We start from the raw sequence: 71,852 nt of genomic DNA, 5'->3' as shown, positions 1-71,852 counted from the left end.
GCAGTTTTCTTTGGTGTATGGCATTGTCTGTTAAGCAGTTGTCTTTAGTGTATGGCACTGCCTGTTAAGCAGTTGTCTTTGGTGTATGGCAGTGTCTGTTAAGCAGTTGTCTTTGGTGTATGGCAGTGTCTGTTAAGCAGTTGTCTTTGGTGTATGGCATTGTCTGTTAAGCAGTTGTCTTTGGTGTATGGCAGTGTCTGTTAAGCAGTTGTCTTTGGTGTATGGCAGTGTCTGTTAAGCAGTTGTCTTTGGTGTATGGCGTTGTCTGTTAAGCAGTTGTCTTTGGTGTATGGCATTGTCTGTTAAGCAGTTGTCTTTGGTGTATGGCGTTGTCTGTTAAGCACTTGTCTTTGGTGTATGGCATTGCCTGTTAAGCAGTTGTCTTTGGTGTATGGCGTTGTCTGTTAAGCAGTTGTCTTTGGTGTATGGCATTGCCTGTTAAGCAGTTGTCTTTGGTATATGGCTTTTGTTGTTAAGCAGTTGTCTTTGGTGTATGGCATTGTCTGCTAAGCAGTTGTCTTTGGTGTATGGCATTGTCTGTTAAGCAGTTGTCTTTGGTGTATGACATTGCCTGTTAAACAGTTGTCTTTGGTGTATGGCATTGCCTGTTAAGCAGTTGTCTTTGGTATATGGCTTTTTCTGTTAAGCAGTTGTCTTTGGTGTATGGCATTGTCTGCTAAGCAGTTGTCTTTGGTGTATGGCATTGTCTGTTAAGCAGTTGTCTTTGGTGTATGACATTGCCTGTTAAGCAGTTGTCTTTGGTGTATGGCATTGTCTGTTAAGCAGTTGTCTTTGGTGTATGGCATTGCCTGTTAAGCAGTTGTCTTTGGTGTAAGGCGTTGTCTGTTAAGCAGTTGTCTTTGGTGTATTGCATTGCCTGTTAAGCAGTTGTCTTTGGTGTAAGGCGTTGTCTGTTAAGCAGTTGTCTTTGGTGTATTGCATTGCCTGTTAAGCAGTTGTCTTCGGTGTATGACATTGCCTGTTAAGCAGTTGTCTTTGGTGTATTGCATTGCCTGTTAAGCAGTTGTCTTCGGTGTATGACATTGCCTGTTAAGCAGTTGTCTTTGGTGTAAGGCGTTGTCTGTTAAGCAGTTGTCTTTGGTGTATTGCATTGCCTGTTAAGCAGTTGTCTTCGGTGTATGGCATTGCCTGTTAAGCAGTTGTCTTTGGTATATGGCTTTTTCTGTTAAGCAGTTGTCTTTGGTGTATGGCATTGTCTGCTAAGCAGTTGTCTTTGGTGTATGGCATTGTCTGTTAAGCAGTTGTCTTTGGTGTATGACATTGCCTGTTAAACAGTTGTCTTTGGTGTATGGCATTGCCTGTTAAGCAGTTGTCTTTGGTGTATGGCATTGCCTGTTAACTAGTTGTCTTTGGTGTATGGCATTGCCTGTTAAGCAGTTGTCTTTGGTATATGGCTTTTTCTGTTAAGCAGTTGTCTTTGGTGTATTGCATTGCCTGTTAAGCAGTTGTCTTCGGTGTATGACATTGCCTGTTAAGCAGTTGTCTTTGGTGTAAGGCGTTGTCTGTTAAGCAGTTGTCTTTGGTGTATTGCATTGCCTGTTAAGCAGTTGTCTTCGGTGTATGACATTGCCTGTTAAGCAGTTGTCTTTGGTGTATGGCATTGTCTGTTAAGCAGTTGTCTTTGGTGTATGGCATTGTCTGTTAAGCAGTTGTCTTTGGTGTATGGCATTGCCTGTTAAGCAGTTGTCTTTGGTGTATGGCATTGCCTGTTAAGTAGTTGTCTTTGGTGTAAGGCGTTGTCTGTTAAGCAGTTGTCTTTGGTGTCTGGTAGTGTCTGTTAAGCAGTTGTCTTTGGTAGATGGCTTTTTCTGTTAAGCAGTTTTCTTTGGTGTATGGCATTGCCTGTCAAGCAGTTGTCTTTAGTGTATGGCATTGCCTGTTAAGCAGTTGTCTTTGGTGTATCGCAATGTCTGTTAAGCAGTTGTCTTTGGTGTATGGCATTGACTGTTAAGCAGTTGTCTTTGGTGTATGGTGTTGCCTGTTAAGCAGTTGTCTTTGGTGTATGGCATTGTCTGTTAAGCAGTTGTCTTAGGTGTATGGCATTGCCTGTCAAGCAGTTGTCTTTAGTGTATGGCATTGCCTGTTAAGCAGTTGTCTTTGGTGTATCGCATTGTCTGTTAAGCAGTTGTCTTTGGTGTATGGCATTGCCTGTTAAGCAGTTGTCTTTGGTGTATGGCATTGACTGTTAAGCAGTTGTCTTTGGTGTATGGCATTGCCTGTTAAGAAGTTGTCTTTGGTGTATGGCATTGCCTGTTTAGCAGTTGTCTTTGGTGTATGGTGTTGCCTGTTAAGCAGTTTCTTTGGTGTATGGCATTGTCTGTTAAGCAGTTTTCTTTGGTGTATGGCAGTGTCTGTTAAGCAGTTGTCTTTGGTGTATGGCATTGTCTGTTAAGCAGTTGTCTTTGGTGTATGGCAGTGTCTGTTATGCAGTTGTCTTTGGTGTATGGCATTGCCTGTCAAGCAGTTGTCTTTAGTGTATGGCATTGCCTGTTAAGCAGTTGTATTTGGTGTATGGCATTGTCTGTTAAGCAGTTGTCTTTGGTGTCTGGTAGTGTCTGTTAAGCAGTTGTCTTTGGTGTATGGCAGTGCCTGTTAAGCAGTTGTATTTGGTGTATGGCATTGTCTGTTAAGCAGTTGTCTTTGGTGTCTGGTAGTGTCTGTTAAGCAGTTGTCTTTGGTGTATAGCATTGCCTGTTAAGCAGTTATCTTTGGTGTATGGTGTTGCCTGTTAAGCAGTTTTCTTTGGTGTATGGCATTGTCTGTTAAGCAGTTGTCTTTGGTGTATGGCATTGCCTGTCAAGCAGTTGTCTTTAGTGTATGGCATTGCCTGTTAAGCAGTTGTCTTTGGTGTATGGCATTGTCTGTTAAGCAGTTGTCTTTGGTGTATGGCATTGCCTGTTAAGCAGTTGTCTTTGGTGTATGGCATTGACTGTTAAGCAGTTGTCTTTGGTGTATGGCATTGCCTGTTAAGAAGTTGTCTTTGGTGTATGGCATTGCCTGTTTAGCAGTTGTCTTTGGTGTATGTTGTTGCCTGTTAAGCAGTTTCTTTGGTGTATGGCATTGTCTGTTAGGCAGTTGTCTTTGGTGTATGGCAGTGTCTGTTATGCAGTTGTCTTTGGTGTATGGCATTGCCTGTCAAGCAGTTGTCTTTAGTGTATGGCATTGCCTGTTAAGCAGTTGTATTTGGTGTATGGCATTCTCTGTTAAGCAGTTGTATTTGGTGTATAGCACTGTCTGTTGAGAAGTTGTCTTTAGTGTATGGCATTGCCTGTTAAGCAGTTGTGTTTGGTGTATTGCATTGCCTGTTAAGCAGTTGTCTTTGGTGTATGGCATTGTCTGTTAAGAACTTGTCTTTAGTCTATGGCAGTGTATGTTAAGCAGTGGTCTTTGGTGTACGGCGTTGACTGTTAAACAGTTTTCTTTGGTGTATGGCATTGTATGTTAAGTAGTTGTCTTTGGTGTATGGCATTCCCTGTTAAGCAGTTGTCTTTAGTGTATGGCATTGCCTGTTAAGCAGTTATCTTTGGTGTATGGCATTGCCTCTTAAGCAGTTGTCTTTAGTGTATGGCAAAGTCTGTTACACAGTTGTCTTTGGTGTATGGCAAAGTCTGTTACACAGTTGTCTTTGGTGTATGGCATTGTCTGTTAAGCAGTTGTCTTTAGTGTATGGCATTGCCTGTTAAGCATTTGTCTTTGGTGTATGGCATTGCCTGTTAAGCAGTTGTCTTTGGTGTATGGCATTGTCTGTTAAGCAGTTGTCTTTGGTGTATGGCATTGTCTGCTAAGCAGTTGTCTTTGGTGTATGGCGTTGCCTGTTAAGCAGTTGTCTTTGGTGTATGGCAGTGTCTGTTAAGCAGTTGTCTTTGGTTTATGGTGTTGCCTGTTAAGCAGTTTTCTTTGGTGTATGGCATTGTCTGTTAAGCAGTTGTCTTTGGTGTATGGCATAGCCTGTCAAGAAGTTGTCTTTAGTGTATGGAACTGCCTGTTAAGCAGTTGTATTTGGTGTATGGCATTGCCTGTAAAGCAGTTGCCTTTGGTGTATGGCATTGCCTGTTAAGTAGTAGTCTTTGGTGTATGGCATTGTCTGTTAAGCAGTTGTCTTTGGTGTATGGCATTGTCTGTTAAGCAGTTGTCTTTGGTGTATTGCATTGTCTGTTAAGCAGATGTCTTTGGTGTATGGCACTGTCTGTTAAGCAGCTGTCTTTGGTGTATGGCATTGCTTGTTAAGCAGTTGTCCTTAGTGTATGGCATTATCTGTTAAGCAGTTGTCTTTGGTGTATGGCATTGTCTGTTAAGCAGTTGTCTTTGGTGTATGGCACTGTCTGTTAAGCAGTTGTCTTTGGTGTATGGCATTCTCTGTTAAGCAGTTGTCTTTGGTGTATTTCAGTGTCTGATAAGCAGTTGACTTTGGTGTATGGCATTGCCTTTTAAGCAGTTGTCTTTGGTGTTTGGCAGTGTCTATTACGCAGTTGTCTTTGGTGTATGGCATTGTCTGTTAAGCAGTTGTCTTTGGTGTATGGCATTGTCTGTTAAGCAGTTGTCTTTGGGGTATGGCATTTTCTGTTAAGCAGTTGTCTTTGGTGTATGGCATAGTCTGTTAAGCAGTTGTCTGTGGTGTATAGCATTGTCTGTTAAGCAGTTGTCTTTGTTGTATGGCATTGCCTGTTAAGCAGTTGTCTTTGGTGTATGGCATTGCCTGTTAAGCAGTTGTCTTTGGTGTATGGCATTGTCTGTTAAGCAGTTGTCTTTGGTGTATGGCATTGTCTTTTAAGCAGTTGTCTTTGGTGTATGGCATTGTCTGTTAAGCAGTTGTCCTTGGGGTATGGCATTGTCTGTTATGCAGTTGTCTTTGGTGCATGGCATTGTCTGTTAAGCAGTTGTCTTTGGTGTATGGCATTGCCTGCTAAGCAGTTGTCTTTGGTGTGTGGCATTACCTGTTAAGCAGTTGTCTTTGGTGTATGGCATTGTCTGTTAAGCAGTTATCTTTAGTGTATGGCATTGCCTGTTAAGCAGTTGTCTTTGGTGTATGGCATTGTCTGTTAAGCAGTTGTCTTTGGTGTATGGCATTGTCTGTTAAGCAGTTGTCTTTGGTGTATGGCATTGCCTGTTAAGCAGTTGTCTTTGGTGTATGGCGTTATCTGTTAAGCAGTTGTCTTTGGTATATGGCATTGTCTGTTAAGCAGTTGTCTTTGGTGTATGGCATTGCCTGTAAAGCAGTTGTCTTTGGTGTATGGCATTGCCTGTTAAGCAGTTGTCATTGGTGTATGGCATTGCCTGTTAAGCAGTTGTCTTTGGTGTATGGCATTGTCCGTTAAGAAGTTGTCTTTGGTGTATGGCATTGTCTGTTAAGCAGTTGTCTTTGGTGTTTGGCATTGCCTGTTAAGCAGTTGTCTTTGGTGTATGGCATTGTCCGTTAAGCAGTTGTCTGTGGTGTATGGCATTGTCTGTTAAGCAGTTGTCTTTGGTGTATGGCATTGCCTGTTAAGCAGTTGTCTTTGATGTATGGCAGTGTCTGTTAAGCAGTTGTCTTTAGTGTATGTCATTGTCTGTTAAGCAGTTGTCTTTGGTGTATGGCGTTGTCTGTTAAGCAGTTGTCTTTGGTGTATGGCATTGTCTGTTAAGCAGTTGTCCTTGGTGTATGGCATTGTCTGTTATGCAGTTGTCTTTGGTGCATGGCATTGTCTGTTAAGCAGTTGTCTTTAGTGTATGGCAATGCCTGTTAAGCAGTTGTCTTTAGTGTATGGCATTGTCTGTTATGCAGTTGTCTTTGGTGCATGGCATTGTCTGTTAAGCAGTTGTCTTTAGTGTATGGCAGTGTCTGTTAAGCAGTTGTCTTTGGTGTATGGCAGTGTCTGTTAAGCAGTTGTCTTTGGTGTATGGCGTTGTCTGTTAAGCAGTTGTCTTTGGTGTATGGCGTTGTCTGTTAAGCAGTTGTACTTGGTGTATGGCATTGTCTGTTAAGCAGTTCTCCTTGGTGTATGGCGTTGTCTGTTATGCAGTTGTCTTTGGTGCATGGCATTGTCTGTTAAGCAGTTGTCTTTAGTGTATGGCAATGCCTGTTAAGCAGTTGTCTTTAGTGTATGGCATTGTCTGTTAAGCAGTTGTCTTTGGTGTATGGCATTGTCTGTTAAGCAGTTGTCTTTAGTGTATGGCATTGCCTGTTAAGCAGTTGTCTTTGGTGTATGGCATTGTCTGTTAAGCAGTTCTCCTTGGTGTATGGCATTGTCTGTTAAGCAGTTGTCTTTGGTGTATGGCGTTGTCTGTTAAGCAGTTGTCTTTGGTGTATGGCGTTGTCTGTCAAGCAGTTGTCCTTGGTGTATGGCATTGTCTGTTATGCAGTTGTCTTTGGTGCATGGCATTGTCTGTTAAGCAGTTGTCTTTAGTGTATGGCAATGCCTGTTAAGCAGTTGTCTTTAGTGTATGGCATTGTCTGTTATGCAGTTGTCTTTGGTGCATGGCATTGTCTGTTAAGCAGTTGTCTTTAGTGTATGGCAGTGTCTGTTAAGCAGTTGTCTTTGGTGTATGGCATTGCCTGTTAAGCAGTTGTCTTTGGTGTATGGCATTGTATGTTAAGCAGTTCTCCTTGGTGTATGGCATTGTCTGTTATGCCGTTGTCTTTGGTGCATGGCATTGTCTGTTAAGCAGTTGTCTTTGGTGTATGGCATTGACTGTTAAGCAGTTGTCTTTGGTGTATGGCATTGCCTGTTAAGCAGTTGTCTCTGGTAAATGTTCTTTTTTGTTAAGCAGTTGTCTTTGGTGTATCGCATTGCCTGTTAAGCAGTTGTCTTTGGTGTATGGCATTGCCTCTTAATCAGTTGTCTTTGGTATATGGCATTGCCTGTTAAGCAGTTGTCTTTGGTGTATGGCATTGTCTGTTAAGCAGTTGTCTTTGGTGTATGGCATTGTCTGTTAAGCAGTTGTCTTTGGTGTATGGCATTGTCTGTTAAGCAGTTGTCCTTGGTGTATGGCATTGTCTGTTATGCAGTTGTCTTTGGTGCATGGCAATGTCTGTTAAGCAGTTGTCTTTATTGTATGGCAATGCATGTTAAGCAGTTGTCTTTAGTGTATGGCATTGTCTGTTATGCAGTTGTCTTTGGTGTATGGCATTGTCTGTTAAGCAGTTGTCTTTAGTGTATGGCAGTGTCTGTTAAGCAGTTGTCTTTGGTGTATGGCATTGCCTGTTAAGCAGTTGTCTTTGGTGTATGGCATTGTCTGTTAAGCAGTTGTCCTTGGTGTATGGCATTGTCTGTTAAGCAGTTGTCTTTGGTGTATGGCATTGCCTGTTAAGCAGTTGTCTTTGGTGTATGGCATTGTCTGTTAAGCAGTTGTCTTTGGTGTATGGCATTGCCTGTTAATCAGTTGTCTTTGGTGTATGGCATTGTCTGTTAAGCAGTTGTCTTTGGTGCATGGCATTGTCTGTTAAGCAGTTGTCCTTGGTGTATGGTAGTGTCTGTTAAGCAGTTGTCTTTGGTGTATGGCATTGTCTGTTAAGCAGTTGTCTTTGGTGTATGTCTTTGTCTGTTAAGCAGTTGTCTTTGGTGTATGGCATTGCCTGTTAAGCAGTTGTCTTTGGTGTATGGCATTGTCTGTTAAGCAGTTGTCTTTGGTGTATGGCATTGTCTGTTAATCAGTTGTCTTTGGTGTATGGCATTGTCTGTTAAGCAGTTGTCTTTGGTGCATGGCATTGTCTGTTAAGGATTTGTCTTTGGTGTATGGCATTGCCTGTTAAGCAGTTGTCTTTGGTGTATGGCATTGTCTGTTAAACAGTTGTCTTTGGTGTATGGCATTGCCTGTTAAGCAGTTGTCTTTGGTGTATGGCATTGTCTGTTAAGCAGTTGTCTTTGGTGTATGGCATTGTCTGTTAAGCAGTTGTCTTTGGTGTATGGCATTGTCTGTTAAGCAGTTGTCTTTGGTGTATGGCATTGTCTGTTAAGCAGTTGTCTTTGGTGTATGGCATTGCCTGTTAAGCAGTTGTCTTTGGTGTATGGCATTGTCTGTTAAGCAGTTGTCTTTGGTGTATGGCATTGTCTGTTAAGCAGTTGTCTTTGGTGTATGTCTTTGTCTGTTAAGCAGTTGTCTTTGGTGTATGGCATTGCCTGTTAAGCAGTTGTCTTTGGTGTATGGCATTGTCTGTTAAGCAGTTGTCTTTGGTGTATGGCATTGTCTGTTAATCAATTGTCTTTGGTGTATGGCATTGTCTGTTAAGCAGTTGTCTTTGGTGCATGGCATTGTCTGTTACGGATTTGTCTTTGGTGTATGGCATTGCCTGTTAAGCAGTTGTCTTTGGTGTATGGCATTGTCTGTTAAACAGTTGTCTTTGGTGTATGGCATTGCCTGTTAAGCAGTTGTCTTTGGTGTATGGCATTGTCTGTTAAGCAGTTGTCTTTGCTGTATGGCATTGTCTGTTAAGCAGTTGTCTTTGGTGTATGGCATTGTCTGTTAAGCAGTTGTCTTTGGTGTATGGCATTGTCTGTTAAGCAGTTGTCTTTGGTGTATGGCATTGTCTGTTAAGCAGTTGTCTTTGGTGTATGGCATTGTCTGTTAAGCAGTTGCCTTTGGTGTATGGCATTGCCTGTTAAGCAGTTGTCTTTGGTGTATGGCATTGCCTGTTAAGCAGTTGTCTTTGGTGTATGGCATTGCCTGTTATGCATTTGTCTTTGGTGTATGGTGTTGTCTGTTAAGCAGTAGTCTTTGGTGTATGGCATTGCCTGTTAAGCAGTTGTCTTTGGTAAATGGCTTTTTTTGTTAAGCAGTTGTGTTTGTTTTATCGCATTGCCTGTTAAGCAGTAGTCTTTGGTGTCAGGTAGTGTCTGTTAAGCAGTTGTCTTTGGTGTATGGCATTGCCTGTTAAGCAGTTGTCTTTGGTGTATGACATTGCCTGTTAAGCAGTTGTCTTTGGTGCATGGCATTGCCTGTTAAGCAGTTGTCTTTGGTGTATGACATTGCCTGTTAAGCAGTTGTCTTTGGTGTATGGCGTTGCCTGTTAAGCAGTTGTCTTTGGTGTATGGCAGTGTCTGTTAAGCAGTTGTCTTTGGTGTTTGGCATTTTCTGTTAAGAAGTTGTCTTTGGTGTATGGCGTTGTCTGTTAAGCAGCTGTCTTTGGTGTATGGCATTGCCTGTTAAGCAGTTGTCTTTGGTGTATGGCAGTGTCTGTTAAGCAGTTGTCTTTGGTGTATGGCATTGCCTGTTAAGCAGTTGTCTTTGGTGTATGGCATTCTCTGTTAAGCAGTTGTCTTTGGTGTATGGCAGTGTCTGTTAAGCAGTTGTCTTTGGTGTATGGCATTGTCTGTTAAGAAGTTGTCTTTCGTGTATGGCATTGTCTGTTAAGCAGTTTTCTTTGGTGTATGGCATTGTCTGTTAAGCAGTTGTCTTTGGTGTATGGCATTGCCTTTTAAGCAGTTGTCTTTGGTGTATGGCAGTGTCTATTAGGCAGTTGTCTTTGGTGTATGGCATTGTCTGTTAAGCAGTTTTCTTTGGTGTATGGCATTGCCTGTTAAGCAGTTGTCTTTAGTGTATGGCATTGCCTGTTAAGCAGTAGTCTTTGGTGTATGGCATTGCCTGTTAAGCAGTTGTCTTTGGTGTATGGCATTGTCTGTTAAGCAGTTGTCCTTGGTGTATGGCATTGTCTGTTAAGCAGTTGTCTTTGGTGCATGGCATTGTCTGTTAAGCAGTTGTCTTTGGTGTATGGCATTGCCTGTTAAGCAGTTGTCTTTGGTGTATGGCATTGTCTGTTAAGCAGTTGTCTTTGGTGTATGGCATTGCCTGTTAAGCAGTTGTCTTTGGTGTATGGCATTGTCTGTTAAGCAGTTGTCTTTGGTGTATGGCATTGCCTGTTAATCAGTTGTCTTTGGTGTATGGCATTGTCTGTTAAGCAGTTGTCTTTGGTGCATGGCATTGTCTGTTAAACAGTTGTCCTTGGTGTATGGTAGTGTCTGTTAAGCAGTTGTCTTTGGTGTATGGCATTGTCTGTTAAGCAGTTGTCTTTGGTGTATGGCTTTGTCTGTTAAGCAGTTGTCTTTGGTGTATGGCATTGCCTGTTAAGCAGTTGTCTTTGGTGTATGGCATTGTCTGTTAAGCAGTTGTCTTTGGTGTATGGCATTGTCTGTTAATCAGTTGTCTTTGGTGTATGGCATTGTCTGTTAAGCAGTTGTCTTTGGTGCATGGCATTGTCTGTTAAGGATTTGTCTTTGGTGTATGGCATTGCCTGTTAAGCAGTTGTCTTTGGTGTATGGCATTGTCTGTTAAACAGTTGTCTTTGGTGTATGGCATTGCCTGTTAAGCAGTTGTCTTTGGTGTATGGCATTGTCTGTTAAGCAGTTGTCTTTGGTGTATGGCATTGCCTGTTAAGCAGTTGTCTTTGGTGTATGGCATTGTCTGTTAAGCAGTTGTCTTTGGTGTATGGCATTGTCTGTTAAGCAGTTGTCTTTGGTGTATGGCATTGCCTGTTAAGCAGTTGTCTTTGGTGTATGGCATTGTCTGTTAAGCAGTTGTCTTTGGTGTATGGCACTGTCTGTTAAGCAGTTGTCTTTAGTGTATGGCATTGCCTGTTAAGCAGTTGTCTTTGGTGTATGGCATTGCCTGTTAAGCAGTTGTCTTTGGTGTATGGCATTGCCTGTTATGCATTTGTCTTTGGTGTATGGCATTGCCTGTTAAGCAGTTGTCTTTGGTAAATGGCTTTTTTTGTTAAGCAGTTGTGTTTGTTGTATCGCATTGCCTGTTAAGCAGTTGTCTTTGGTGTATGGCATTGCCTGTTAAGCAGTAGTCTTTGGTGTCAGGTAGTGTCTGTTAAGCAGTTGTCTTTGGTGTATGGCATTGCCTGTTAAGCAGTTGTCTTTGGTGTATGACATTGCCTGTTAAGCAGTTGTCTTTGGTGCATGGCATTGCCTGTTAAGCAGTTGTCTTTGGTGTATGACATTGCCTGTTAAGCAGTTGTCTTTGGTGTATGGCGTTGCCTGTTAAGCAGTTGTCTTTGGTGTATGGCAGTGTCTGTTAAGCAGTTGTCTTTGGTGTTTGGCATTTTCTGTTAAGCAGTTGTCTTTGGTGTATGGCGTTGTCTGTTAAGCAGCTGTCTTTGGTGTATGGCATTGCCTGTTAAGCAGTTGTCTTTGGTGTATGGTAGTGTCTGTTAAGCAGTTGTCTTTGGTGTATGGCATTGCCTGTTAAGCAGTTGTCTTTGGTGTATGGCATTCTCTGTTAAGCAGTTGTCTTTGGTGTATGGCAGTGTCTGTTAAGTAGTAGTCTTTGGTGTATGGCAGTGTCTGTTAAGAAGTTGTCTTTGGTGTATGGCATTGTCTGTTAAGCAGTTTTCTTTGGTGTATGGCATTGTCTGTTAAGCAGTTGTCTTTGGTGTATGGCATTGCCTTTTAAGCAGTTGTCTTTGGTGTATGGCAGTGTCTATTAGGCACTTGTCTTTGGTGTATGGCATTGTCTGTTAAGCAGTTTTCTTTGGTGTATGGCATTGCCTGTTAAGCAGTTGTCTTTAGTGTATGGCATTGCCTGTTAAGCAGTAGTCTTTGGTGTATGGCATTGCCTGTTAAGCAGTTGTCTTTGGTGTATGGCGTTGCCTGTTAAGCAGTTGTCTTTGGTGTATGGGGTTGTCTGTTAAGCAGTTGTCTTTGGTGTATGGCATTGCCAGTTAAGCAGTTGTCTTTGGTGTATGGCGTTGTCTGTTAAGCAGTTGTCTTTGGTGTATGGCATTGCCTGTTAAGCAGTTGTCTTTGGTGTATGGCATTGTCTGTTAAGCAGTTGTCTTTGGTGTATGGCAGTGTCTGTTAATCAGTTGTCTTTGGTGTATGGCATTGCCTGTTAAGCAGTTGTCTTTGGTGTATGGCATTGTCTGTTAAGCAGTTGTCTTTGGTGTATGGCATTGTCTGTTAAGCAGTTGTCTTTGGTGTATTTCAGTGTCTGATAAGCAGTTGTCTTTGGTGTATGGCATTGTCTGTTAAGCAGTTGTCTTTGGTGTATTTCAGTGTCTGATAAGCAGTTTTCTTTGGTGTATGGCATTGTCTGTTAATCAGTTGTCTTTAGTGTATGGCATTGCCTGTTAAGCAGTAGTCTTTGGTGTATGGCATTGTCTGTTAAGCAGTTGTCTTTGGTGTATTGCGTTGCCTGTTAAGCAGTTGTCTTTGGTGTATGGGGTTGTCTGTTAAGCAGTTGTCTTTGGTGTATGGCATTGCCAGTTAAGCAGTTGTCTTTGGTGTATGGCGTTGTCTGTTAAGCAGTTGTCTTTGGTGTATGGCATTGCCTGTTAAGCAGTTGTCTTTGGTGTATGGCATTGTCTGTTAAGCAGTTGTCTTTGGTGTATGGCAGTGTCTGTTAAGCAGTTGTCTTTGGTGTATGGCATTGCCTGTTAAGCAGTTGTCTTTGGTGTATGGCATTGTCTGTTAAGCAGTTGTCTTTGGTGTATGGCATTGTCTGTTAAGCAGTTGTCTTTGGTGTATTTCAGTGTCTGATAAGCAGTTGTCTTTGGTGTATGGCATTGTCTGTTATGCAGTTTTCTTTGGTGTATGGCATTGTCTGTTAAGCAGTTGTCTTTGGTGTATGGCATTGCCTTTTAAGCAGTTGTCTTTGGTGTATGGCATTGTCTGTTAAGCAGTTGTCTTTGGTGTATGGCATTGTCTGTTAAGCAGTTGTCTTTGGTGTATGGCATTGACTGTTAAGCAGTTGTCTTTGGAGTATGGCAGTGTCTGTTAAGCAGTTGTCTTTGGTGTATGGCATTGCCTGTTAAGCAGTTGTCTTTGGTGTATGGCATTGTCTGTTAAGCAGTTGTCTTTGGTGTATTTCAGGTTCTGATAAGCAGTTGTCTTTGGTGTATTGCATTGTCTGTTAAGCAGTTTTCTTTGGTGTATGGCATTGTCTGTTAAGCAGTTGTCTTTGGTGTATGGCATTGCCTTTTAAGCAGTTGTCTTTGGTGTATGGCATTGTCTGTTATGCAGTTGTCTTTGGTGTAAGGCGTTGCCTGTTAAGCAGTTGTCTTAGGTGTGTGGCGTTATCTGTTAAGCAGTTGTCTTTGGTGTATGGCATTGTCTGTTAAGCAGTTGTCTTTGGTGTATGGCGTTGTCTGTTAAGCAGTTTTCTTTGGTGTATGGCATTGTCTGTTAAGCATTTTTCTCTGGTGTATGGCATTGTCTGTTAAGCAGTTTTCTTTGGTGTATGGCATTGCCTGTTAAGCAGTTGTCTTTGTTGTGTGGCTTTGTCTGTTAAGCAGTTTTCTTTGGTGTATGGCATTGCCTGTTAAGCAGTTGTCTTTGTTGTGTGGCTTTGTCTGTTAAGCAGTTTTCTTTGGTGTATGGCATTGCCTGTTAAGCAGTTGTCTTTTGTGTATGGCATTGCCTGTTAAGCAGTTGTCTTTGGTGTATGGCATTGCCTGTTAAGCAGTTGTCTTTGATGTATGGCGTTGTCTGTTAAGCAGTTGTCTTTGGTGTATGGCATTGCCTGTTAAGCAGTTGTCTTTGGTGTACGGCGTTGTCTGTTAAGCAGTTGTCTTTGGTGTATGGCATTGCCTGTTAAGCAGTTGTCTTTGGTGTATGGCGTTGTCTGTTATGCAGTTGTCTTTGGTGTATGGCAGTGTCTGTTAATCAGTTGTCTTTGGTGTATGGCATTGTCTGTTAAGCAGTTGTCTTTGGTGTATGGCGTTGTCTGTTAAGCAGTTGTCTTTGGTGTATGGCATTGCCTGTTAAGCAGTTGTCTTTGGTGTACGGCGTTGTCTGTTAAGCAGTTGTCTTTGGTGTATGGCATTGCCTGTTAAGCAGTTGTCTTTGGTGTATGGCGTTGTCTGTTATGCAGTTGTCTTTGGTGTATGGCATTGCCTGTTAAGCAGTTGTCTTTGGTGTACGGCGTTGTCTGTTAAGCAGTTGTCTTTGGTGTATGGCAGACCTGGGCAAACTGCGGCCCGCGGGCCACATCCGGCCCTTTGACCGCTTCTGTGTGGCCCGCTGACACAGTCAGCCAGACGCAGGAGAAAGCCTGAGCTATTATCTTACTCAGACTCAGCATTCTGATTGTAGCTCCGCCCCCCTGTGGATGCCATCTTCTCATTGGTGGATGTGGGGATGCTCAGTTCCTTGCTTGCAGAGCAGAGCTACTGTAATGTCTTCAGGTCAGGAGTGTTCAAGAAGAGGGAAACTTGGACTACTACACCCATCTGCTGCACATAGTGGGCAAGTGACATCTAAGTTGAGCCCCATGGTGTAAAATAACAGCTAGGAGCTGACATTGTGTCTACTGTGCTGATCAGTTCACAGCACAGCACTGCCTCCTTTCTCAGACCGCAGTTTACACTCAGTGAGAGCAGCTAATTATCTGCAGCTTACTGAGTCTTCCCCTGGCAGCTCAGACTGATCGGAGAGAACATTTGCATTCCTAGTGAATGACTCCAACAGTGAAGTGCCCATCCTCACCTGGGATATTCTATGTGCTCCCCAAACTGCACCCCACATACTCTGCTGCCTCTCCACCTTTGAGTGAGGGTTAACCCTTACCTCACCCTTTACACTGAGCTTTTGAGTTATTGCGCTGTGTTCTATGTCCTGTGCAGGTGAGGTAAGTGTTAAGCTCCTCACAATGCTCCCTGCTGTGATCTGTGACTTATCACAGCCATAGACTTTAATAAAGATCCCCCCCACCTGCCTGTTACCTCCTGCCCCACATGTGATGTGGATCTATGCATGTGGAACAGGGGTGGGCAAACAACTTTTTTTTTCCACATGCTCCCAATTTATGTATTGATTGATCAATTGCCAATGCTTGCTATGATAAACTTTATTGTAGCAAGTATTATCAGGGTGTGTTCACACAACTGTATTTTCGGTCCTAGTGCTTTTCGTGAAAAAAATAAAATAAACCTGACTTCACACGGACAGGACTAGTAGCAATGCTTTGCAATTGAGCTATTCAGATTACAGTTTAAGTCCATGGCCCCCACTATCAGTATTTGGCAGAATTTTTTTCTCAGGAGTGGGAGCCAAAACCAGGTGAGGAACAATCAGAGAAAAGGTAGAATAGAAACAAGTCACCAATTCTGGATTTATCACCCACTCCTGAGAAAAAATACTGACTGAATACTGACAGTGGGGCCGTGGCCTAACACAGACCAAATATCCGTGTGAAAAAGATCACAGCACACACCAGTTTCTTCTGTGTATCGGATAACACTCACTTATTGAAGTCAGAGTTTGCAAAAAAAAAATTGAATCACATATTAATCATCTGTATGGCATCTGATTTTTACAGATACATTTCGATTACAATCATACGAAACTGTATTTGTTTTTGTACATTTTATTCACTTCTGATATATAAAAATGGATCACAATACAGATGATGAAAATAGTCTGCCTTTCTGGATGACAATCATGACATCGCTCGTGTAAACGTAATCATATAATCACCTTCTTTTTATAAAGCGATAAAATTAATATTGAGCAGAATTAAAGGGGCGGCCTAAAACAGAAGGTAAATTTCATACTAAATGTCTATTTAATTCAATCCAATCACTTATCTAGTACAGTTCAATTAAAAATTCCCTACCGTTTCCTCTCTACTCTAACTTCTTGTTTGTTTTTTCTCATCCAATGATGTTTTGTTGAGAATTCCAGTGCATTTTGGGATACTCACATGGGACGTCATCAAGGGGAAAAGGATGCGATCACTGACGCTGCTTTCCTCACATTTAAACGAAGCACCATCAGTGACCTCTGTTTCGGAGTCTGGGTTAGTCCCTGCTTGCTGCGTGGTGTCCTTACAATTTCCACTGAGAGCGCACTCTCTTGCTGGCTCATCACTTCTCTTTAGAGCCAGCAAGGGAGTGCACTGTCACTGTTCATTCAAAGGAATATAGTGCCGGGAGCTCATACTGTCCATAGGTCATAATTTATAACCGATGCATTATCAGTAGAGCAGGGACTAGCCCAACCTCTGAAACAGACATAATTGATGCCACTTCATTTCATGGAGGGGGCAGAAGCTGCGGAAGTGACCACAGCTTCTACCACCTTATGACGTCCTGTGTGAGTATTCCAAACAAAATGCCATTGGAGGTTAAAAAAAAAAGACTGGAAGTAAGACTGGAGAGGGTATATTAGGGAATTTTCAATTGAAGTATATAAAAAAAGGAGATTAGAAAATTACATTATTTAGATAAATGTTTAGTATGAAATTCACCTTTGGTTTCGGACCACCCCTTTAAGTTCAGCCGACTGGTTCGGCCCTCAAAAGCAGTGCCAGTTTCTCATGTGGCCCCTTGGGAAAATTAATTGCCCACCCCTGGTGTATGGCATAGTTTGTTAAGCAGTTGTCTGTGGTGTATAGCATTGTCTGTTAAGCAGTTGTCTTTGGTGTATGGCATTGTCTGTTAAGCAGTTGTCTTTGGTGTATGGCATTGCCTGTTAAGCAGTTGTCTTTGGTGTATGGCGTTGTCTGTTAAGCAGTTGTCTTTGGTGTATGGCATTGCCTGTTAAGCAGTTGTCTTTGGTGTATGGCATTGTGTGTTAAGCAGTTGTCTTTGGTGTATGGCATTGTCTGTTAAGCAGTTGTCTTTTTGTATGGCACTGTCTGTTAAGCAGTTGTCTTTGGTGTATGGCATTGTCTGTTAAGCAGTTGTCTTTGGTGTATGGCATTGCCCGTTAAGCAGTTGTCTTTGGTGTATGGCAGTGTCTGTTAAGCAGTTGTCTTTGGTGTATGGAATTGCTTGTTAAGCAGTTGTCTTTGGTGTATGGCATTGCCTGTTAAGCAGTTGTCTTTGGTGTATGGCATTGTTAAGCAGTTGTCTTCGGTGTATTTCATTGTCTGATAAGCAGTTGTCTTTGGTGTATGGCATTGTCTTTTAAGCAGTTTTCTTTGGTGTATGGCATTGTCTGTTAAGCAGCTGTCTTTGGTGTATGGCATTGCCTTTTAAGCAGTTGTCTTTGGTGTATGGCAGTGTCTATTAGGCAGTTGTGTTTGGTGTATGGCATTGTCTGTTATGCAATTGTCTTTAGTGTATGGCATTGCCTGTTAAGCAGTTGTCTTTGGTGTATGGCATTGTCTGTTAAGCAGCTGTCTTTGGTGTATGGTGTTGCCTGTTAAGCAGTTGTCTTTGGTGTATGGAGTTGTCTGTTAAGCAGTTGTCTTTGGTGTATGGCATTGTCTGTTAAGCAGTTGTCTTTGGTGTATGGCGTTGTCTGTTAAGCAGTTTTCTTTGGTGTATGGCATTGCCTGTTAAGCAGTTGTCTTTGGTGTATGGCTTTGTCTGTTAAGCTGTTGTCTTTGGTGTATGGCATTGTCTGTTAAGCAGTTGTCTTTGGTGTATGGCATTGCCTGTTAAGCAGTTGTCTTTGGTGTATGGCATTGTCTGTTAAGCAGTTGTCTGTGGTGTATGGCATTGTCTGTTAAGCAGTTGTCTTTCTTGTATGGCATTGTCTGTTAAGCAGTTGTCTTTGGTGTATGGCATTGCCTGTTAAGCAGTTGTCTTCGGTGTATAGCATTGCCTGTTAAGCAGTTGTCTTTGGTGTATGGCATTGTCTGATAAGCAGTTGTCTTGGGTGTAAGGCGTTGTCTGTTAAGCAGTTGTCTTTGGTGTATGGCATTGTCTGTTAAGCAGTTGTCTTTGGTGTATGGCATTGCCTGTTAAGCAGTTATCTTTGGTGTATGGCATTGCCTGTTAAGAAGTTGTCTTTGGTGTATGGCATTGCCTGTTAAGCATTTGTCTTTGGTGTATGGCATTGCCTGTTAAGCATTTGTCTTTGGTGTATGGCATTGCCTGTTAAGCAGTTGTCTTTGGTGTATGGCATTGTCTGTTAAGCAGTTGTCTTTGGTGTATGGCTTTGTCTGTTAAGCAGTTGTCTTTGGTGTATTGCATTGTCTGTTAAGCAGTTTTCTTTGGTGTATGGCATTGTCTGTTAAGCATTTTTCTCTGGTGTATGGCATTGTCTGTTAAGCAGTTGTCTTTGGTGTATGGCATTGCCTGTTAAGCAGTTGTCTTTGGTGTATGCCTTTGCCTGTTAAGCAGTTGTCTTTGGTGTATGGCATTGCCTGTTAAGCAGTTGTCTTTGGTGTATGGCAGTGTCTGTTAAGCAGTTGTCTTTGGTGTATGGCATTGTCTGTTAAGCAGTTGTCTTTGGTGTATGTCATTGCCTGTTAAGCAGTTGTCTTTGGTGTATGGCATTGCCTGTTAAGCAGTTGTCTTTGCTGTATGGCATTGTCTATTAAGCAGTTGTCTTTGGTGTATGGCATTGTCGGTTAAGCAGTTTTCTTTGGTGTATGGCGTTGTCTGTTAAGCAGTTGTCTTTAGAGTATGGCATTGTCTGTTATGCAGTTGTCTTTGGTGTATGGCATTGTCTGTTAAGCAGTTGTCTTTGGTGTATGGCATTGTCTGTTAAGCAGTTGTCTTTGGTGTATGGCATTGTCTGTTAAGCAGTTGTCTTTGGTGTATAGCATTGTCTGTTAAGCAGTTGTCTTTGGTGTATGGCGTTGTCTGTTAAGCAGTTGTCTTTGGTGTATGGCATTGCCTGTTATGCAGTTGTCTTTGGTGTATGGCATTGTCTGTTAAGCAGTTGTCTTTGGTGTATGGCTGTGTCTGTTAAGCAGTTGTCTTTGGTTTATGGCATTGCCTGTTATGCAGTTGTCTTTGGTGTATGGCGTTGTCTGTTAAGCAGTTGTCTTTTGTGTATGGCATTGCCTGTTAAGCAGTTGTCTTTGGTGTATGGCGTTGTCTGTTAAGCAGTTGTCTTTGGTGTATGGCAGACCTGGGCAAACTGCGGCCTGCGGGCCACATCCGGCCCTTTGACCGCTTCTGTGTGGCCCGCTGACACAGTCAGCCAGACGCAGGAGAAAGCCTGAGCTATTATCTTACTCAGACTCAGCATTCTGATTGTAGCTCCGCCCCCCTGTGGATGCCATCTTCTCATTGGTGGATGTGGGGATGCTCAGTTCCTTGCTTGCAGAGCAGAGCTACTGTAATGTCTTCAGGTCAGGAGTGTTCAAGAAGAGGGAAACTTGGACTACTACACCCATCTGCTGCACATAGTGGGCAAGTGACATCTAAGTTGAGCCCCATGGTGTAAAATAACAGCTAGGAGCTGACATTGTGTCTACTGTGCTGATCAGTTCACAGCACAGCACTGCCTCCTTTCTCAGACCGCAGTTTACACTCAGTGAGAGCAGCTAATTATCTGCAGCTTACTGAGTCTTCCCCTGGCAGCTCAGACTGATCGGAGAGAACATTTGCATTCCTAGTGAATGACTCCAACAGTGAAGTGCCCATCCTCACCTGGGATATTCTATGTGCTCCCCAAACTGCACCCCACATACTCTGCTGCCTCTCCACCTTTGAGTGAGGGTTAACCCTTACCTCACCCTTTACACTGAGCTTTTGAGTTATTGCGCTGTGTTCTATGTCCTGTGCAGGTGAGGTAAGTGTTAAGCTCCTCACAATGCTCCCTGCTGTGATCTGTGACTTATCACAGCCATAGACTTTAATAAAGATCCCCCCCACCTGCCTGTTACCTCCTGCCCCACATGTGATGTGGATCTATGCATGTGGAACAGGGGTGGGCAAACAACTTTTTTTTTCCACATGCTCCCAATTTATGTATTGATTGATCAATTGCCAATGCTTGCTATGATAAACTTTATTGTAGCAAGTATTATCAGGGTGTGTTCACACAACTGTATTTTCGGTCCTAGTGCTTTTCGTGAAAAAAATAAAATAAACCTGACTTCACACGGACAGGACTAGTAGCAATGCTTTGCAATTGAGCTATTCAGATTACAGTTTAAGTCCATGGCCCCCACTATCAGTATTTGGCAGAATTTTTTTCTCAGGAGTGGGAGCCAAAACCAGGTGAGGAACAATCAGAGAAAAGGTAGAATAGAAACAAGTCACCAATTCTGGATTTATCACCCACTCCTGAGAAAAAATACTGACTGAATACTGATAGTGGGGCCGTGGCCTAACACAGACCAAATATCCGTGTGAAAAAGATCACAGCACACACCAGTTTCTTCTGTGTATCGGATAACACTCACTTATTGAAGTCAGAGTTTGCAAAAAAAAAATTGAATCACATATTAATCATCTGTATGGCATCTGATTTTTACAGATACATTTCGATTACAATCATACGAAACTGTATTTGTTTTTGTACATTTTATTCACTTCTGATATATAAAAATGGATCACAATACAGATGATAAAAATAGTCTGCCTTTCTGGATGACAATCATGACATCGCTCGTGTAAACGTAATCATATAATCACCTTCTTTTTATAAAGCGATAAAATTAATATTGAGCAGAATTAAAGGGGCGGCCTAAAACAGAAGGTAAATTTCATACTAAATGTCTATTTAATTCAATCCAATCACTTATCTAGTACAGTTCAATTAAAAATTCCCTACCGTTTCCTCTCTACTCTAACTTCTTGTTTGTTTTTTCTCATCCAATGATGTTTTGTTGAGAATTCCAGTGCATTTTGGGATACTCACATGGGACGTCATCAAGGGGAAAAGGATGCGATCACTGACGCTGCTTTCCTCACATTTAAACGAAGCACCATCAGTGACCTCTGTTTCGGAGTCTGGGTTAGTCCCTGCTTGCTGCGTGGTGTCCTTACAATTTCCACTGACAGCGCACTCTCTTGCTGGCTCATCACTTCTCTTTAGAGCCAGCAAGGGAGTGCACTGTCACTGTTCATTCAAAGGAATATAGTGCCGGGAGCTCATACTGTCCATAGGTCATAATTTATAACCGATGCATTATCAGTAGAGCAGGGACTAGCCCAACCTCTGAAACAGACATAATTGATGCCACTTCATTTCATGGAGGGGGCAGAAGCTGCGGAAGTGACCACAGCTTCTACCACCTTATGACGTCCTGTGTGAGTATTCCAAACAAAATGCCATTGGAGGTTAAAAAAAAAAGACTGGAAGTCAGACTGGAGAGGGTATATTAGGGAATTTTCAATTGAAGTATATAAAAAAAGGAGATTAGAAAATTACATTATTTAGATAAATGTTTAGTATGAAATTCACCTTTGGTTTCGGACCACCCCTTTAAGTTCAGCCGACTGGTTCGGCCCTCAAAAGCAGTGCCAGTTTCTCATGTGGCCCCTTGGGAAAATTAATTGCCCACCCCTGGTGTATGGCATAGTTTCTTAATCAGTTGTCTGTGGTGTATAGCATTGTCTGTTAAGCAGTTGTCTTTGGTGTATGGCATTGTCTGTTAAGCAGTTGTCTTTGGTGTATGGCATTGCCTGTTAAGCAGTTGTCTTTGGTGTATGGCGTTGTCTGTTAAGCAGTTGTCTTTGGTGTATGGCATTGCCTGTTAAGCAGTTGTCTTTGGTGTATGGCATTGTCTGTTAAGCAGTTGTCTTTGGTGTATGGCATTGTCTGTTAAGCAGTTGTCTTTTTGTATGGCACTGTCTGTTAAGCAGTTGTCTTTGGTGTATGGCATTGTCTGTTAAGCAGTTGTCTTTGGTGTATGGCATTGCCTGTTAAGCAGTTGTCTTTGGTGTATGGCAGTGTCTGTTAAGCAGTTGTTTTTGGTGTATGGAATTGCTTGTTAAGCAGTTGTCTTTGGTGTATGGCATTGCCTGTTAAGCAGTTGTCTTTGGTGTATGGCATTGTTAAGCAGTTGTCTTCGGTGTATTTCATTGTCTGATAAGCAGTTGTCTTTGGTGTATGGCATTGTCTGTTAAGCAGTTTTCTTTGGTGTATGGCATTGTCTGTTAAGCAGCTGTCTTTGGTGTATGGCATTGCCTTTTAAGCAGTTGTCTTTGGTGTATGGCAGTGTCTATTAGGCAGTTGTGTTTGGTGTATGGCATTGTCTGTTATGCAGTTGTCTTTAGTGTATGGCATTGCCTGTTAAGCAGTTGTCTTTGGTGTATGGCATTGTCTGTTAAGCAGCTGTCTTTGGTGTATGGTGTTGCCTGTTAAGCAGTTGTCTTTGGTGTATGGAGTTGTCTGTTAAGCAGTTGTCTTTGGTGTATGGCATTGTCTGTTAAGCAGTTGTCTTTGGTGTATGGCGTTGTCTGTTAAGCAGTTTTCTTTGGTGTATGGCATTGCCTGTTAAGCAGTTGTCTTTGGTGTATGGCTTTGTCTGTTAAGCTGTTGTCTTTGGTGTATGGCATTGTCTGTTAAGCAGTTGTCTTTGGTGTATGGCATTGCCTGTTAAGCAGTTGTCTTTGGTGTATGGCTTTGTCTGTTAAGCAGTTTTCTTTGGTGTATGGAATTGTCTGCTAAGCAGTTGTCTTTGGTGTATGGCATTGCCTGTTAAGCAGTTGTCTTTGGTGTATGGCATTGCCTGTTAAGCAGTTGTCTTTGGTGTATGGCATTGTCTGTTAAGCAGTTGTCTTTGGTGTATGGCATTGCCTGTTAAGCAGTTGTCTTTGGTGTATGGCATTGCCTGTTAAGCAGTTGTCTTTGGTGTATGGCATTGTCTGTTAAGCAGTTGTCTTTGGTGTATGGAATTGTCTGTTAAGCAGTTGTCTTTGGTGTATGGCATTGCCTGTTAAGCAGTTGTCTTTAGTGTATGGCATTGTCTGTTATGCAGTAGTCTTTGCTGTATGGTATTGTCTGTTAAGCAGTTGTCTTTGGCTTATGGCAGTGTCTGTTAAGCAGTTGTCTTTGGTGTTTGGCATTGTCTGTTAAGCAGTTTTCTTTGGTGTATGGCATTGTCTGTTAAGCAGTTTTCTTTGGTGTATGGCATTGCCTGTTAAGCAGTTGTCTTTGGTGTATGGCATTGCCTGTTAAGCAGATGTCTTTGGTGTATGGCATTGTCTGTTAAGCAGTTGTCTTTGGTGTATGGAATTGTCTGTTAAGCAGTTGTCTTTGGTGTATGGCATTGCCTGTTAAGCAGTTGTCTTTGGTGTATGGCATTGTCTGTTAAGCAGTTGTCTTTGGTGTATGGAATTGTCTTTTAAGCAGTTGTCTTTGGTGTATGGAATTGTTTGTTAAGCAGTTGTCTTTGGTGTATGGCATTGTCTGTTAAGCAGTTGTCTTTGCTGTATGGTATTGTCTGTTAAGCAGCTGTATTTGGCTTATGGCACTGTCTGTTAAGCAGTTGTCTTTGGTGTTTGGCATTGTCTGTTAAGCAGTTGTCTTTGGTGTATGGCGTTGTCTGTTAAGCAGTTGTCTTTGGTGTATGGCTTTGCCTGTTAAGCAGTTGTCTTTGGTGTATGGCTTTGCCTGTTAAGCAGTTGTCTTTGCTGTATGGTATTGTCTGTTAAGCAGCTGTATTTGGCATATGGCACTGTCTGTTAAGCAGTTGTCTTTGGTGTTTGGCATTGTCTGTTAAGCAGTTGTCTTTGGTGTATGGCAGTGTCTGTTAAGCAGTTGTCTTTGGTGTATGGCTTTGCCTGTTAAGCAGTTGTCTTTGGTGTATGGCTTTGTCTGTTAAGCAGTTGTCTTTGGTGTATATCCACAGAGTACCGGACGCCGGAGTCTGAGGCTGTGTGGATTGCATATCCAACAGCAGATACTGCAAGGCAGGAGATTGCAGGTCTCCTGGCCCGACAGAAGCCCGGAGGCTCAGCCACACAAAAAGACCCGTACCGCCACAGAGGAGCGAGGAATACACAAGGTCTGAGTCGCCAGCCATACGGGTGAGCGCAGGCCTACAACTTCACCTGGCCAGGAGGACTCTAGGATTCTTCCCAGACTGATCAGGCCCTCATCACTAGCCGGTACTCCCGTTGGGGCCCATATAATTGCCAGCAGTAAAGACCCTGGGACTGCACTGCAAAGACTCCGTGTTGTCATTACTGATACCTTGCACTACCACCACCATCATCCATACACGCTGCCCTGAAGCTCCACTCTTCCTGTGGGGAGTTACATCACCTTGCTGCACATACCACCAGCTTCAGCGGACTGCTCCGCAGCTGCGGTTCCCAATAACCGCATTCCACAGGTGGTGTAGTCGGACTATACATAACAGATATAGATAAACTACCCTTAGATTGACCACCTGGGTCACGGACCGGGTCATCGCCACGGTGACTACAATCCCCAGCATCTACAGGCCCGGTTCCGGGTACCCCATGGCCCAGGGGGCGTGTCAACTTTGGCGTAGTCGGCAGGATCTCATGCCCACTACCACCGGGTACTGCGCGCCTTCACAGACTGTGTCGAATACCGTGGTGAAGATTTCCCGCCATTTGTTGCCGTTTTCCCGCCATTGTCCGCCATTTTCGAGTCGCCGCGCGAGAAGAAGAGGGGCGTGATCGCTGGAAACACACGAAGTCTAAAGCCCTGCCCCACACACGGACGCAGTGCCAGGTCCTGGAAGGAGCCACAGTGAACGCTGACGTCAGACGCATGCGACGCCAGGTCCTCGACAGAGACCATCGCCTGCGGAACTGCGGCCTACGGAAGAAAAGAGAAGGAAGGTAGGCCACGGTTCACTAGGGGGTAGGAAGACGCCCGATATGGAGGGAACTTCAACCACCGGCGCGGCCGCTGCCGCGGTAATGCCATTCTCCATGCCATATATACGGAGGCGGCGTGGTTGCCCCAGTACTCAGGAGAGTCGCACACCCTGAGTGACTTCAAGGAGAGACTAAGCAGTTTATTTAAAGTATACCCCCTGTCCGAGGAGCAGAAAGTGAGCATCCTCGTAGGCCAGTTGATTGGTGCAGCCCAGAGAGAAGTAAAATCCTGGTCAGCAAGAGAAAAAGGGACTGTAAAAGAGATACTGGCCCACCAAAAGGACACTTTTGACACCCGTACTACGGCAGAGATAAAGATGAAGTTTTATGGGTGCAAACAACGGTCGCAGGACAGTGTACGGGACTATGCTTTAAACCTGCAGGAGGCGCTGAGGGCCATCAAACAAGTAGACCCTGACAGTGTACGTGATGAAAACAGGCTGTTAACTGAGCAATTTTATTGAGGGTTTACTGTCCAGCGTCCACCGCACCCAGCTGCGCATAATGGCTCTGCAAAACCCTGACTTGGACTTTGCTCAATTTAAAGACAGGGCCATCCGGGTGCTACAGGAACCAGCACAAGGGGGCGCTACAGCTCACCGGCGCCCGGCTATCACCTACCACCAGGAGGTGGCACCCTTTTCCCCTGAGCCTGTAGGAGCTGATGCACAGACTCTGGACAATGCCCCGTCTACAGACCTGCACCATCAGGTCCAAGAGTTAACTAAAAGTGTAGCTACGCTAACCAAAATTGTGCAGGCCTTGCAGGTGTATCCCAAAGGAAAGATCCAGCTGGCTTCCAGTCCGGAGGACGTCCCTTGGCGCCGAGAGAAGAGGATTCCACCATCCAGAGAGAGGAACAGCGACCTCTACGACCAGGACAGACAACCCATCTCCCGCCGCTGCAACCAGCCAGGACATTATGCAAGGTACTGTCATTTAAACGAGCAAAATCTGGGGCAGAGGGCCAACCCCCAGGTGTAAGACCACCAGGCCCATCAAGCTGGCTAGACAAATATGTGGGTGGACTACCAGTCCTACCTATCGTGCTGGACGGCTTTCCAATGAGCGTGTTGCTGGACACTGGGTCCCAGGTGACCACCATCCCCTACATTCTTTTCAAATGGTTCTGGCCTGATTCGGACATTACCCTCCGTCCAGACGAACATTTGAGTATTTATGCTAGCAATGGTCTACCCGTACCTCAGGTGGGGTACAAAGAAGTGACCATAAAGGTTGGCAAAGTCAAACTGCCAGCACAAGGACTGATTATTGTCGACATTGATCGCCGAGAAAGTCATCCCATGATAACCTTAGGCACTAATGTCATTGAAAATTGTCTTGCAGAAATAATTGTCTTGTTACAGCAGGTTGCGGAGACCGCCAGTTCCAGCCAGCAGCGGGTTCTACAAAGAGAGATCAGAGCCCTGATGAAAAGACAACAGGTAGAACTGTCTGGTGGTGAAATTGGCAGTGTCAGGATGAGTGACCCATTCCCTATTGCCATGCCCCCAAGAAGTGAAATGCTGATATGGTGCCGGGCAGCAATAGGTCTCCGGGGTAGAGATTACCAGGCCCTGGTAGAGCCCGTCTACTCTGACAGTAGGCCCACCATTTTGACAGCCAGGGGAGTGGTTGATGTCCGCCAAGGGAGAGTGCCAGTCCGCATCCTGAACATTGGGGAAAAAGAAGTTCACTTTCCCCGGTATGCCACCCTAGCCAAGCTAATTACCGTCAAGCAAAATGCTATAAAAACAGTGGAACCCTTACCTCCATCCAACCAGGCAGAGGGTAATGGTTCCGAGGGACAGATGGAGGACTGGTGTCAGAAGCTGCATGTGGGCACTGACTCCACCCCTCAACACCAAAAACAAGGAGTATACCGGGTGGTGCAAGAGTATGAAAGGGTCTTCAGTAAACACCCACTCGACTTTGGGCAGGTAAAGGGGGTTCAACACCATATCCCCACGGGAGACAATCCACCCATTAAAGAAAGGTACCGGACTGTACCGCCAGCACACTACCAAAATGTCAAAGGGATGTTGCAAGAGATGAAGGAGGCTGGGGTAATAAGTAGTGTTGAGCCACCCCCGTAGTGTTCGAGTTCGGTTCGGTTCGTCGAACACCCGTGTGTTCGCCGAACTGTTCGTCGAACTGTTCGTCGAACACCTTCGAACACCGTTAAAACCAATGGCAGGCAAACAAAAACACATAGAAACACATAGAAAACACCTTCAAAGGTGTCCAAAAGCTGACAAACTGCTCAGAAGACACAACTAACACATGGAAAAGTGACAAGTACATATAGTCATGCGAAAATAAAAGAGGTGGAGGAGTAAAAGGAGGGGGAGACACAGATATAGGCATGTCATGCCCTTCTAAAATCCAAAAAGTGAGAAGCCGACACGGCCAGTCCGCTCCTGCCCGTGCCACCTCCGTGTCGCCGGGTTTGTGCCAGAGCCGCAGTGAACCCTGACGGCCAGCCCCCCTCTCCCAATACTGGTGCCTGTCCGCTGGTGGGTCGAGCGAGCCCCCCTGTGGTGGAGGCAGCTCTAAGCTTTTTAATTTAAATTGTCTCTCTAATTTGAATGAATACACTTTAAATCCATTTACAAGGATCTATTGGAGGGCAAGTCTCATGCCAGCAGCCGCGTAATTCCAGCTCCAGTAGCGTCCACTAAAGCTGCTGCAGTTAAAAAGCTTTTATAAGGATCGAGCTTGGTTGTCCACCGCAAGGCATCCTACTGCCAGTCCCAGCCCCTATGCCTTGGGGTGCCTCCTGATGCTCTTCACTGAGTATCCCATGGTCCCGAAGCATTTCCTTTGAAAAAATTAAGTGTCTAAACTACAGGTGGTGTAGCTTGCTTAACAGCCGGGATAATCCGCTGACTAGCAGACACTGCTACTAGGCACAAAGTATTTCCTGGGCTAGATGCAGTTAAAAATTTGTAATTAGATACTCTCGTTGGATGCTGAGAAAGCATTCCATAGAGTCTCCTGGCACGCCATATATGATTCTCTTAAAAAGCTTGGGGTAGGGGTCTAGGGGACCCTTTTATAGCCAAAATCACGGCCCTGTATCGCAATACGTCACCTAGGGTGAAGATAAATGGAACTGTAGCACCCTGAGGGCTCGGTTGCTACAGACGTATTGCACCTCACCCAGAGGTGTGATATCTCACTCTCAGGTAAGGATGGAGTGTGGATCAGGACCCGACACCTGCATGCATTACACCACATTGCCGTGGGGCAGGGCGACCAATATGCCCCTGAGATGGGCACGACAGTCCCTGTCCCTGGCTGGAGTGGGGGGAGGGAACACTGAGGAAGGGGAACCCTGTAGTGCAGGAGCAGGGAGGAAGCAGTTCCTGGGTGCATTGAGAAGGGAGTATAAAAGGTGGGCACCATCTTAGTTCAGTGCAGAGAAGTCTGAGCAGAAGTGGCAGGGAGCAGGGGCTCTGCATGAGCTCTGCTCCGGAGGCGGGCCTAGTAACAGAGGCCCAGGCCTGGAAGAGGGAGAAGGAAGGAAGAGGAGCGGAGAAGGCTCCAGGAACAAGGAATGAAGGGATCCCAGGGGTGCGGACGGGCGAGTCGCCACCGCACGCCCGAATCCACCTGCGTGGAGGGGTCAGGCCAAAGGGGGAGACCGGTCCCCGAACTAGTGGAGGCAGGAAACGACCCTCAGCTAGAAACCGGAGGCTCTGACATTTTATGTGGCGCAGCCCCTCGCTACACCCGCTAGGAAGGCACCACATAGGGTCAGGGAAACTGGCGCCAAGTTTACCAAGAGGAGGCCCGAGGCAGCCGGACAGAAGTGTTGGTAAGAAAGGCCAGACAAAGGACACACAAAGGGGGTCCTGTGAAGTGCTCCAAAGTTATCTGGGAGTTGTCTGAGCCCCTCACCTGGTGAGCACAGTACGACGTGGGCAGCCGTTACCTGCAGACGTGGTCTGGATAATAAGAACTGTGAGTAAAGGCCCTGGACTGCATCACTGACTCCGTGTCTTTACTGCTGCTGCCCTGCACCATCACCCCCATCCTCCGCATACACTGCCCTGAGGCTATACTCCTCCCGTGGGGAGTTATGCTACGCTCTGCTGCACCCACAACACCAGCCTCAGCGGTCTGCCCTGTAGCGGCGGTTCACTCTGACCGCAATCCACGGGTGGCGTAGTCGGACATTTAAACATCAAAACCACATAAATAGTTCCGCCACTGGTTTGACCGCCCTGAGCCACGGAACCGGGTCGCCGCCACGAAGACTACAACCACCAGCATCCACCAAAAAGGGTCCGGCTCCGGGTGTCCCAAGGCCCAGGGGGTGCGTCAGAACATTTTCATCACCTTTCACAATCACCAATGGGACAAGGCAGGGATGTCCTCTGTCCCCTCTCTTATACATCCTAGTGACGGAGCACCTGCTCTCATCAATTCGCCATAAACCCAATATTAGGTGGATTGAGGTGGGAGGCACCGAGTACAAGTGCTCTCTATTTGCTGATGATGTCCTAGTATATATCACTCAATCACATATATCCATCCATGCTGTTATGGCTGAAATAGATCACTTTGTTACATGGTCAAATTTTAAAATCAATGCAGCGAAGTCTGAGGCCCTCGATGTCTCCCTCCCCAAATCCATATAGGATTCCATCCAGTCCAACTTTCCCTTTGCCTGGCCCTCACAGGGTATCAAATACTTAGGAATTCCTATTCATAGAGACCTCTCCCATCTATGTTATCTTAATTTTGGGCCCTTTATTGAACAATTCCATACAGACCACGGTTGGCAAGTTAGAACTGTAAGATTCACTACGTGAACCGCTGGTGTTTTGTGGAAAAGCACATGTACACCGCGTTCCAAATTATTATGCAAAAAGTGTTTAGGAGTGATAAGGGAAGAATTTGTTTGTTTGTCAGTTAAACTCATTGATGGTGATGTGTGTCAGGGCTCTTTATATCACTGTAAGCAATTGCAGACACCTGTGCTAATTAGTTTGGCAGGTGTATCCAATGAAAGGCAAGACTACTTAAGAAGGCTCTCTCACATTATTAAGCAGCCTACATTTTCTGCCAAAATGGGAAAGAAAAAGGATGTGTCGGCTGCTGAGAAGCAACAAATTGTGGAGTGTTTAGGTCAAGGCATGACTACAATCAACATTGTGCGATGATCAGGATGAAGTGTCTTGGCAATCAAGAAGTATGTAGCTGATTCACAGTACACACGTGTGCGTGCTGATAAGGGCAAATTGAGGACTCTTTCCTACAGGCAATTACGTCAGGTTGAAAGAGCAGCGGCAAAAAAGCCTTGTCATAGCAGCAGACAAGTTTTTGAAGCTGCTTGTGCCTCCAACGTCCCCCGAACAACAAGATGCAGGGTCCTTCAGAGGTTTGCAGCTGTGCATACGCCATCCTGTCGACCTCCTCTATCCACTTCACACAAGCAGAAACGGCTCCAGTGGGCCAAACATTACATGAAGACTGATTTCAAAACTGTTTTGTTCACGGATGAGTGCCGTGCAGCGCTCGATGGTCCAGATGGATGGAGTGGAGGATGGCTGGTTGATGGACACCCCACGCAAACACGGCTACAGCGCCAACAAGGAGGAGGTGGAGTAATGTTTTGGGCTGGAATCATGGGGAGAGAGATTGTCGGCCCCTTTAGGATCCCTGAAGGCGCTAAAGATGAACTCCATAATGTATGTGGATTTTCTCAAACAGCACTTCCTGCCATGGTTCAAGAAGAAGAACCGTGTATTTCACAGCAAGATCATTTTTCTGCATGATAATGCACCATCTCATGCTGCACATAAAACATCTGCATCTCTGGCTGATATGGGCATAAAAGGGGACAAACTTATGGTGTGACCCCCATGCTCCCCTGACCTCTACCCCATTCAGAACCTTTGGAGCATCATTAAAAGGAGTGTCTATGATGGCGGGAGGCAGTTCACATCTAAGCAACAGCTCTGGGAGGGTATTCTGTCCTCATGCAAAACAATTGAAGCAGAAACCATCCAAAACCTGACAAATTCAATGGACGAGAGAGTTCAGAAGCTCCTTTTGAACAAGGGGTCCTATGTGAAAATGTAACATCACCTAGAATAAAGTTTTGAGTTGAAAACTGTTTGATTTCAGTTTCTAACAACCTGCTAATGCTTATAATTTCAAAAATGACCATTTTTTTGGTCTTTATTAAAATGAAAAGGTTGATCGAAAAGTTTGGGGGATCTAAGAGTGTGGCAACCCAGTAGTCATGATTACTTCGAATTCTGACAATATGAGGGTCATGCTGCAGGTAGTGCAGCAAGAAGGCACTTATGTGTCTTGCGCATCTCGGAGCCCCAAAATTATTTTCCGGGCTAGATGCAGCTAAAAATTATTTTTAATTTTAAATCTGGTGGAGCTTATTATAGATGGCCTAATAGGATCAGTGCTGCACACTGCTACAAAGCCCAAATTATTTTCCAGTCAAGATACAGATAAACATGATTAGTAATTTGAAAGCTTAAAACGTTTGGTAGGGTGATTTTAACCAATCATCAAGCTTTTACTCTCCCCAGGATGACACAGGGGTAGAAAAGTCGTTTCGGATCCATGATTTGTTCATCTTTATGAACGTGAGTCTGTCTACATTATCAGTGGAGAGCCGCGTGCGCTTATCTGTCAGCACACCACCAGCAGCGCTGAACACACGTTCAGACAGAACGCTGGCTGCGGGACATGACAAGATCTCCAAGGCGTAAGTGGCTAGCTCCGGCCATTTATCCAGATTGGAAGCCCAAAAAGAGCAAGGGTCCAGTGACACAGTCGTGGCTTCAATGTTTACTTGGAGATACTCCTGTACCATCGTCTCTAGGCGTTGACTATGTGTCAGACTTCTTGTCTCCTGTGGCCTTGCAAAGGATGGGCTAAAAAAGTGGTGAAATGATTCCGCAAAATTGATGTTACCAGCAGATACTGTGGTTCTGTTACGGTTTGAGTGCTGAACACTTGACGGTCCCACGGTTGGCAAGTTGGAACTGTGAGATTCACTACGTGCACCACTGGTATTTTGTGGAAAAGCACATGTAAGATTCTGCAACAGTCTCTGCTGATACTCCTGCATGCGTGCATCCCTTTCTATGGCAGGAATAATTTCTGCAAATTTACTTTTGTACCGGGGATCTAACAGTGTGGCAACCCAGTAGTCAGGATTATTTCTAATTCTCACAATTCGAGGGTCATGTTGCAGGTAGTGCAGCAAGAAGGCACTCATGTGTGTTGCGCATCCAGGAGCACCAAGTCCCTGTTGTGTTGGTGGCGAGGTAACAATCATGCTTCCTTCCTCTGTCCTCTCCCCCCAACCTCGCACAACAGAAATGTGATCAAGGTCTCCCTCATCTGATGAGTCTTCCATCAGTTCGTCCTCCACTTCTTCCTGGGCTCCTGCACCTTCCTCACTAGTTTGGCTGCTACCATGCGCCCTGGTAAAACCATCTCCCCCACCCTCACATGCCTGCCGCCTTGGTGCTGCCGACCTTCTGGACCTTGCAGATGTTAGCCCTTCCGCATACAACTCCTCCTCCTCTACTTCCTCCACCTCCTCTTGTGCCACCACCTGACTCCGAATTCTGTTTAACATGTGCTCCAGCATGTAAATCACCGGAATAGTCATGCTGATAATGGCATCGTCAGCACTAAACATCTTCGTCGCCATTTCAAAACTGTGCAGAAGGGTGCATAGGTCCCTGATCTGAGACCACTCCTCCAGCGTGATTTGCCCCACCTCTGAATCTCGTTGGCCCAGGCTATACGTCAGAACGTATTGCACCAGGGCTTGTCGGTGCTGCCACAGTCGCTGCAACATGTGCAGAGTTGAATTCCACCGGGTAGGCACATCGCATTTTAGCCGGTGAAGTGGCAGGCCCAACGACTTCTGTAGAGATGTAAGTCGCTGAGCTGCGGGATGCGAACGGCGGAAGTGAGCACACAGCGACCGTGCCCTCTGCAGAAGGCCATCTAGTCTGGGATAGTGGGCTAAAAATTGCTGGACAACCAGGTTCAACACGTGAGCCATACAAGGCACGTGTGTGACATTGCCCCGGCGAAGGGCTGCACCCAGGTTTGCAGCATTGTCGCACACGGCCTTCCCTGGTTTCAGGTCCAGTGGAGACAACCATTCATGAAATTGGTTCTCCAGAGCTGACCACAACTCCTCAGCTGTGTGGCTCACATTTCCCAGACATTTCAATGTAAAAACCGCCTGATGACGTTGAGCCCTACTGCCAGCATAGTAAGGAGGTGTGCAGGATCCCTTCTGCGCAGTTAGAAAGCTTGTGGCATGACCAGACAGCCTTTGGGTGCAGGTGGAAGACCGAGAGGAGGTTGAGGAGGCAGAAGCAGTGGAGGAACTTTGACATAAAGAGGATTGACGCACAACTCGTGGGGACGGCAAGACTTGGACAGCAGCCCCTTGTCCTGCTGTCACCATAGTTACCCAGTGCCCAGTCAGCGACATGTAACGCCCCTGTCCATGCCTACTCGTCCAAGTGTCTGTGGTGAAATGCACCCTGTCACACACAGAGTTTCTCAAAGAAGCGGTGATGTTGTGTGCGACATGCTGGTGGAGCGCAGGCACACCTTTCTTTGAGAAGTAGTGCCGACTGGGCATCTGGTACTGGGGCACTGCGACGGACATAAGGTCTCGAAAATCCTCTGTGTCCACCAGGCGGAAAGGCAGCATTTCTGTAGCCAAGAGCTTGCAGATGGTGAAATTCAACCTCTTAGCTTTCTCATGGCTAGGAGGAAATGGTCTTTTACTTGTCCACATCTGAGGGACCGAGGGCTGGCTATTGTGCTTAGACGGGGTTGATAAGGGTGTCCCCGGCAAACTGCCGGTCTGTGAGGAAGATGCAGGCGGACATGTTAGGTTGCCTTCATCCAAAGGTGGTGCTATCGATGTCGGACAGCGCTCAACACCAGCTGGTGTTACCACCTCCAAAGAAAATGATGACCTGCCAATCACACTGGCTGTTGCGGGTAAAGAGGTGGCAGGTCTGCGCCCCAAAACAGGTGTGACTGCTGTCCCCCCAGTCACAGAGGATGAAGAGGCCGCGGATGCACAAGATATGGCAGACGGTGGTTGGCCCGGCCGGCTAGGCCGCATTGTAGCACACTGAGCTTCCCACTGCAACTTATGCTTCATGTCCATGTGCCGGTTCATGCATGAAGTACTCAAACTATGTATTTTTTGGCCTCTACTTAGCTTTTGCTGACAAATGTTACAGATAACACGAGTTGGGTCATCTTTATCGATCTGAAAAAATGCCCAGGCTATGCAAGGCTTAGCACCCATGCGACCTGAAGAGCCACCACGACTTGTGGTGAGAGGCAGAGTTGTGTTTGAGGATGCAGTTGTTGACGTGCTTCCAGTACTACGTCTCTGTCCAGGAAGGCGCAACCTGACCTCGTCGTCACTAGCATCTTCCTCCACCTCCTCTGCTGACCTCATCTCTTGGCTGACTGTGGGTTGACAGTAAGTGGGATCTCCGACCTCATCATCATCACCCTGTGCGTTATCACACCCGTCGTCCTCAGAGCCAACCTGTTCCTGCCCTGACAAAAAACTAAAGTTGTCGCTCCAATCAGGTATTTGAGTCTTATCATCGTCTTCCTCATTGTCTCCACCAACAGGAGTTACAGTTTGGGAATGAGGGTCTACATTATGGTCAGAACCTTCTGCGTCTGGTCCTGGATCCGACTCATAAAGATTCTGGGCATCAGTGCAGATCATTTCCTCGTCTGGATTCACAGAAGCGCTGGAGTCGACCTCTGATTCCCAGGCTATAGTATGAGTAAACAGCTCTGCAGACTCAACCATCTGTTCTACCTCATACTCAGACGGGCAGCTGGAGATTTGGGAGCTGTGAGGAAGCAAGTGCGATTTGGGTGACACCTTTGAGGACTGGAGTATTTGTGATGTTGAAGTTGATGTGGAGGAGAGCCCACTTAAAGGAACACTTGATATCCGTTGAAGCACCTGCTGTTTTTGTGCCTCATCTGGAATTTGTAGCGATTGGCGTGGCCGTAAGAAAGGGATCTTATCACATTGTCCGCTAAAAGAAGTAGACATTTTAGTTTGGCTGGAAGATGGTCTTTCTTCTGCAGATGTTACTGTTGCTTTAACACCTACCCCACGGACACAACCTTTTTTCCCCTTCCCAACACGCCTATTCCCCTTTCCACCAGCAGCAGGCCTTTTTCCACTCATTTTGGTGGTTAACTAATTCACAACTCTGGAGTTGTTTGCACAAAAAAACAATGGATGGTAACCGAGCAGAGCTGAGTGGCCAAACTGTGGTATTAGGCCAAAACTATTGGCTGGGTTAGATGCAGAAAAAATTATTTTGAATTTGCAACCTGATGGAGGTCAGTATAGATGGACTAATAGAGAAAGTCCGACACACTACTAGAAGGCCAAATATTTTTTCAGAGGTAGATGCAGAAAAAAATATATTCAGTTTGCAACCTGATGGAGGTCAGTATAGATGGACTAATACAACAAGTCCCGCACACAGCTAGAAGCCCAAATATTTTTTCAGAGGTACTGTAGATGCAGATAAAAATTATTTTTAATTTGCAACCTGATGGAGGTCAGTATAGATGGACTAATAGAGAAAGTCCGACACACTACTAGAAGGCCAAATATTTTTTCAGAGGTAGATGCAGAAAAAAATATATTCAGTTTGCAACCTGATGGAGGTCAGTATAGATGGACTAATACAACAAGTCCCGCACACAGCTAGAAGCCCAAATATTTTTTCAGAGGTACTGTAGATGCAGATAAAAATTATTTTTAATTTGCAACCTGATGGAGGTCAGTATAGATGGACTAATAGAGAAAGTCCGACACACTACTAGAAGGCCAAATATTTTTTCAGAGGTAGATGCAGAAAAAAATATATTCAGTTTGCAACCTGATGGAGGTCAGTATAGATGGACTAATACAACAAGTCCCACACACAGCTAGAAGCCCAAATATTTTTTCAGAGGTACTGTAGATGCAGATAAAAATTAGTTTTAATTTGCAACCTGATGGAGGTCAGTATAGATGGACTAATAGAGAAAGTCCGACACACTACTAGAAGGCCAAATATTTTTTCAGAGCTAGATGCAGAAAAAAATTATATTCAGTTTGCAACCTGATGGAGGTCAGTATAGATGGACTAATAGAGAAAGTCCGACACACTACTAGAAGGCCAAATATTTTTTCAGAGGTAGATGCAGAAAAAAATATATTCAGTTTGCAACCTGATGGAGGTCAGTATAGATGGACTAATACAACAAGTCCCACACACAGCTAGAAGCCCAAATATTTTTTCAGAGGTACTGTAGATGCAGATAAAAATTAGTTTTAATTTGCAACCTGATGGAGGTCAGTATAGATGGACTAATAGAGAAAGTCCGACACACTACTAGAAGGCCAAATATTTTTTCAGAGCTAGATGCAGAAAAAAATTATATTCAGTTTGCAACCTGATGGAGGTCAGTATAGATGGACTAATAGAGAAAGTCCGACACACTACTAGAAGGCCAAATATTTTTTCAGAGGTAGATGCAGAAAAAAATATATTCAATTTGCAACCTGATGGAGGTCAGTATAGATGGATTAATAGAACAAGACCCACACACAGCTAGAAGCCCAATATTTTTTCAGAGGTAGATGCAGAAAAAACTATATTCAGTTTGCAACCTGATGGAGGTCAGTATAGATGGACTAATAGAACAAGTCCCACACACTGCTAGAAGCCCAAATATTTTTTCAGAGGTACTGTAGATGCAGATAAAAATTAGTTTTAATTTGCAACCTGATGGAGGTCAGTATAGATGGACTAATAGAGAAAGTCCGACACACTACTAGAAGGCCAAATATTTTTTCAGAGGTAGATGCAGAAAAAAATATATTCAGTTTGCAACCTGATGGAGGTGAGTATAGATGGATTAATAGAACAAGACCCACACACAGCTAGAAGCCCAATATTTTTTCAGAGGTACTGTAGATGCAGATAAAAATTAGTTTTAATTTGCAACCTGATGGAGGTCAGTATAGATGGATTAATAGAACAAGACCCACACACAGCTAGAAGCCCAATATTTTTTCAGAGGTAGATGCAGAAAAAAATATATTCAGTTTGCAACCTGATGGAGGTCAGTATAGATGGACTAATAGAACAAGTCCCACACACTGCTAGAAGCCCAAATATTTTTTCAGAGGTACTGTAGATGCAGATAAAAATTAGTTTTAATTTGCAACCTGATGGAGGTCAGTATAGATGGACTAATAGAGAAAGTCCGACACACTACTAGAAGGCCAAATATTTTTTCAGAGGTAGATGCAGAAAAAAATATATTCAGTTTGCAACCTGATGGAGGTCAGTATAGATGGATTAATAGAACAAGACCCACACACAGCTGGAAGCCCAATATTTTTTTCAGAGGTAGATGCAGAAAAAAATATATTCAGTTTGCAACCTGATGGAGGTCAGTATAGATGGACTAATAGAACAAGTCCCACACACTGCTAGAAGCCCAAATATTTTTTCAGAGGTACTGTAGATGCAAATAAAAATTAGTTTTAATTTGCAACCTGATGGAGGTCAGTATAGATGGACTAATAGAGAAAGTCCGACACACTACTAGAAGGCCAAATATTTTTTCAGAGGTAGATGCAGAAAAAAATATATTCAGTTTGCAACCTGATGGAGGTCAGTATAGATGGATTAATAGAACAAGACCCACACACAGCTAGAAGCCCAATATTTTTTCAGAGGTAGATGCAGAAAAAAATATATTCAGTTTGCAACCTGATGGAGGTCAGTATAGATGGACTAATAGAACAAGTCCCACACACTGCTAGAAGCCCAAATATTTTTTCAGAGGTACTGTAGATGCAGATAAAAATTAGTTTTAATTTGCAACCTGATGGAGGTCAGTATAGATGGACTAATAGAATGATGCTATGCCCAAAAGATTTTACTTCACTAGGTGCAGTAAAAAAATTGGTATTCTATACACAGGTGGTATATCTTGCAACACAGATAGGCTACTCCACTGACTAACACACTCTGCAATAGGCCAAAAAGGATTAGCTTTGCTAGATTCAGCCAAATGCTGTGAAAAAAACTTGCACAGCACTGGCACAGACCTGCCTGGCAAAAACTGATAGGAACTCATGTAACCTAGTCCTGAAAAGGACTGCAATTACAATTAGTCTTTACTCCCACAACCGATCTATTTAAGAGCACAGACCTCCCTGATAAAAGTCGTAGGAAATGCTGTAACCTAGTCCTTAAAAGGACTGCAATCACAACTATTCCCTACTCCCAAGCTATCTGTATATTTGTGCGAAAATTGGCTTGAAATTAACAAGGTATAGCGCACACAGCAACAGCGGTGCCGTCTAACACGCAGCTGCAGCAGTGAGAAAATGGTGGCGACGGGGAAAATGGCTTGGTCTTATAGGGCAAGGACATGTGACATACACTGCCAATGACACATGCCCTTGCTTGTGTGAAAAAAAGCACTTCGCTCCGTGTGTGCACTGCTGATAGGCTGACAGATTGCACCTCCCCACTGTAAATGCGGGAAAGAGAAAAAAGAATGGAGATCTTCATTGTTCCTGCAGAGATCCATCCCCTGCCCCTCCCCCCACCCCGCTGTACACTCAAACTGCGTATTAACATTAATTTTCATCATTACTGAGAAAAAATCCAGTTATGATTTTGGTGCACGAACAGTTATCGAACATAACCTCGAACAGCCGAATTTTTCTCAAATTGTTCGTGTTCGCCGAACGGCTCGAACACCGCCCAAAACAGCTCGAATTTAAGATTGGCGAACAGTTCGAGTAGAACAACGCTCATCTCTAGTAATAAGAGACAGTTGTAGCCCCTGGGCAGCTCCATTAGTTCTTGTAAAGAAAAAGGATGGCACAATGAGAATGTGTGTAGAGTAGAGGCAAATTAACCGCATAACACATAAAGATGCATACCCGCTACCCAGGATAGAGGAGTCACTAGCTGCGTTAAAATCTGCTAATTATTTCTCTACTTTGGATCTTACTAGTGGGTATAGGCAGGTTCCTGTAGCAGAGGCGGATAAGGAGAAGACCGCATTCACCACCCTGATGGGCCTCAGCGAGTTCACCTACATGCCATTCGGGCTCTGCAACGCCCCAGGAACCTTCCAGCGGTTGATGGAGTGGGGTCTAGGGCATAAGAATTTCGAGACAGTCCTGCTGTACCTGGATGATGTCATAGTATACTCCAAGACATATGAGGATCATCTGAAGCACCTGGCGGAAGTGTTTGAAGCCCTGGCTGGCTTTGGCCTGAAGGTGAAGCCGTCTAAATGCCACCTGCTGAAGCCCAAAGTACAGTACTTAGGACATGTGGTAAGCGCTGACGGTGTAGCACCAGACCCCGATAAGATCACCGTAATCAAGGACTGGCCGAGACCTTCCACCATCAAAGAAGTGCGGCAGTTCCTCGGGTTGGTAGGCTACTACCGAAGTTTTATACCAGGCTTCACCAAGATGGCGGCACCCATGCAGGACCTCCTGATAGGCCAGTCCAGGAAGGCCAAGAACCAGAAACCACCATTCAAATGGGGCAAGCTGGAAGATGAGTCCTTCACCAGGTTGAAGATGACCCTAACAGGAGACGAGGTCCTGGCCTACCCTGATTATGGCCAACCCTTCATCCTTCACACGGACGCGAGCAACGTGGGACTAGGAGCGGTGCTGTCCCAGATCCAGCAAGGCAGAGAAAGGGTGATCGCCTACGCCAGCAGGAAGCTCCGGCCCACAGAAAGAAACCCAGAGAACTACAGCTCCTTCAAGTTGGAGTTTCTTGCCATCGTCTGGGCTGTGACTGAGAGCTTCAAACATTATCTCGCCTCTTCCAAATTCACTGTGTACACGGATAATAACCCGCTGACACACCTGGACACTGCAAAACTTGGTGCCCTGGAACAAAGATGGATGGTCCGACTGTCTAATTATGAATTCACCATCAAGTACCGGGCTGGGCACAAGAATGCAAACGCAGATGCGCTGTCCAGAATTCCTAACTTGCCAGACGAGGGAGAAGACCCAGAGGAGCTGGAAGAGATAGAAATCCCCGCGTTCCACCGCCATGGGAAAAAGCAGTGCTCCCATTGTGTGAAGAACAGGTGTTCATCCAACAGAGAAGCCACATTCAATCCATTGCCCCACCATGGATGGGCAGAAACACAAGACAGTGACCCGGCTGTTTTCCTAGTCAAAGAGTTGCCGACACAAGCTGACTCATACCCTGATTCAGATGCTCCAGAAGAGACCAAACAGCTGTGGAAAGAAAAGAGCAAGCTGTTCATCTATGAAGGGAAGCTGTGTCGAAGAACTGTCAACTCCCGGACACCTGAGCTGGTCTGGCAGGTGGTAGTCCCGAGGCGAGATGCGTCTATGGTCCTGGAAGCGTACCACGATGGAGCAGGACATTTTGGATGGAAGAAGCTGGAAGTCATGCTACGTGAACGGTTCTATTGGGTTGGCATGAGGAAAGCAGTCGAGAGGTGGCGTCGAGAATGCGGACCATGCAACCTGAGAAGAAAAGACCGTGACAGCCAGAGGGCTCCCCTGCAGCCCATCATCACCAAGCAGCGACTCGAACTGGTAGCCCTGGACCATGTGAAGCTATCCCCGAGCAGGTCAGGCTAAGTCTACGCTCTCACCATCGTAGACCACTACTCCCGGTTCCTGGTAGTAGTGAGAGTCAAGGACCAAACGGCTCAGACAGCAGCCAGAGCTTTCCAACAGCACTTCTGCCGCCCGCATGGTTACCCAGAACGTGTGCTAACTGACCAAGGTCCGGCCTTCAAAGCAGAAGTATTCCAGGAATTCTGCAACCTGTACGGCTGCAAGAAGATCCGTACAACGCCTTATCATTCCCAGACCAACGAGATGTGTGAAAAGATGAATCAGGTGGTGATAGACCTACTGAAGACGTTGCCCCTGGAGGAACGCAGCCTGTGGCCAGAAAAGTTGCCAGACCTGGTGGATCTCTACAATCACATTCCAGTGAATTCCACCAACTGCACACCTGCTTACCTGATGAGAGCAAGACCTGGTAAGCTGCCCATCGATCTGGATATGGGAGTTCTGACACCAGAGGACACCTCACCAGATGCGGATTGAGATACTGAGCGGAAACTACAATACCGTAAGGTACAGGAAAGTGTTGAAAGAAGTCTGTCCCAAGCAAGAGAAAGGCAAGAGAGGACTTACAATCAACATGCACCAGCTGCCCCCTTGTCACCTGGAAAGCAAGTCCTAAAGAGAAAAAGGCAGCTCCATAAATTGGATGACCAGTGGGAAAAAGAGCCGTATACCATTCTACCATCAAGTCATGATAACACCAAGGTGTACCTCATAAGTAAGGATGGAGGAGAAACGACAGCAACAGTTTCCAGAGACCACCTGAAGAAATGTCCTGAGCAACTACAGCATGCTGAAGAAGGCCAAGGTATCCCTCAACCCGCAGAGGAAGTGGAAGAAATGGTCAGCACAGTACTCGGAGAATTTTCCCGGTCATGGACGCAAGTGAATAATGCCATTGTTGTGCCAGTCCTTACATTTATCCAACCAGCCCCTCAGGGAGCTGTAGAAGTCCCAGTAGAGTTGGAAGAACCATTGGCCCCAGAAACAGAAGATTCCTCATCGGCAGACCAGGAGAATCTACCCTCTGCTAGTAGCGAACCTGTCGTACCCACAGTAAGCCAAAGGATCCATGCGGAGCTGCCCAACCTACCAGAGACACCTCCAAACACCTGTAGTGTGGTGAACATTGAACCCAGCACACCAGGGGTAAATACAGGGGACCAAGGTAGAACACAGATAGACAGTGTGTTACGTAGATCTACCAGAAGCACCAGAGGTCAAATCCCTGCTCGCTGGAGGATTTAGATGTAACCCATAACTGTAGTATTGCAAATGTTGAAATGTTTTATATGTGTGTACTGATTATGTTTTTCCAGTTACCCGACAGGGTTCAAAGACTTTCAGGTTATGGACAGTGAGTAACCAAAAACTTGCCCTGTAAATAGTTGCACCTATAAAGTGCCCCCCTTGCAACAGACCGCGGAACAAAAATCTGTCTGGAGTGGTCCCACTTGTGGTCCAACTGGACTGCCTAAGCCTTGCAGCCACGCCCAAAGTCAACTTTGGGGTTTGTTTTGGACAGGTCCCCCATTCTACAACTGTACCTTGTTTGGGTGAAATGGACACCTGGTTACGGATGATACCGTGACCTATAAGGACTGTAATGCCTGTAAATATGTTCATGTATTGTTATTTCTATTGTTTATTGTTATCTGTTATATTTTTGCAAAATATGCTCATTCCCAGAGTATTGAAATTTACTAGGGGAGAATGTGGCACCCCAGAGGGTCTGGTTGCCACAGTGGTAGTAATACCATGTCTGGGAGCAAAGCAGGAGTTTCCTGGGCAGGAACACATTACATGCAACACCTCCTGCCCCAGACCAGATTGGGGAGGATCCTGCCCTTTATAACTGGATCTGGAGGCGGGGTTAGGGAGTCTGAGTCTAGAGTTCAGTGTGTGGAGTCAAGTAGGACATGAAGGAGTAAAGAGCCAGGGACTGGAGTTGGAGTTAGCTCGTCCTGGATAGTATCCACAGAGGACCGGACGCCGGAGTCTGAGGCTGTGGGCATTGCATACCCAGCAGCAGATACCGCAGGGCAGGAGATTGCAGGTTTCCTGGCCCAACAGAAGCCCGGAGGCTCAGCCACACGAAAGGACCCGTACCGCCACAGAGGAGAGAGGAATACACAAGGCCCGAGTCGCCAGCCATACGGGTGAGTGCAGCACGTTACACTCAGGGACGTGGGCTACAACACGACTATAAGCGGGATAGCCCAAAAAGTATAGTCAGAACGGCAGGCCAACAACTTCACCTGGCCAGGAGGACTCTAGGATTGTTCCCAGACTGATCAGGCCCTCACCACTAGCCGGTACTCCCGTTGGGGCCCATATAATTGCCAACAGTAAAGACCCAGGGACTGCACTGCAAAGACTCCATGTTGTCATTACTGATACCTTGCACTACCACCACCACCATCAACACACGCTGCCCTGAAGCTCCACTCTTCCTGTGGGGAGTTACATCACCTTGCTGCACATACCACCAGCTTCAGCGGACTGCTTCGCAGTGGCGGTTCCCAATAACCGCATTCCACAGGTGGCTTAGTCGGACTATACATAACAGATATACATAAACTACCCTTAGATTGACCACCTGGGTCACGAACCGGGTCACCGCCACGGTGACTACAACCCCCAGCATCTACAGGCTCCGGGTACCCCACGGCCCAGGGGGCGCATCACCGGCTGTTCATCTATAGAGAGAAGCTGTGCCAGAGGTACGTCAACCCTGAAACCCTTGAGATGGTATGGCAGATTGTAGTACCCAAGACAGATATCCAGATGGTGTTGGAAGCCTACCACGATCAGGAGAGGCACTTTGGCTGGAAGAAGCTAGAAACCCTGCTGAAGTGTTGGTTTTATTGGGTAGGAATGCGCAGTTCCATTGAGAGGTGGTGCTGGAATTGTGTACCCTGTGGCCTCAGAAGAAATGACTACAGCAGCCAGAAGGCACCCCTGCAACCCATCAAGACAACTCGACCTTTGGAGATCGTGGCCATGGATCATGTCAAGCTGTCACCCAGCAGGTCAGGATATTCCTATGCCCTGACCATGGTGGATCACTACTCTCGGTTCCTGGTGGTCGCCCCCGTCAAGGATCTAACGGCAGAAACTGCGGCGAAGACATTTCAGGCGTACTTCTGCAGGCCCCATGGAAACCCGGAGCAGGTCCTGATGGATCAAGGCCCAGCCTTCGCGGCTGAATTGTTCAAGGAGTTCTGCCATCTGTACGGGTGTAAAAAGATCCAGACCACACCGTACCACCCCCAAACCAACGGTCTCTGTGAAAAGATGAATAACATCGTCATCGACCTGCTGAAGACCTTACCACTAGAGGAGAGAAATCAGTGGCCAGACGTACTACTTGACCTGGTAGATCTGTACAACCACATACCTGTGAGTTCCACCAATTGTACTCCAGCATATCTCATGCGAGCCAGACCCAGGAAGTTGCCCATGGACCTGGAGCTAGGTGTAGTGGAACCAGAAGCAGATATGTCCACTGAGGACTGGGACACGACAAGACAGGAGCAGTACAGAAGAGTACAGGCCTGTGTCGAAGACAGTCTCACTCATGTGAGGGACAAGCAGGAAGCAAACTACAATAAAAGTGCGCCCGCAGAACCCTTCACACCAGGAGAAGTGGTGTTAAAAAGAAAAAGGAGAAACCACAAACTTGATGACCAGTGGGAGAGAGAACCCTACACTGTGTTAAATTCAAGATTTGGTAACAGGAAAACCTGTCTAATTACTAAGAACGGAGGAAGAACGACTGCAATGCTATCTAGAGACCATCTGAAGTTATGTCCAGACCTGCTAAAGCCCCAAGAAGAAGTGCCTCTCACCGTACTGGAGGAGCCTAAAGAAGCAGTACTCCATACTGACTTAGGAGATTTCCCGGCAGATTGGCCTCAACTAGGAGGAGCAGTAATAATACCTGTGATCCACTTCTTTCAACAGGCAGAAGACCCTCCACAGCAAGTAGAGCCTGTAAGTGCTTCATAGAATCATAGAATGGTAGAGTTGGAAGGGACCTCCTGGGTCATCTGGTCCAACCCCCTGCTCAAAGCAGGATTCACTAGATCATCTCAGACAGATGTCTGTCCAGCCTCTGTTTGAAGACGTCCATTGAAGGGAAACTCACCACCTCTCGTGGCAGCCTGTTCCACTCATTAATCACCCTAACTGTCAAAAAGTTTTTTTTAATATCTAATCTGTGTCTCCTCCCATTTAGTTTCATCCCATTGCTTCTAGTCTTTCCTTGTGCAAATGAGAATAAAGATGATCCTTCTACAATGTGACAGCCCTTGACATATTTGTAGACAGCTATTAAGTCTCCTCTCAGTCTTCTTTTTTGCAAGCTAAACATTCCCAAATCCTGCAAACGTTCCTCATAGGACATGGTTTGCAGACCAGTCACCATTCTGGTCGCTCTTCTCTGAACTTGCTCCAGTTTGTCTATGTCTTTTTTAAAATGTGGTGCCCAAAACTGTACACAGTATTCCAGATGAGGTCTGACCAAAGAGGAGTAAAGACCGATAATGACTTCACGTGATCTAGACTGTATGCTTCTGTTAATACATCCCAGAATTGTATTTGCCTTTTTTGCTGCTGCATCACACTGTTGACTCATGTTCAGTCTATGATCTATTAGTATACCTAAGTCTTTTTCACATGTACTGTTGCTTAGCTCTATTCCTCCCATTCTGTATATGCTTTTTTCATTTTTATTGCCCAGATGTAGTACTTTGCATTTTTCCCTGTTAAAAACCATTCTGTTGGTTGCTGCCCACTGCTCCAGTTTATTTAGGTCTTTTTGAATCCTCTCTCTCTCTTCTCTAGTATTAGCTATCCCTCCTAGCTTTGTGTCATCAGCAAATTTAATCAGTTTACCCTCAATTCCTTCATCTAAATCATTGATAAAGATGTTGAACAATACAGGTCCCAGGACGGAGCCCTGTGGTACCCCACTTGAGACATTCATCCAGCTGGATGTGAAGCCATTTACAACCACCCTTTGAGTCCGATCACTAAGCCAGTTATGAATCCACCTAACAGTTGCCTGGTCCATTGCATACTTGGTCATTTTTTCAATAAGGATGGTGTGAGATACTTTGTCAAATGCTTTGCTGAAGTCAAGATATACCATATCTACAGCATTTCCCTGATCCACCCAGTCAGTGATTCTGTCATAGAAGGAAATTAAGTTAGTCTGACATGACTTGTTAGTTACAAACCCATGCTGACTCTGATTAATCACTTCATTCTTATCCATGTACTTACATACATGTTGTTTAATAATTTGTTCAAAGATCTTTCCTGGTCCGATCACTAAGCCAGTTATGAATCCACCTAACAGTTGCCTGGTCCATTGCATACTTGGTCATTTTTTCAATAAGGATGGTGTGAGATACTTTGTCAAATGCTTTGCTGAAGTCAAGATATACCATATCTACAGCATTTCCCTGATCCACCCAGTCAGTGATTCTGTCATAGAAGGAAATTAAGTTAGTCTGACATGACTTGTTAGTTACAAACCCATGCTGACTCTGATTAATCACTTCATTCTTATCCATGTACTTACATACATGTTGTTTAATAATTTGTTCAAAGATCTTTCCTGGTATAGAAGTCAGACTCACCGGCCTATAGTTCCCTGGGTCCACCTTCTTCCCCTTTTTGAAGATAGGAACAACATTTGCTCTTCTCCAGTCTTCTGGGACTTCTCCTGTTCTCCAAGAATTTTCAAAGATTATGGAGAGTGGTTCTAAAATTTCTTCTACGATCTCCTTCAGTACTCTGGGGTGTAATTCATCTGGACCTGGAGACTTGAACTCATTTATGTTAGCTAAATATTCCCTCACAATCTTTCCGTTTACAGATAACTTGGATTCCTCTATTCCTTTAAAAGGACAGTGAAGATCAGTTGATGTTACATTTTCTTTCTGAGAGAAAACAGATGCAAAATAGGAATTAAAAAGTTCGGCCTTCTCAACATCCTCTCTTACCATTTCTCCATTTTCATCCTGTAAAAATCCTATAGCATCTTTGACTTTTCTTTTACTTTTGACATACCCCCAAAATCCTTTTTTATTGCTTTTGACTTCTCTTGCAAGCCTTAATTCATTGTCAGCTTTAGCTAACCTGATACGTGCCCTACAGGATCTGCAGACTGCATTATAATCTTCTTTAGATATGCCTCCCTCTTTCCATTTAATAAACATTTCTTTCTTTCTTTTTAGCATGTGTTTAAGTTCTGTGTTCATCCATCCTGGTTTCCTTAAATGCTTCCCATTCTTCCTACTTTTCGGGATTGTTAACGATTGTGCTTTGAGAATCTCATTTTTAAAAATTTCCCATCCTTCCTGGACATTTTTGTCCTTAAGGACATCCAGCCATTGGATCCCTCCTATTCTCTTTCTGAGTCTCTTAAAATCTGCCTTTCTAAAATCTAACCTTGAAGTTTGAGTCTTCACATGTCTTCCTCCTCTAGTTATCCAAAATTCTATAATAGCATGATCGCTGCCTCCTAGGGTCCCAGCCACCTTTACCTCCTCAACCATTTCCTCCCTGTTTATAAGGATTAGATCCAAAGTAACAGATCCCCTTGTTTTCTCCCCTACCTTTTGGAAGATAAAGTTGTCAGCAAGAGAGGATAAGAATTTGCTTGACCTGTTAGTTTTACTTGAGAGAGATTCCCAACAAATGTCTGGATAGTTGAAATCTCCCATGACCACTACGTCATATTTTTTGGAGAACTTGGTCATTTGATACATAAAGAGTTCATCCATATCTTCAGCTTGCCCAGGTGGCCTGTAGTAAATGCCTACAATGGTGTCCTTTCCGTTGTTCTCTCCTTGTATTCTTACCCAAACAGTTTCCACAGAACTCCAAGTCTCTGAAGCTTCAATCTCTGTGCAGATATACGCTTTTCTAACATACAATGCAACACCTCCTCCTCGTTTATCAAGTCTGTTTCTTGCAAATAAGTTGTATCCTTTTAGCCTTTTATTCCAATCATGTGTATCGTCCCACCAAGTTTCAGTGATTCCAATGACATCATATTCCTTTTCCTGCATTAGTAGTTCCAATTCTCCTTGTTTGTTGCCCATGCTTTGTGCATCTGTATAAAAACATTTTAGTTTGTGATTGGTTTCTCTTCCTCCCATATTTTTATTATTTAGATTTTTTTGTCTTTGTTCTTCTTTTCCACTTCCAGTAGCAGAGATCTCAATAGTATTTGTCAGCTGTATGGCTTTTTCTGGCCTTTTGCTTCCCTTCCCACATTGTTCTAGTTTAAAGCTCTTCTGATGAGTGTAGCAAGGCGACTTCCAAATACATGTTTTCCAGTCTTCGTAAGGTGCACCCCATCTCTAGCAAGTAGTCCATCGTATAGGTAATTCATTCCGTGATCCAGAAATCCAAATCCTTGTTGACGGCACCATCGACGTAGCCAGTTGTTCACCTGTAGAATCTTATTCCACCTCATTGTTCCATGGCCATCCACTGGGAGGATGGATGAGAAGACCACCTGCGCTCCCAATTCTTTCACTTTCTTGCCTAAGTCTTCAAAGTCACTGCAGATGGTTTCCAGGTCTTTTCCTGCGGTGTCATTTGTCCCCACATGTATTAGCAGGAATGGCTAGTGATCTGTAGGTCTGAAGAGTCTTGATATCCTGTCAGACACATCTTTAATTTTTGCTCCTGGAAGACAGCACATTTCTCTTGAGGTTATGTCTGGTCTGCAGATAGCGGCCTCTGTTCCTCTTAACAGGGAATCCCCCATGACCACCACTCTCCGTTTTTTCTTCACAACATTCTTCTTTCTCCATCCAGGAGGATTCTGAGGGCTTACAAGGTTATTCATTGCTGGCAAAGTCTTATTTTGCTGTATTTCTTCATGGTTCTCCTGCGTGAGAGCCTGGTACTGGTTCCTGAGCAGTATGGGTGCTGACTGCCTCTCGATCCTCCTGCTTCTGTGGGTCACATGCTTCCATTCCTCTGTTTCGTCAGGTGCAGTTCGAATTTCTTCTCTTTCTGAATCATGAAGAGATAATTCTGCTCTGTCTAAGAACTCTTCACCTTCCTTAATGATTTTCAAGGTAGTTAACCTCTCTTCTAGATTTCGCAACTTTTCCTCCAACAGGGACACAAGCTTGCATTTCTGGCATGTGAAGTTTTGCTTTTCCACTGGCAAGTCTGTGAACATGTAGCAGGATATGCAGCTCACCAAATGGCTCCTGGACTCTTCCATGTTCTTATTGTTAATGTTCTGAAAACAGGCGCGCGGTTTACCGATGTCCTCTTTTCAGCTCCAACAGCCAAAATCCAGTGTTCTTTGAGCTCACGGAGACTCTTCACTTACCCCAAAATGCAGTGGGAATATGCAAATTATCTCCTCAGGACTCCTCACCTGGTTTACCGATGTCCTCTTTTCAGCTCCAACAGCCAAAATCCAGTGTTCTTTGAGCTCACGGAGACTCTTCACTTACCCCAAAATGCAGTGGGAATATGCAAATTATCTCCTCAGGACTCCTCACCTGGTTTACCGATGTCCTCTTTTCAGCTCCAACAGCCAAAATCCAGTGTTCTTTGAGCTCGCGGAGACTCTTCACTTACCCCAAAATGCAGTGGGAATATGCAAATTATCTCCTCAGGACTCCTCCCCTGGTTTACCGATGTCCTCTTTTCAGCTCCAACAGCCAAAATCCAGTGTTCTTTGAGCTCGCGGAGACTCTTCACTTACCCCAAAATGCAGTGGGAATATGCAAATTATCTCCTCAGGACTCCTCCCCTGGTTTACCGATGTCCTCTTTTCAGCTCCAACAGCCAAAATCCAGTGTTCTTTGAGCTCTCGGAGACTCTTCACTTACCCCAAAATGCAGTGGGAATATGCAAATTATCTCCTCAGGACTCCTCACCTGGTTTACCGATGTCCTCTTTTCAGCTCCAACAGCCAAAATCCAGTGTTCTTTGAGCTCGCGGAGACTCTTCACTTACCCCAAAATGCAGTGGGAATATGCAAATTATCTCCTCAGGACTCCTCCCCTGGTTTACCGATGTCCTCTTTTCAGCTCCAACAGCCAAAATCCAGTGTTCTTTGAGCTCGCGGAGACTCTTCACTTACCCCAAAATGCAGTGGGAATATGCAAATTATCTCCTCAGGACTCCTCCCCTGGTTTACCGATGTCCTCTTTTCAGCTCCAACAGCCAAAATCCCGTGTTCTTTGAGCTCGCGGAGACTCTTCACTTACCCCAAAATGCAGTGGGAATATGCAAATTATCTCCTCAGGACTCCTCCCCTGGTTTCAGAAGAGCCTGCTCAAGAAGAATCCCCGGTTGGAGCAGAGCAAGAAGGCCCAGCCAATGGTATACTTGCCAGTCCCTTAGAGAGGTTAAGGCAACCCTGCAGTTCCCCAGCACTTAGAACTGACAGAATGGGAGGTAGTGCAAATACTAGTGCCTCATGCATCCCAGTACCACGTAGGTCGACACGTAGCACACGAGGTCAGACCCCTGTCAGATACAGAGAGTAAAGAAGGAACCTCTGACAGAGTAAATAGTGCCCCTGGGGTATTATGTTGTGTATTTTCATGTATGTATTTTTTAACTTGTGTTTTGCTTTATAATGGACAATTTAAGTGAAATGGACACTTTTCCTTGTTGCCTTTAGTTACCCGTAAGGGTACATACAGAACTTAGTGGCTGAGGAGTATGTGCAGCCCAAAAACTGATTCTTGTAAATAATTGCACTCCCTGGAGTGCCCCTTTATGTGACCTCAGAAGAAAAACCTGTCTGGAGTGACACTAACGGAGGTCCAACTCAGGATCGCCATGCCCTGCAGCCACCCCAGGGCCTACGTTGAGGGTTTGGGACAGGTCCCTCAAGCTATCAAATACTATGCCCTGTGAGATGGACATCCTGTCAGGGAACCTCACCAAAAGAGACTTGAATTCTGAGGTTGCTTATTGTACATATGTCTATTTATTATTTATAATGTTTATTAGGTAACGTTCAAGCAAGTGCCTCCCATAAAGGGAAGATTGTTATTATTGTTGTTATAAAAAGTACTTCAGTCCGGGAGTACTGAGCTTTGCTAGGGGGGAATGTGGCGCCCTGCTGTGCATTGGTGCCACAGATCCTAGAGGGGTGCATGAACAGATTCCTCCACAAGAGACCCTCATAGCATACACACACCTCCACCTTCCACCTCAGACCACCAGAGGGAGCCGTTAGGGATATAAAAAGGGAAGGTGGAGCTAGGCAGTCAGTCTGGAGAACAGTTTCCTCCGGGACAGAGCTAGTTCCAGTCTGTGAGGATCCAGTCTGTAGAAGGAAGCCTGTTGAGAGGAGCTCCTGCAGTAGCCATCCTGCAGTGGAGCATAGTCCAGACTCATTGAGCTCAGGTAGTGAGCCCAAGGCGTGCCGACGCCATAAGAGCGGTGAAGAGTAGCGAGGCCTACTGCCAGTGTGAAGCCTAGTGAGGGCCCCGAGCAGGCCGAAGGCAAGAGGAGTAAGCGAGCTACATAGGGGGCAGAGGAGCTTAACCAGCTCACCCCACAAGCATTTACCGGACACCGGGTCCGTGTCTGCAAGGATCTCTAGGACCAGCAGAAACAACTGGGATCCCTGGCGAACTACATGTCCCAGGAATACCAAAAACTGACCGTAATACCAGGGTCAGGAGTCACTGAGGCCCAAGAAACCAGGGAGTGTGAACTCCAACAGAAGGCCCTACCACCAGGTCAGCAGGTGCAAGACAGAGACCAAGTTAGGCCTAGCTTCAGGCAGGTCATAAACTTACTAGGAAAAGGCAAGAAACAGGAGGCCCCACACCCGCTCACTGGGGAGAGTCCTGAAATGCACCCTTCACCCTACAGTACCCCGGATCGTGCCTGAAAACACCACAAGTAAAGGTACTGAAGTGAACTGTCGTGTGTGTGCCTATTCTTCCTTTGACCCGGCTGGGTCCCCTCTGTCCTGCATCCCTTCTCCTACGCTGCCCTGAGGCCCCGCTTCACCTGTGGGGAGCAGAACCAACTAAGCTGCCCGACCACCGGCCTCAGAGGACTGTAGCAGCGCTGGTGAGTCTCACCAGACACCACAGGTGGCGTCACGAACTTTCCCCTTTTCCCATACACCTTTCCCCCAATTCCTTGCTTTTTTTAAGAGTGACCCCAGGGTACGGCCCCGGGAGCCAGCCACCACGGCATCCCCCAAAACTAACAGCAAGGCCCGGGCGCCGAGTCCCCATCCCTTGGGGGCGCCACAAATGTTCATCACAATTTTCAGATTTATATTTTTAAAATAATTAGAAAACCATGTGTCATTTCCTTTACACTTCATAAATACTTGCTATTTTATGTTGGTATATCACATATAATCCCAATCAAATACATTTAAGTTTGTGGTTGAAATATGAAAAAATGTGGAAAGGTTTGACTAGACCAGGGGATGGGGATGAGTCGGTACCCGGGCCTTTGCCTCGCCTTGGTGATGTCGCGGTGGTCGGCTCCCGGGCCCGTACCCCGGGGTCACTCTTTAAAAGGGTGGATATTTGTTTATTTTATAAAAGTTTGTGACGCCACCTGTGGTTTCTGGTGAGAATCACCAGTGCTGCGGCAGCCCACTGACGCCGGTGATAAGGCAGCTCGATGGTATAGCTCCCCACAGGTGGAGCTTGGCCTCAGGGCAGCGTACGGAGAGGGGGATGCAGGACAGGCGAGACCCAGCCGGGTCAGAGCAAGAATGGGGACGGACACGATAGTCACTTCAGTACCTTTTACTGATGGAAAATCAGGCACATCCCGGAGCACTGTAGGGTGAAGGGTGCATATCAGGATCCTCCCCAATGAGCAGGTGTAGGGCCTCCTGTTTCTTGCCTCTGCGTAGTAAGTTTTTGACCTGCCTGGAGCTAGGCCTAACTTGGTCTCTGCCCTGCGCTGGCTGACCATGTGGTAGGACCTTTTCTCGGGGTACACGCTCTTCAGCTTGCGGGGCCTATGAGTCTCCTGGCTCTGTTACGTATCAGCACTTTAGCAATCCTGGGACTTGTAGTTCTCCAGGGATTCCGGTTATACCTTACTGGGTAGTAGAGATCCCGGCAAGCTTCGGACCCGGTGTCCGGTAAATTATTCGGAGTGAGCTAGGTAAGCTCCTCTGCCCCCTATGTACTAACTCTCCACTAGAGATGAGCGTTGTTCTACTCGAACTGTTCGCCAATCTCAAATTCGAGCTGTTTTGGGCGGTGTTCGAGCCGTTCGGCGAACACGAACAATTTGAGAAAAATTCGGCTGTTCGAGGTTATGTTCGATAACTGTTCGTGCACCAAAATCATAACTGGATTTTTTCTCAGTAATGATGAAAATTAATGTTAATACGCAGTTTGAGTGCACAGCGGGGTGGGGGGAGGGGCAGGGGATGGATCTCTGCAGGAACAATGAAGATCTCCATTTTTTTTTTTCTCTTTCCCGCATTTACAGTGGGGAGGTGCAATCTGTCAGCCTATCAGCAGCGCACACACAGAGCGAAGTGCTTTTTTTCACACAAGCAAGGGCATGTGTCATTGGCAGTGTATGTCACATGTCCTTGCCCTATAAGACCAAGCCATTTTCCCCGTCGCCACCATTTTCTAACTGCTGCAGCTGCGTGTTAGACGGCACCGCTGTTGCTGTGTGCGCTATACCTTGTTAATTTCAAGCCAATTTTCGCACAAATCTACAGATAGCTTGGGAGTAGGAAATAGTTGTGATTGCAGTCCTTTTAAGCACTAGGTTACAGCATTTCCTACGACTTTTATCAGGCAGGTCTGTGCTCTTAAATAGATAGATTGTGGGAGTAAAGACTAATTGTAATTGGAGTCCTTTTCAGGACTAGGTTACATCAGTTCCTATCAGTTTTTGCCAGGCAGGTCTGTGCCAGTGCTGTGCAAGTTTTTTTCACAGCATTTGGCTGAATCTAGCAAAGCTAATCCTTTTTGGCCTATTGCAGAGTGTGTTAGTCAGTGGAGTAGCCTATCTGTGTTGCAAGATATACCACCTGTGTATAGAATACCAATTTTTTTACTGCACCTAGTGAAGTAAAATCTTTTGGGCATAGCATCATTCTATTAGTCCATCTATACTGACCTCCATCAGGTTGCAAATTGAATATAATTTTTTTCTGCATCTAGCTCTGAAAAAATATTGGGCTTCTAGCTGTGTGTGGGACTTGTTGTATTAGTCCATCTATACTGACCTCCAACAGGTTGCAAACTGAATATATTTTTTTCTGCATCTACCTCTGAAAAAATATTGGGCTTCTAGCTGTGTATGGGACTTGTTCTATTAATCCATCTATACAGACCTCCATCAGGTTGCAAACTGAATATATTTTTTTCTGCATCTACCTCTGAAAAAATATTGGGCTTCTAGCTGTGTGTGGGACTTGTTGTATTAGTCCATCTATACTGACCTCCATCAGGTTGCAAACTGAATATATTTTTTTCTGCATCTACCTCTGAAAAAATATTGGGCTTCTAGCTGTGTGTGGGACTTGTTCTATTAATCCATCTATACAGACCTCCATCAGGTTGCAAACTGAATATATTTTTTTCTGCATCTACCTCTGAAAAAATATTGGGCTTCTAGCTGTGTCTGGGACTTGTTGTATTAGTCCATCTATACTGACCTCCATCAGGTTGCAAATTAAAAATAATTTTTATCTGCATCTACAGTACCTCTGAAAAAATATTTGGGCTTCTAGCAGTGTGTGGGACTTGTTCTATTAGTCCATCTATACTGACCTCCATCAGGTTGCAAATTGAATATAATTTTTATCTGCATCTAGCTCTGAAAAAATATTTGGCCTTCTAGCAGTGTGTGGGACTTTCTCTATTAGTCCATCTATACTGACCTCCATCAGGTTGCAAACTGAATATAATTTTTATCTGCATCTAGCTCTGAAAAAATATTTGGCCTTCTAGCAGTGTGTGGGACTTTCTCTATTAGTCCATCTATACTGACCTCCATCAGGTTGCAAATTAAAAATAATTTTTATCTGCATCTACCTCTGAAAAAATATTTGGGCTTCTAGCTGTGTGTGGGACTTGTTCTATTACTCCATCTATACTGACCTCCATCAGGTTGCAAACTGAATATATTTTTTTCTGCATCTACCTCTGAAAAAATATTGGGCTTCTAGCTGTGTGTGGGACTTGTTGTATTAGTCCATCTATACTGACCTCCATCAGGTTGCAAATTAAAAATAATTTTTATCTGCATCTACAGTACCTCTGAAAAAATATTTGGGCTTCTAGCTGTGTGTGGGACTTGTTCTATTAGTCCATCTATACTGACCTCCATCAGGTTGCAAATTGAATATAATTTTTATCTGCATCTAGCTCTGAAAAAATATTTGGCCTTCTAGCAGTGTGTGGGACTTTTTCTATTAGTCCATCTATACTGACCTCCATCAGGTTGCAAATTAAAAATAATTTTTATCTGCATCTAGCTCTGAAAAAATATTTGGCCTTCTAGCAGTGTGTGGGACTTTCTCTATTAGTCCATCTATACTGACCTCCATCAGGTTGCAAATTAAAAATAATTTTTATCTGCATCTACCTCTGAAAAAATATTTGGGCTTCTAGCTGTGTGTGGGACTTGTTCTATTAATCCATCTATACTGACCTCCATCAGGTTGCAAACTGAATATATTTTTTTCTGCATCTACCTCTGAAAAAATATTGGGCTTCTAGCTGTGTGTGGGACTTGTTGTATTAGTCCATCTATACTGACCTCCATCAGGTTGCAAATTAAAAATAATTTTTTGTCTGCATCTAGCTCTGAAAAAATATTTGGCCTTCTAGCAGTGTGTGGGACTTTCTCTATTAGTCCATCTATACTGACCTCCATCAGGTTGCAAACTGAATATATTTTTTTTCTGCATCTACCTCTGAAAAAATATTGGGCTTGTAGCTGTGTGTGGGACTTGTTCTATTAATCCATCTATACAGACCTCCATCAGGTTGCAAACTGAATAAAAAATTTTTTTGCATCTACCTCTGAAAAAATATTTGGGCTTCTAGCTCTGTGTGGGACTAGTTCTATTAGTCCATCTATACTGACCTCCATCAGGTTGCAAATTGAATATAATTTTTTTCTGCATCTAACCCAGCCAATAGTTTTGGCCTAATACCACAGTTTGGCCACTCAGCTCTGCTCGGTTCCCATCCATTGTTTTTTTGTGCAAACAACTCCAGAGTTGTGAATTAGTTAACCACCAAAATGAGTGGAAAAAGGCCTGCTGCTGGTGGAAAGGGGAATAGGCGTGTTGGGAAGGGGAAAAAAGGTTGTGTCCATGGGGTAGGTGTTAAAGCAACAGTAACATCTGCAGAAGAAAGACCATCTTCCAGCCAAACTAAAATGTCTACTTCTTTTAGCGGACAATGTGATAAGATCCCTTTCTTACGGCCACGCCAATCGCTACAAATTCCAGATGAGGCACAAAAACAGCAGGTGCTTCAACGGATATCAAGTGCTTCTTTAAGTGGGCTCTCCTCCACATCAACTTCAACATCACAAATACTCCAGACCTCAAAGGTGTCACCCCAATCGCACTTGCTTCCTCACAGCTCCCAAATCTCCAGCTGCCCGTCTGAGTATGAGGTAGAACAGATGGTTGAGTCTGCAGAGCTGTTTACTCATACTATAGCCTGGGAATCAGAGGTCGACTCCAGCGCTTCTGTGAATCCAGACGAGGAAATGATCTGCACTGATGCCCAGAATCTTTATGAGTCGGATCCAGGACCAGACGCAGAAGGTTCTGACCATAATGTAGACCCTCATTCCCAAACTGTAACTCCTGTTGGTGGAGACAATGAGGAAGACGATGATGAGACTCAAATACCTGATTGGAGCGACAACTTTAGTTTTTTGTCAGGGCAGGAACAGGTTGGCTCTGAGGACGACGGGTGTGATAACGCACAGGGTGATGATGATGAGGTTGGAGATCCCACTTACTGTCAACCCACAGTCAGCCAAGAGATGAGGTCAGCAGAGGAGGTGGAGGAAGATGCTAGTGACGACGAGGTCAGGTTGCGCCTTCCTGGACAGAGACGTAGTACTGGAAGCACGTCAACAACTGCATCCTCAAACACAACTCTGCCTCTCACCACAAGTCGTGGTGGCTCTTCAGGTCGCATGGGTGCTAAGCCTTGCATAGCCTGGGCATTTTTTCAGATCGATAAAGATGACCCAACTCGTGTTATCTGTAACATTTGTCAGCAAAAGCTAAGTAGAGGCCAAAAAATACATAGTTTGAGTACTTCATGCATGAACCGGCACATGGACATGAAGCATAAGTTGAAGTGGGAAGCTCAGTGTGCTACAATGCGGCCTAGCCGGCCGGGCCAACCACCGTCTGCCATATCTTGTGCATCCGCGGCCTCTTCATCCTCTGTGACTGGGGGGACAGCAGTCACACCTGTTTTGGGGCGCAGACCTGCCACCTCTTTACCCGCAACAGCCAGCGTGATTGGCAGGTCATCATTTTCTTTAGAGGTGGTAACACCAGCTGGTGTTGAGCGCTGTCTGACATCGATAGCACCACCTTTGGATGAAGGCAACCTAACATGTCCGCCTGCATCTTCCTCACAGACCGGCAGTTTGCCGGGGACACCCTTATCAACCCCGTCTAAGCACAATAGCCAGCCCTCGGTCCCTCAGATGTGGACAAGTAAAAGACCATTTCCTCCTAGCCATGAGAAAGCTAAGAGGTTGAATTTCACCATCTGCAAGCTCTTGGCTACAGAAATGCTGCCTTTCCGCCTGGTGGACACAGAGGATTTTCGAGACCTTATGTCCGTCGCAGTGCCCCAGTACCAGATGCCCAGTCGGCACTACTTCTCAAAGAAAGGTGTGCCTGCGCTCCACCAGCATGTCGCACACAACATCACCGCTTCTTTGAGAAACTCTGTGTGTGACAGGGTGCATTTCACCACAGACACTTGGACGAGTAGGCATGGACAGGGGCGTTACATGTCGCTGACTGGGCACTGGGTAACTATGGTGACAGCAGGACAAGGGGCTCCTGTCCAAGTCTTGCCGTCCCCACGAGTTGTGCGTCAATCCTCTTTATGTCAAAGTTCCTCCACTGCTTCTGCCTCCTCAACCTCCTCTCGGTCTTCCACCTGCACCCAAAGCCTGTCTGGTCATGCCACAAGCTTTCTAACTGCGCAGAAGGGATCCTGCACACCTCCTTACTATGCTGGCAGTAGGGCTCAACGTCATCAGGCGGTTTTTACATTGAAATGTCTGGGAAATCTGAGTCACACAGCTGAGGAGTTGTGGTCAGCTCTGTAGAACCAATTTCATGAATGGTTGTCTCCACTGGACCTGAAACCAGGGAAGGCCGTGTGCGACAATGCTGCAAACCTGGGTGCGGCCCTTCGCCGGGGCAATGTCACACACGTGCCTTGTATGGCTCACGTGTTGAACCTGGTTGTCCAGCAATTTTTAGCCCACTATCCGAGACTAGATGGCCTTCTGCAGAGGGCACGGTCGCTGTGTGCTCACTTCCGCCGTTCGCATCCCGCAGCTCAGCGACTTACATCTCTACAGAAGTCGTTGGGCCTGCCACTTCACCGGCTAAAATGCGATGTGCCTACCCGGTGGAATTCAACTCTGCACATGTTGCAGCGACTGTGGCAGCACCGACAAGCCCTGGTGCAATACGTTCTGACGTATAGCCTGGGCCAACGAGATCCAGAGGTGGGGCAAATCACGCTGGAGGAGTGGTCTCAGATCAGGGACCTATGCACCCTTCTGCACAGTTTTGAAATGGCGACGAAGATGTTTAGTGCTGACGATGCCATTATCAGCATGACTATTCCGGTGATTTACATGCTGGAGCACATGTTAAACAGAATTCGGAGTCAGGTGGTGGCACAAGAGGAGGTGGAGGAAGTACAGGAGGAGTTGTATGCGGAAGGGCTAACATCTGCAAGGTCCAGACGGTCGGCAGCACCAAGGCGGCAGGCATGTGAGGGTGGGGGAGATGGTTTTACCAGGGTGCATGGTAGCAGCCAAACTAGTGAGGAAGGTGCAGGAGCCCAGGAAGAAGTGGAGGACGAACTGATGGAAGACTCATCAGATGAGGGAGACCTTGATCACATTTCTGTTGTGCGAGGTTGGGGGGAGAGGACAGAGGAAGGAAGCATGATTGTTACCTCGCCACCAACACAACAGGGACTTGGTGCTCCTGGATGCACAACACACATGAGTGCCTTCTTGCTGCACTACCTGCAACATGACTCTCGAATTGTGAGAATTAGAAATAATCCTGACTACTGGGTTGCCACACTGTTAGATCCCCGGTACAAAAGTAAATTTGCAGAAATTATTCCTGCCATAGAAAGGGATGCACGCATGCAGGAGTATCAGCAGAGACTGTTGCAGAATCTTACATGTGCTTTTCCACAAAATACCAGTGGTGCACGTAGTGAATCTCACAGTTCCAACTTGCCAACCGTGGGACCGTCAAGTGTTCAGCACTCAAACCGTAACAGAACCACAGTATCTGCTGGTAACATCAATTTTGCGGAATCATTTCACCACTTTTTTAGCCCATCCTTTGCAAGGCCACAGGAGACAAGAAGTCTGACACATAGTCAACGCCTAGAGACGATGGTACAGGAGTATCTCCAAGTAAACAGTGAAGCCATGACTGTGTCACTGGACCCTTGCTCTTTTTGGGCTTCCAATCTGGATAAATGGCCGGAGCTAGCCACTTACGCCTTGGAGATCGTCATGCCCCGCAGCCAGCGTTCTGTCTGAACGTGTGTTCAGCGCTGCTGGTGGTGTGCTGACAGATAAGCGCACGCGGCTCTCCACTGATAATGTAGACAGACTCATGTTCATAAAGATGAACAAATCATGGATCCGAAACGACTTTTCTACCCCTGTGTCATCCTGGGGAGAGTAAAAGCTTGATGAGTGGTTAAAATCACCCTACCAACCGTTTTAAGCTTTCAAATTACTAATCATGCTTATCTGTATCTTGGCTGGAAAATAATTTGGGCTTTGTAGCAGTGTGCAGCACTGATTCTATTAGGCCATCTATAATAAGCTCCACCAGATTTAAAATTACTAATCATGTTTATCTGTATCTTGACTGGAAAATAATTTGGGCTTTGTAGCAGTGTGCAGCACTGATCCTATTAGGCCATCTATACTAAAGCTTCACCAGATTTAAAATTAATAATAATTTTTAGCTGCATCTAGCCCGGAAAATAATTTTGGGGCTCCGAGATGCGCAAGACACATAAGTGCCTTCTTGCTGCACTATCTGCAGCATGACCCTCATATTGTCAGAATTCAAAGTAATCATGACTACTGGGTTGCCACACTCTTAGATCCCCCAAACTTTTCGATCAACCTTTTCATTTTAATAAAGACCAAAAAAATGGTCATTTTTGAAATTATAAGCATTAGCAGGTTGTTAGAAACTGAAATCAAACAGTTTTCAACTCAAAACTTTATTCTAGGTGATGTTACATTTTCACATAGGACCCCTTGTTCGAAAGGAGCTTCTGAACTCTCTCGGCCATTGAATTTGTCAGGTTTTGGATGGTTTCTGCTTCAATTGTTTTGCATGAGGACAGAATACCCTCCCAGAGCTGTTGCTTAGATGTGAACTGCCTCCCGCCATCATAGACACTCCTTTTAATGATGCTCCAAAGGTTCTGAATGGGGTAGAGGTCAGGGGAGCATGGGGGTCACACCATAAGTTTGTCCCCTTTTATGCCCATATCAGCCAGAGATGCAGATGTTTTATGTGCAGCATGAGATGGTGCATTATCATGCAAAAAAATGATCTTGCTGTGAAATACACGGTTCTTCTTCTTGAACCATGGCAGGAAGTGCTGTTTGAGAAAATCCACATACATTATGGAGTTCATCTTTAGCGCCTTCAGGGATCCTAAAGGGGCCGACAATCTCTCTCCCCATGATTCCAGCCCAAAACATTACTCCACCTCCTCCTTGTTGGTGCTGTAGCCGTGTTTGCGTGGGGTGTCCATCAACCAGCCATCCTCCACTCCATCCATCTGGACCATCGAGCGCTGCACGGCACTCATCCGTGAACAAAACAGTTTTGAAATCAGTCTTCATGTAATGTTTGGCCCACTGGAGCAGTTTCTGCTTGTGTGAAGTGGATAGAGGAGGTCGACAGGATGGCGTATGCACAGCTGCAAACCTCTGAAGGACCCTGCATCTTGTTGTTCGGGGGACGTTGGAGGCACCAGCAGCTTCAAAAACTTGTCTGCTGCTATGACAAGGCTTTTTTGCCGCTGCTCTTTCAACCTGACGTAATTGCCTGTAGGAAAGAGTCCTCAATTTGCCCTTATCAGCACGCACACGTGTGTACTGTAAATCAGCTACATACTTCTTGATTGCCAAGACACTTCATCCTGATCATCGCACAATGTTGATTGTAGTCATGCCTTGACCTAAACACTCCACAATTTGTTGCTTCTCAGCAGCCGACACATCCTTTTTCTTTCCCATTTTGGCAGAAAATGTAGGCTGCTTAATAATGTGAGACAGCCTTCTTAAGTAGTCTTGCCTTTCATTGGACACACCTGCCAAACTAATTAGCACAGGTGTCTGCAATTGCTTACAGTGATATAAAGAGCCCTGACACACATCACCATCAATGAGTTTAACTGACAAACAAACAAATTCTTCCCTTATCACTCCTAAACACTTTTTGCATAATAATTTGGAACACAGTGTACATGTGCTTTTCCACAAAACACCAGTGGTTCACGTAGTGAATCTTACAGTTCTAACTTGCCAACCGTGGTCTGTATGGAGTTGTTCAATAAAGGGCCCAAAATTAAGATAACATAGATGGGAGAGGTCTCTATGAATAGGAATTCCTAAGTATTTGATACCCTGTGAGGGCCAGGCAAAGGGAAAGTTGGACTGGATGGAATCCTATATGGATTTGGGGACGGAGACATCGAGGGCCTCAGACTTCGCTGCATTGATTTTAAAATTTGACCATGTAACAAAGTGATCTATTTCAGCCATAACAGCATGGATGGATATATGTGATTGAGTGATATATACTAGGACATCATCAGCAAATAGAGAGCACTTGTACTCGGTGCCTCCCACCTCAATCCACCTAATATTGGGGTTATGGCGAATTGATGAGAGCAGGTGCTCCGTCACTAGGATGTATAAGAGAGGGGACAGAGAACATCCCTACCTTGTCCCATTGGTGATTGTGAAAGGTGATGAAAATGTTCTGACGCGCCCCCTGGGCCTTGGGACACCCGGAGCCGGACCCTTTTTGGTGGATGCTGGTGGTTGTAGTCTCCGTGGAGGCGACCCGGTTCCGTGGCTCAGGGCGGTCAAACCAGTGGCGGAACTATTTATGTGGTTTTGATGTTTAAATGTCCGACTACGCCACCCGTGGATTGCGGTCAGAGTGAACCGCCGCTCCAGGGCAGACCGCTGAGGCTGGTGTTGTGGGTGCAGCAGAGCGTAGCATAACTCCCCACGGGAGGAGTATAGCCTCAGGGCAGTGTATGCGGAGGATGGGGGTGATGGTGCAGGGCAGCAGCAGTAACGACACGGAGTCAGTGATGCAGTCCAGGGCCTTTACTCACAGTTCTTATTATCCAGACCACGTCTGCAGGTAACGGCTGCCCACGTCGTACTGTGCTCACCAGGTGAGGGGCTCAGACAACTCCCAGATAACTTTGGAGCGCTTCACAGGACCCCCTTTGTGTGTCCTTTGTCTGGCCTTTCTTACCAACCCTTCTGTCCGGCTGTCTCGGGCCTCCTCTTGGTAAACTTGGCGCCAGTTTCCCTGACCCTATGTGGTGCCTTCCTAGCGGGTGTAGCGAGGGGCTGCACCACATACAATGTCACAGCCTCCTGTTTCTAGCTGAGGGTCGTTTCCTGCCTCCACTAGTTTCGGGGACCGGTCTCCCCCTTTGGCCTGACCCCTCCACGCAGGTGGATTCGGGCGTGCGGTGGCGACTCGCCCGTCCGCACCCCTGGGATCCCTTCGTTCCTGGAGCCTTCTCCGCTCCTCTTCCTTCCTTCTCCCTCTTCCAGGCCTGGGCCTCTGTTACTAGGCCCGCCTCCGGAGCAGAGCTCATGCAGAGCCCCTGCTCCCTGCCACTTCTGCTCAGACTTCTCTGCACTGAACTAAGATGGTGCCCACCTTTTATACTCCCTTCTCAATGCACCCAGGAACTGCTTCCTCCCTGCTCCTGCACTACAGGGTTCCCCTTCCTCAGTGTTCCCTCCCCCCACTCCAGCCAGGGACAGGGACTGTCGTGCCCATCTCAGGGGCATATTGGTCGCCCTGCCCCACGGCAATGTGGTGTAATGCATGCAGGTGTCGGGTCCTGATCCACACTACATCCTTACCTGAGAGTGAGATATCACACCTCTGGGTGAGGTGCAATACCTCTGTAGCAACCGAGCCCTCAGGGTGCTACAGTTCCATTTATCTTCAGCCTAGGTGACGTATTGTGATACAGGACCGTGATTTTGGCTATAAAAGGGTCCCCTAGACCCCTACCCCAAGCTTTTTAAGAGAATCATATATGGCGTGCCAGGAGACTCTATGGAATGCTTTCTCAGCATCCAACGAGAGTATCTAATTACAAATTTTTAACTGCATCTAGCCCAGGAAATACTTTGTGCCTAGTAGCAGTGTCTGCTAGTCAGCGGATTATCCCGGCTGTTAAGCAAGCTACACCACCTGTAGTTTGGACACTTAATTTTTTCAAAGGAAATGCTTCTGGACCACGGGATACTCAGTGAAGAGCATCAGGAGGCACCCCAAGGCATAGGGGCTGGGACTGGCAGTAGGATGCCTTGCGGTGGACAGCCGAGCTCGATCCTTATAAAAGCTTTTCAACTGCAGCAGCTTTAGTGGACGCTACTGGAGCTGGAATTACGCGGCTGCTGGCATGAGACTTGCCCTCCAATAGATCCTTGTAAATGGATTTAAAGTGTATTCATTCAAATTAGAGAGACAATTTAAATTAAAAAGCTTAGAGCTGCCTCCACCACAGGGGGGCTCGCTCGACCCACCAGCGGACAGGCACCAGTATTGGGAGAGGGGGGCTGGCCGTCAGGGTTCACCGCGGCTCTGGCACAAACCCGGCGACGCGGAGGTGGCACGGGCAGGAGCGGACTGAACGTGTCGGCTTCTCACTTTTTGGATTTTAGAAGGGCATGACATGCCTATATCTGTGTCTCCCCCTCCTTTTACTCCTCCACCTCTTTTCTTTTCGCATGACTATATGTACTTGTCACTTTTCCATGTGTTAGTTGTGTCTTCTGAGCAGTTTGTCAGCTTTTGGACACCTTTGAAGGTGTTTTCTATGTGTTTCTATGTGTTTTTGTTTGCCTGCCATTGGTTTTAACGGTGTTCGAAGGTGTTCGACGAACAGTTCGACGAACAGTTCGGCGAACACACGGGTGTTCGACGAACCGAACCGAACTCGAACACTACGGGGGTGGCTCAACACTACTCTCCACTCGCCTTCGGCCTACTCGGGCCCTCACTAGGCTACTCACACTAACGGCAGCTTGCCGCGCTTCACCGATCTTATGGTGCCGGCATACCTAAAGCTCACTATTCTGAGCTACAACTGAGTCTGGACTGTGCTCCACTGCAGACTGACCTCTCTCAGGATTCTGTTACTGCAGAAACTCTCTCAACAGACTGACTGAGCTCGACTCTGTATTCAGATGTGTACTAGCTGAATTCTCCAGAGGAACTGAACTGCATGGCTCCACCTTCCCTATTTATATCCCTAACGGGCTCCCCCTACTGGTCTGAGGTGGAAGGTGGAGATGTGTGAATGTTTATGGGGGCCTCTTGTGGAGGAATCCATCAATGCACTCTTCTAGGATCTGTGATACCAAGCGCAGCTGGGCGTCACAGGTTCACTGGGTATGAATACTTTTTCAAGGCACTGTATATCGGTGACCAGATGTTTTGGGTGACACACAGAATAGCACTGTGGGGTGCATTTGGTTCTCCAGGTCACAGGTTGTGTTCATCTCATTTAAAAAGAAGATAATCATTAGATGATACTAGTCGGTAGAAAGGAACTAGTTGGTAATTGGCAACACATCAACACATTTATTATGTCATTAATTGCAGTGGAGGAGTGTGGTTTGGGATGTAAACCCCTATAAAAAAACTTTGTGTCAGATCAGGCAAATTACAATATATTTGTCATTCGCATCAGTGATTTCTATGAATGGATGAGATTGCTTAACCAAGACTGTGGCGACTGTGGTGCCTCTGGCTAATGATCAATGTGAAATGATATGACCACCCAAATCAGTGTTTTCTTAGTAGAAGGAGACTGTCCCTAGATATGGGTGTCTCTTAGAGACCTAATAAATTGACAACTTGGCTTTGCAGATACAGTTGAAACCAGAAGTTTCCATACAGTACACTATATAAAAAGACACATCTGCATGTTTTTCTCAATATCTGACATGAAATCAGAATAAACGTTTCCCGTTTTAGATCAATTAGGATTACCAAAATTTTTAATATTTGCCAAATGTCAGAATAATGAGAGAGAGAGAATGTTTAAAGGCATTTTTATTACTTACTACAAAGTCAAAAGTTTACATATACTAAGATTACAATGCCTTTAAACAATTCTGGATTGCCCATATGATGATGTCATGTGTTTGGAAGATTCTGATTTTTTTGGCAACATCTGAGTTAATCAGAGACACGCCTGTGTCTTCTTTTCTCATGATGCCATTTATTTTGTGAAGTGCACCAGTCCCTCCTGCAGCAAAACAACCCTACAACATGATGCTGCCACCCTGATGTTTTACAGTTGGGATGGTGTTCTTATTTAGAAGATGTGTATAAGGCTGCGTGCACACGATGCGTTTTTCATGCGTTTATGCTGCGGAATTTCCGCAGCGGAAACGCATCAAAAACGCATGGTAATCCGCACCCCATGGTCCCCAATGGCATTCCGCAATGTCAATGCACATGCTGCGGATTTTTCCGCAGCGTTTCTGCAGCGCAAATAAATCCGCAGCATGTTCATTAATTTTGCGGAAGCGCAGCCATTGACTTGCATTGAGACGCATAATATCCCCGTCTGTACATTTGTACAAGCGGATAACATGCGTTTCAATGTGCGGATGGTACCGAGTTCTGGAGGAGAGAAGGCTCTCATCCAGACCTGGGTACCATTGTACCTGTAAAAAAAAGAATAAAATAAAAAATAAAGTTTATACTCACCTGTCCGGCGGCTTCTCTCTACATGCCGGCAGCGCTTCTCCTTCCAGGACCTGAGATGGCGTCGCGGTCATGTGACCGCAGGCTGTCTCGCGATGTGCCGGCAACCCGGAAGAAGCCAGGACGAGCGCGGCAGCACACGCGGCGGGGGATCGGTGGTAAGTATAGCTTTATTTTTTTTATTTTTTAAGGTCACACTGTATAAATCCATGCCGTTTGCATGGATTTATACAGTGTGACCTAGTTGTCAAGCACTTTCCAAGTGATGCTATCGCCTGGAAAGTGCTTGTCAGTCCGCATGCGGAAACACATGCGTTAACGCATGTGGGTACGCATGTGCATCCGCATGTATTCCGCATGTATTCTGCAGGAAAAACGCATGCACAATCTGCATGCGTTTTTTCTGCAGGGAGATGCAGAAATGCTGCAGAAATTTTCTGCTTCATTTCTGCATCGTGGGCACATAGCCTAACAGTTTACACTTTCAACATGTCAAAAAATTGTGATCACCTAGGTCTGCTGCCTCTTGAATCTGATGAAGGAGAACAGCAGTAACCATTTCATAACAAAACGCCTGGGTCAGTCCGTTCTGTATATTGCCCTGGATTGTGTTTTTAAAGGTGCCATTTGTATGGCACCGGTAATTCCACTAGTGGAGAACCAAAATGCTGCAAAGGTCACTGATATAAAAATGTTACATTCTGGTCTGAAACTGCCCCAACTGCAACCTCTTTCATCAGGCGTCACCACTCTTACACTGTGGATGGCACTGTTGATGCAAGTGTGGTGCATGCATCCAAGCATATTAGTGAGGCTGGGGCTGGTGGTGATGTCCAGCTGAAGAGTCTGTGGACCCGGTTCATCAAAGCTAAGCTAAGTGGCTAGCGCCAAGAGTGTTTGTGAGAGCCCTTTTAAAAGATGCAAAAACTCCATGAACCGTCCCCTGTAACAACTTTTTCTAACTTTGGAAAACCAGAATTGGTTACCTCCATATAATAAAATGTTGGATTCACAGTTTCACTGCCAGTCAAGAGCTCATGTACTATGGTATCTAATTAATACTTTTGAGATATGCTCTGGCATTTTTAAACAGGAGCTGAAAAGGAGCTTACTGTTTTCATATTTTAGCAAAAAAAATTTTTTATAAAACTACTTTAATCATGCCTTAGACTAAGTCCATTGCCCACAGCCCTGCTCACTGCAGATATACTCCTCAGCCCCTCAGCTTCCTACCTCTTCTCCTTGCCCACAGCCCTGATCACAGCAGCTGTCCTCCTCAGCCCCTCAGCTTCCTACCTCTTCTCCTTGCCCACACCCCGGCTCACCGCAGCTGTCCTCCTCAGCCCCTCAGCTTCCTACCTCTTCGCCTTGCCCACACCCCTGCTCACCGCAGCTGTCCTCCTCAGCCCCTCAGCTACCTACTTCTTCTCCTTGCCCACACCCCTGCTCACCGCAGCTGTCCTCCTCAGCCCCTCAGCTACCTACCTCTTCTCCTTGCCCACACCCCTGCTCACCGCAGCTGTCCTCCTCAGCCCCACAGCTTCCGATTCCTTCCCCTTGCCCACAGACCTGCTCACCGCAGCTGTCCTCCTCAGCCCCTCAGCTTCCTACCTCTTCTCCTTGCCCACAGCCCTGCTCACCGCAGCTGTCCTCCTCAGCCCCTCTGCTTCCTATTCCTTCCCCTTGCCCACAGACCTGCTCACCGCAGCTGTCCTCCTCAGCCCCTCAGCTTCCTACCTCTTCTCCTTGCCCACACCCCTGCTCACCGCAACTGTCCTCCTCAGCCCCTCAGCTTCCTACCTCTTCTCCTTGCCCAAAGCCATGCTCACCGCAGCTGTCCTCCTCAGCCCCTCAGCTTCCTACCTCTTCTCCTTGCCCACAGCCCTGCTCACCGCAGCTGTCCTCCTCAGCCCCTCAGCTTCCTATTCCTTCCCCTTGCCCACAGACCTGCTCACCGCAGCTGTCCTCCTCAGCCCCTCAGCTTCCTATTCCTTCCCCTTGCCCACAGACCTGCTCACCGCAGCTGTCCTCCTCAGCCCCTCAGCTTCCTACCTCTTCTCCTTGCCCACAGCCCTGCTCACCGCAGCTGTCCTCCTCAGCCCCTCAGCTTCCTACCTCTTCTCCTTGCCCACACCCCTGCTCACCGCAACTGCCCTCCTCAGCCCCTCAGCTTCCTACCTCTTCTCCTTGCCCACAGCCATGCTCACCGCAGCTGTCCTCCTCAGCTCCTCAGCTTCCTACCTCTTCTCTTTGCCCACAGCCCTGCTCACCGCAGCTGTCCTCCTCAGCCCCTCAGCTTCCTACCTCTTCTACTTGCCCACACCCCTGCTCATAGCAACTGTCCTCCTCAGCCCCTCAGCTTCCTACCTCTTCTCCTTGCCCACAGCCCTGCTCACCGCAGTTGTCCTCCTCAGCCCCTCAGCTTCCTACCTCTTTGCCTTGCCAACACCCCTGCTCACCGCAGCTGTCCTCCTCAGCCCCTCAGCTGCCTACCTCTTCGCCTTGCCAACACCCCTGCTCACCGCAGCTGTCCTCCTCAGCCCCTCAGCTTCCTACCTCTTCTCCTTGCCCACACCCCTGCTCACCGCAGCTGTCCTCCTCAGCCCCTCAGCTTCCTACCTCTTCTCCTTGCCCACACCCCTGCTCACCGCAGCTGTCCTCCTCAGCCCCTCAGCTACCTTCCTCTTCTCCTTGCCCACACCCCTGCTCACCGCAGCTGTCCTCCTCAGCCCCTCAGCTTCCTACTCCTTCCCCTTGCCCACAGCCCTGCTCACCGCAGCTGTCTTCCTCAGCCCCTCAGCTTCCTACCTCTTCTCCTTGCCCACAGCCCTGCTCACCGCAGCTGTCCTCCTCAGCCCCTCAGCTACCTACCTCTTCTCCTTGCCCACACCCCTGCTCACCGCAGCTGTCCTCCTCAGCCCCACAGCTTCCGATTCCTTCCCCTTGCCCACAGACCTGCTCACCGCAGCTGTCCTCCTCAGCCCCTCAGCTTCCTACCTCTTCTCCTTGCCCACAGCCCTGCTCACCGCAGCTGTCCTCCTCAGCCCCTCTGCTTCCTATTCCTTCCCCTTGCCCACAGACCTGCTCACCGCAGCTGTCCTCCTCAGCCCCTCAGCTTCCTACCTCTTCTCCTTGCCCACACCCCTGCTCACCGCAACTGTCCTCCTCAGCCCCTCAGCTTCCTACCTCTTCTCCTTGCCCAAAGCCATGCTCACCGCAGCTGTCCTCCTCAGCCCCTCAGCTTCCTACCTCTTCTCCTTGCCCACAGCCCTGCTCACCGCAGCTGTCCTCCTCAGCCCCTCAGCTTCCTATTCCCTCCCCTTGCCCACAGACCTGCTCACCGCAGCTGTCCTCCTCAGCCCCTCAGCTTCCTACCTCTTCTCCTTGCCCACAGCCCTGCTCACCGCAGCTGTCCTCCTCAGCCCCTCAGCTTCCTACCTCTTCTCCTTGCCCACACCCCTGCTCACCGCAACTGTCCTCCTCAGCCCCTCAGCTTCCTACCTCTTCTCCTTGCCCACAGCCATGCTCACCGCAGCTGTCCTCCTCAGCTCCTCAGCTTCCTACCTCTTCTCTTTGCCCACAGCCCTGCTCACCGCAGCTGTCCTCCTCAGCCCCTCAGCTTCCTACCTCTTCTACTTGCCCACACCCCTGCTCATAGCAACTGTCCTCCTCAGCCCCTCAGCTTCCTACCTCTTCTCCTTGCCCACAGCCCTGGTCACCGCAGTTGTCCTCCTCAGCCCCTCAGCTTCCTACCTCTTTGCCTTGCCAACACCCCTGCTCACCGCAGCTGTCCTCCTCAGCCCCTCAGCTGCCTACCTCTTCGCCTTGCCAACACCCCTGCTCACCGCAGCTGTCCTCCTCAGCCCCTCAGCTTCCTACTTCTTCCCCTTGCCCAAAGCCCTGCTCACCGCAGCTGTCTTCCTCAGCCCCTCAGCTTCCTACCTCTTCTCCTTGCCCACAGCCCTGCTCACCGTAGCTGTCCTCCTCAGCCCCTCAGCTTCCTACCTCTTCTCCTTGCCCACACCCCTGCTCACCGCAGCTGTCCTCCTCAGCCCCTCAGCTTCCTACCTCTTCTCCTTGCCCACACCCCTGCTCACCGCAGCTGTCCTCCTCAGCCCCTCAGCTACCTACCTCTTCTCCTTGCCCACACCCCTGCTCACCGCAGCTGTCCTCCTCAGCCCCTCAGCTTCCTACTCCTTCCCCTTGCCCACAGCCCTGCTCACCGCAGCTGTCTTCCTCAGCCCCTCAGCTTCCTACCTCTTCTCCTTGCCCACACCACTGCTCACCGCAGCTGTCCTCCTCAGCCCTTCAGCTTCCTACCCCTTCCCCTTGACAACAGCCCTGCTCACCGCAGCTGTCCTCCTCAGCCCCTCAGCTTCCTACCTCTTCTCCTTGCCCACAGCCCTGCTCACCGCAGCTGTCCTCCTCAGCCCCTCAGCTTCCTACCTCTTCTCCTTGCCCACACCCCTGCTCACCGCAACTGTCCTCCTCAGCCCCTCAGCTTCCGACCTCTTCTCCTTGCCCACAGCCCTGCTCACCGCAGCTGTCCTCCTCAGCCCCTCAGCTTCCTACCTCTTCTCCTTGCCCACACCCCTGCTCACCGCAGCTGTCCTCCTCAGCCCCTCAGCTTCCTACCTCTTCTCTTTGCCCACTGCCCAGCTCATCGCAGCTGTCCTCCTCAGCCCCTCAGCTTCCTACCTCTTCTACTTGCCCACAGCCCAGCTCACCGCAGCTGTCCTCCTCAGCCCCTCAGCTTCCTACCTCTTCTCCTTGCCCACAGCCCTGCTCACTGCAGCTGTCCTCCTCAGCCCCTCATCTTCCTACCTCTTCGCCTTGCCAACACCCCTGCTCACCGCAGCTGTCCTCCTCAGCCACTCAGCTTCCTACCTCTTCTCCTTACCCACACCCCTGCTCACAGCAGCTATCCTCCTCAGCCCCTCAGCTTTCTACCTCTCAGCCTATAGCCTCTCTGTGCAGCTCCTCTGTCCCATCCTCCCTCAGCTGCTCTCTGACTGCTGTCTGACAGCAGCATCCCCTCAGTCCCCTTGTGCTCTAGAAGTACTCAGCTCAAGTGCCCTCTCTCCTTGTGTCACTTTCCTCTACTTTTCTCATAGCCACACCAAGTGCCAAGCAGCCCAGAATCAGCCTGACGACAGCTATTGGGCTAAGTATCGCACTATTAGGCTGCATGCCCACTATGCGTTTTTCAAGCGTTTTTGCTGCGGAATTTCTGCAGCGAAAATGCTTAAAAAACGCTTGATAATACGTGCTCCATGGTCCCCAATGACAAACCTCATGTGCTGTGCACATGCTGCGGAAATTTCCGCTGCGGATTATCATTGCGGAAAAATACGCATCAATTGTTGCCATTGACTTGCATTGAAACGCATAATATCCGTGTCAGTACATTTGTATACACGGATATTATGCGTTTCTATGTGCAGATGGTACCCGGGTGTGGATGAGAGGAGACTCATCCAGACCCAGGTACCATAGTACCTGTTAAAAAAGAATTTCAAATAAAAAATAAAGATTATACTTACCTTCCGATGTCCTCCCGGGGTTTTCTCCCCTCCGTCTGGTCTTCTCTATGGGTCTCGGTGTTGTGAAGGACCTGCCATGATGTCATTGAGTCATGTGACCTGTCACATGACTCAATGACGTCACCGCAGGTCCTTCACACCACCGTGAGCCGCCCAAGACACCAGACCCATCGGAGAGAACATCGGGAGGACATCGGAAGGTGAGTATAAAATTATTTTTTTATTTTTTACCATTCTTATTCTTTTTTTAACTAACTTGTTCACACTATATAAAATCCATGCCGGTTGCATGGATTTATATAGTGGGACCAAGTTGTCAAGAACTTTTCCAAGTGATGCTAAAATCGCTTGGAAAAGCGCTTGATAACCCGCATGCAGAAATGCTGCAAAAAAACGCTCGACAAACGCTTCTACCTGGCTGGAAAAACACATGAAAAAACCGCATTCGTTTTTCCTGCAGGGAGAAGCGTAAAAAATCTGCAGCATTTCTGCATCGTGGGCACATAGCCTCATAAACCCCTTGATTGCTGTAGGGATAGTAGGTGATAAGCGGGTGGTTTGTAATTAATGTTTGTATGCTTTTAGGCAAGTGGGTGGGAAGTATAATTAGGTTATTGGTGGGGTTAATTGTATATCCGTATTGTGTGCTATTGTTAATATTATTGTGTACTGTGGAAATTGGTAGTATATTAACTGTAGACTTGTGTGTAATAAATGTATTTTATTGATATACGGTTTCGTCTCAGTTAGTCGCCGTTAGTATCACATATAGCAAAGGAATCAGAGTAGTAACAGGTGAGGTATTAGCCGGATACCGATTATTAATAGTCAAGCCTGACATTAATAATT

Source organism: Phyllobates terribilis, unplaced genomic scaffold (genome assembly GCF_046119375.1).
Source record: "Phyllobates terribilis strain yellow unplaced genomic scaffold, ASM4611937v1 Scaffold_323__1_contigs__length_2155407, whole genome shotgun sequence".
NCBI lineage: Eukaryota > Metazoa > Chordata > Amphibia > Anura > Dendrobatidae > Phyllobates > Phyllobates terribilis.
The sequence above is the reverse complement of the archived record's forward strand: the minus strand, read 5'-3'. Positions refer to the sequence as shown.